The following is a 68960-nucleotide window of genomic DNA, read 5'->3' as shown; positions in this document are numbered from 1 at the left end:
AAGGCAACAGTTGCCACAGGGTTAAAGCAGAGAGGTGTCGACCTCCTGTCCATAATGAGCATCACTGGCCACCGCAATGTGAAATCTCTGGATAGTTACATTGAAGGGCCTACAGATAGTGACCGCCGCAAAATATCTTCAGTATTATAAAATCTTGGACAGGATAAACCAGACTCAAGCTAGCGACCAATTCTAGCGACCAATCAAGCTAGCGACCAATTCTAGCGACCACTAAAGAACACAATGAGAATCAACTTGTCTAAGAATCTTTATGTGGTATATGAGAAAACCACAAAACCACATTATGAAACAACGTTCTGTTAAAAAGAAAATCTATCTACCAGTACGGTATATATATTGTTGTTAACGTTTAAATGATCAGAAATGTCCATCAAATTAAGGGAGAAGGGACACTACAATACGAATGACGTCTGTAGCTGAATGCACTGACTAGTTTGGTTGCTAAATGACTGCATCAATATCAATGAGTAAAATACAACATGCCAGAAAATCGTAAAGTCAAAACAATTTAATACAATAGAAAAACAAAGGATATGGGGTATCCCTCCATGACACAAAATCAGTAAATGCACAGCGAAAAACACACAAAAAGCTAAGGAACATTCTTTGTTAACGAACTATTTTTATTCCCCTACATTCGAACACATACTATATGTTATCATATATGTATTTATACAAATAAAGGTGCGCCCCTCTCCGGAGTTTATTCTATTGGGAGAGGGACTAGTTGGGAAATAAAGTAATCCATATCTTAACGTCTTCTTTACGATTTCTCTGTTTTCCAAACTCTAAACCGAGATCGCAAAGATAAATCAATTATTGTAAACAAAATATTAAAAACGGAGCGTATATCCCCCAAGCACATAATGGCTATACAATAGCACTTTGCGGTTTAGAAATCAGAATAAAAAGCTAAAGAGTTTTTAGAATTTGAATAATAAAAAAAAACAAGAGTGTTTGTTTATGATGATTTGCTCGCACAATCGTGTTCAATATTCAATGAACCGTAAATAATTTAAAAAGTACATATTTTAATGAACATGTGTACCTAGTTTCAAGTTGATCTGACTACAACGTCATCTTAGATAAGATTCAACACTAACGTCATTCTAATGCAGTATGAATGGACGGACAAACGGACAAACGAATTAACGAACGAACGAACAAAAAAAAACCAGATAATATTATGGGCTTTACTGTCGTAGGCGGAGCATAGAATAACTATGTAATGTGAGTTCACTTAAACTTGTTCCTTTGTACAATGTATCAGCTTTCAAATAAACGAAATAAGAAAAATATTATGTGCGAAAGAATAACTATATACTGGCTTTCCATACACTCGGCATCCTCAAATATCCTTTATTTTCAAGAAAAGGAACTTTTAATGTCTATTCCCTATGCTGAAATTGAAAACATACAAAATAACAAACTGTAAGAGTACATTTCATGCCCACAAACAATATTTTGAATTGAAAGTATACGTGCACTATTTTGTACGGCATGCATCCTTACTTAAAAGAAATGTAAAGATTTTTTTGTTTAAAAAAACCCCGTACACTTTGAATGTCAACTTTGAACCCCTTCAATTCCCAGAAGGTCCTAACCCCCAAAAAATCATTTAAGTGGGTCCTGTTCTGATTCATTACCTTTCATTTGAGCTATGTCCGGTGTCGAACTTTGCCGTACGGAGCTGGCGAGACTTGCCGAAAGAATGTACGGTGGACACGTAAAAAAAAAATAATACCAACTTTGAATCCCTTCAATTCCTAGAAGGTCCTAACCCCCAAAAAATCATTTAAGTGGGTCCTGCTCTGATTCATTACCTTTCATTTGAGCTATGTCCAGTGTCGAACTTTGCCGTACAGAGCTGGCGAGACTTGCCGAAAGAATGTACGGTGGACACGTAAAAACAAAAATAATACCAACTTTGAACCCCTTCAATTCCCAGAAGGTCCTAACCCCCAAAAAATCATTTAAGTGGGTCCTGCTCTGATTCATTACCTTTCATTTGAGCTATGTCCGGTGTCGAACTTTGCCGTACGGAGCTGGCGAGACTTGCCGAAAGAATGTACGGTGGACACGTAAAAAAAAAATAATACCAACTTTGAATCCCTTCAATTCCTAGAAGGTCCTAACCCCCAAAAAATCATTTAAGTGGGTCCTGCTCTGATTCATTACCTTTCATTTGAGCTATGTCCAGTGTCGAACTTTGCCGTACAGAGCTGGCGAGACTTGCCGAAAGAATGTACGGTGGACACGTAAAAACAAAAATAATACCAACTTTGAACCCCTTCAATTCCCAGAAGGTCCTAACCCCCAAAAAATCATTTAAGTGGGTCCTGTTCTGATTCATTACCTTTCATTTGAGCTATGTCCGGTGTCGAACTTTGCCGTACGGAGCTGGCGAGACTTGCCGAAAGAATGTACGGTGGACACGTAAAAAAAAAATAATACCAACTTTGAATCCCTTCAATTCCTAGAAGGTCCTAACCCCCAAAAAATCATTTAAGTGGGTCCTGCTCTGATTCATTACCTTTCATTTGAGCTATGTCCAGTGTCGAACTTTGCCGTACAGAGCTGGCGAGACTTGCCGAAAGAATGTACGGTGGACACGTAAAAACAAAAATAATACCAACTTTGAACCCCTTCAATTCCCAGAAGGTCCTAACCCCCAAAAAATCATTTAAGTGGGTCCTGCTCTGATTCATTACCTTTCATTTGAGCTATGTCCAGTGTCGAACTTTGCCGTACAGAGCTGGCGAGACTTGCCGAAAGAATGTACGGTGGACACGTAAAAACAAAAATAATACCAACTTTGAACCCCTTCAATTCCCAGAAGGTCCTAACCCCCAAAAAATCATTTAAGTGGGTCCTGTTCTGATTCATTACCTTTCATTTGAGCTATGTCCGGTGTCGAACTTTGCCGTACGGAGCTGGCGAGACTTGCCGAAAGAATGTACGGTGGACACGTAAAAAAAAAATAATACCAACTTTGAATCCCTTCAATTCCTAGAAGGTCCTAACCCCCAAAAAATCATTTAAGTGGGTCCTGCTCTGATTCATTACCTTTCATTTGAGCTATGTCCAGTGTCGAACTTTGCCGTACAGAGCTGGCGAGACTTGCCGAAAGAATGTACGGTGGACACGTAAAAACAAAAATAATACCAACTTTGAACCCCTTCAATTCCCAGAAGGTCCTAACCCCCAAAAAATCATTTAAGTGGGTCCTGCTCTGATTCATTACCTTTCATTTGAGCTATGTCCGGTGTCGAACTTTGCCGTACGGAGCTGGCGAGACTTGCCGAAAGAATGTACGGTGGACACGTAAAAAAAAAATAATACCAACTTTGAATCCCTTCAATTCCTAGAAGGTCCTAACCCCCAAAAAATCATTTAAGTGGGTCCTGCTCTGATTCATTACCTTTCATTTGAGCTATGTCCAGTGTCGAACTTTGCCGTACAGAGCTGGCGAGACTTGCCGAAAGAATGTACGGTGGACACGTAAAAACAAAAATAATACCAACTTTGAACCCCTTCAATTCCCAGAAGGTCCTAACCCCCAAAAAATCATTTAAGTGGGTCCTGTTCTGATTCATTACCTTTCATTTGAGCTATGTCCGGTGTCGAACTTTGCCGTACGGAGCTGGCGAGACTTGCCGAAAGAATGTACGGTGGACACGTAAAAAAAAAATAATACCAACTTTGAATCCCTTCAATTCCTAGAAGGTCCTAACCCCCAAAAAATCATTTAAGTGGGTCCTGCTCTGATTCATTACCTTTCATTTGAGCTATGTCCAGTGTCGAACTTTGCCGTACAGAGCTGGCGAGACTTGCCGAAAGAATGTACGGTGGACACGTAAAAACAAAAATAATACCAACTTTGAACCCCTTCAATTCCCAGAAGGTCCTAACCCCCAAAAAATCATTTAAGTGGGTCCTGCTCTGATTCATTACCTTTCATTTGAGCTATGTCCGGTGTCGAACTTTGCCGTACGGAGCTGGCGAGACTTGCCGAAAGAATGTACGGTGGACACGTAAAAAAAAAATAATACCAACTTTGAATCCCTTCAATTCCTAGAAGGTCCTAACCCCCAAAAAATCATTTAAGTGGGTCCTGCTCTGATTCATTACCTTTCATTTGAGCTATGTCCAGTGTCGAACTTTGCCGTACAGAGCTGGCGAGACTTGCCGAAAGAATGTACGGTGGACACGTAAAAACAAAAATAATACCAACTTTGAACCCCTTCAATTCCCAGAAGGTCCTAACCCCCAAAAAATCATTTAAGTGGGTCCTGTTCTGATTCATTACCTTTCATTTGAGCTATGTCCGGTGTCGAACTTTGCCGTACGGAGCTGGCGAGACTTGCCGAAAGAATGTACGGTGGACACGTAAAAAAAAAATAATACCAACTTTGAATCCCTTCAATTCCTAGAAGGTCCTAACCCCCAAAAAATCATTTAAGTGGGTCCTGCTCTGATTCATTACCTTTCATTTGAGCTATGTCCAGTGTCGAACTTTGCCGTACAGAGCTGGCGAGACTTGCCGAAAGAATGTACGGTGGACACGTAAAAACAAAAATAATACCAACTTTGAACCCCTTCAATTCCCAGAAGGTCCTAACCCCCAAAAAATCATTTAAGTGGGTCCTGCTCTGATTCATTACCTTTCATTTGAGCTATGTCCGGTGTCGAACTTTGCCGTACGGAGCTGGCGAGACTTGCCGAAAGAATGTACGGTGGACACGTAAAAAAAAAATAATACCAACTTTGAATCCCTTCAATTCCTAGAAGGTCCTAACCCCCAAAAAATCATTTAAGTGGGTCCTGCTCTGATTCATTACCTTTCATTTGAGCTATGTCCAGTGTCGAACTTTGCCGTACAGAGCTGGCGAGACTTGCCGAAAGAATGTACGGTGGACACGTAAAAACAAAAATAATACCAACTTTGAACCCCTTCAATTCCCAGAAGGTCCTAACCCCCAAAAAATCATTTAAGTGGGTCCTGTTCTGATTCATTACCTTTCATTTGAGCTATGTCCGGTGTCGAACTTTGCCGTACGGAGCTGGCGAGACTTGCCGAAAGAATGTACGGTGGACACGTAAAAAAAAAATAATACCAACTTTGAATCCCTTCAATTCCTAGAAGGTCCTAACCCCCAAAAAATCATTTAAGTGGGTCCTGCTCTGATTCATTACCTTTCATTTGAGCTATGTCCAGTGTCGAACTTTGCCGTACAGAGCTGGCGAGACTTGCCGAAAGAATGTACGGTGGACACGTAAAAACAAAAATAATACCAACTTTGAACCCCTTCAATTCCCAGAAGGTCCTAACCTCCAAAAAATCATTTAAGTGGGTCCTGCTCTGATTCATTACCTTTCATTTGAGCTATGTCCGGTGTCGAACTTTGCCGTACGGAGCTGGCGAGACTTGCCGAAAGAATGTACGGTGGACACGTAAAAAAAAAATAATACCAACTTTGAATCCCTTCAATTCCTAGAAGGTCCTAACCCCCAAAAAATCATTTAAGTGGGTCCTGCTCTGATTCATTACCTTTCATTTGAGCTATGTCCAGTGTCGAACTTTGCCGTACAGAGCTGGCGAGACTTGCCGAAAGAATGTACGGTGGACACGTAAAAACAAAAATAATACCAACTTTGAACCCCTTCAATTCCCAGAAGGTCCTAACCCCCAAAAAATCATTTAAGTGGGTCCTGCTCTGATTCATTACCTTTCATTTGAGCTATGTCCGGTGTCGAACTTTGCCGTACGGAGCTGGCGAGACTTGCCGAAAGAATGTATGGTGGACACGTAAAAAAAAAATAATACCAACTTTGAATCCCTTCAATTCCTAGAAGGTCCTAACCCCCAAAAAATCATTTAAGTGGGTCCTGCTCTGATTCATTACCTTTCATTTGAGCTATGTCCAGTGTCGAACTTTGCCGTACAGAGCTGGCGAGACTTGCCGAAAGAATGTACGGTGGACACGTAAAAACAAAAATAATACCAACTTTGAACCCCTTCAATTCCCAGAAGGTCCTAACCCCCAAAAAATCATTTAAGTGGGTCCTGCTCTGATTCATTACCTTTCATTTGAGCTATGTCCGGTGTCGAACTTTGCCGTACGGAGCTGGCGAGACTTGCCGAAAGAATGTACGGTGGACACGTAAAAAAAAAATAATACCAACTTTGAATCCCTTCAATTCCTAGAAGGTCCTAACCCCCAAAAAATCATTTAAGTGGGTCCTGCTCTGATTCATTACCTTTCATTTGAGCTATGTCCAGTGTCGAACTTTGCCGTACAGAGCTGGCGAGACTTGCCGAAAGAATGTACGGTGGACACGTAAAAACAAAAATAATACCAACTTTGAACCCCTTCAATTCCCAGAAGGTCCTAACCCCCAAAAAATCATTTAAGTGGGTCCTGTTCTGATTCATTACCTTTCATTTGAGCTATGTCCGGTGTCGAACTTTGCCGTACGGAGCTGGCGAGACTTGCCGAAAGAATGTACGGTGGACACGTAAAAAAAAAATAATACCAACTTTGAATCCCTTCAATTCCTAGAAGGTCCTAACCCCCAAAAAATCATTTAAGTGGGTCCTGCTCTGATTCATTACCTTTCATTTGAGCTATGTCCAGTGTCGAACTTTGCCGTACAGAGCTGGCGAGACTTGCCGAAAGAATGTACGGTGGACACGTAAAAACAAAAATAATACCAACTTTGAACCCCTTCAATTCCCAGAAGGTCCTAACCCCCAAAAAATCATTTAAGTGGGTCCTGCTCTGATTCATTACCTTTCATTTGAGCTATGTCCGGTGTCGAACTTTGCCGTACGGAGCTGGCGAGACTTGCCGAAAGAATGTACGGTGGACACGTAAAAAAAAAATAATACCAACTTTGAATCCCTTCAATTCCTAGAAGGTCCTAACCCCCAAAAAATCATTTAAGTGGGTCCTGCTCTGATTCATTACCTTTCATTTGAGCTATGTCCAGTGTCGAACTTTGCCGTACAGAGCTGGCGAGACTTGCCGAAAGAATGTACGGTGGACACGTAAAAACAAAAATAATACCAACTTTGAACCCCTTCAATTCCCAGAAGGTCCTAACCCCCAAAAAATCATTTAAGTGGGTCCTGTTCTGATTCATTACCTTTCATTTGAGCTATGTCCGGTGTCGAACTTTGCCGTACGGAGCTGGCGAGACTTGCCGAAAGAATGTACGGTGGACACGTAAAAAAAAAATAATACCAACTTTGAATCCCTTCAATTCCTAGAAGGTCCTAACCCCCAAAAAATCATTTAAGTGGGTCCTGCTCTGATTCATTACCTTTCATTTGAGCTATGTCCAGTGTCGAACTTTGCCGTACAGAGCTGGCGAGACTTGCCGAAAGAATGTACGGTGGACACGTAAAAACAAAAATAATACCAACTTTGAACCCCTTCAATTCCCAGAAGGTCCTAACCCCCAAAAAATCATTTAAGTGGGTCCTGCTCTGATTCATTACCTTTCATTTGAGCTATGTCCGGTGTCGAACTTTGCCGTACGGAGCTGGCGAGACTTGCCGAAAGAATGTACGGTGGACACGTAAAAAAAAAATAATACCAACTTTGAATCCCTTCAATTCCTAGAAGGTCCTAACCCCCAAAAAATCATTTAAGTGGGTCCTGCTCTGATTCATTACCTTTCATTTGAGCTATGTCCAGTGTCGAACTTTGCCGTACAGAGCTGGCGAGACTTGCCGAAAGAATGTACGGTGGACACGTAAAAACAAAAATAATACCAACTTTGAACCCCTTCAATTCCCAGAAAGTCCTAACCCCCAAAAAATCATTTAAGTGGGTCCTGCTCTGATTCATTACCTTTCATTTGAGCTATGTCCGGTGTCGAACTTTGCCGTACGGAGCTGGCGAGACTTGCCGAAAGAATGTACGGTGGACACGTAAAAAAAAAATAATACCAACTTTGAATCCCTTCAATTCCTAGAAGGTCCTAACCCCCAAAAAATCATTTAAGTGGGTCCTGCTCTGATTCATTACCTTTCATTTGAGCTATGTCCAGTGTCGAACTTTGCCGTACAGAGCTGGCGAGACTTGCCGAAAGAATGTACGGTGGACACGTAAAAACAAAAATAATACCAACTTTGAACCCCTTCAATTCCCAGAAGGTCCTAACCCCCAAAAAATCATTTAAGTGGGTCCTGCTCTGATTCATTACCTTTCATTTGAGCTATGTCCGGTGTCGAACTTTGCCGTACGGAGCTGGCGAGACTTGCCGAAAGAATGTACGGTGGACACGTAAAAAAAAAATAATACCAACTTTGAATCCCTTCAATTCCTAGAAGGTCCTAACCCCCAAAAAATCATTTAAGTGGGTCCTGCTCTGATTCATTACCTTTCATTTGAGCTATGTCCAGTGTCGAACTTTGCCGTACAGAGCTGGCGAGACTTGCCGAAAGAATGTACGGTGGACACGTAAAAACAAAAATAATACCAACTTTGAACCCCTTCAATTCCCAGAAGGTCCTAACCCCCAAAAAATCATTTAAGTGGGTCCTGCTCTGATTCATTACCTTTCATTTGAGCTATGTCCGGTGTCGAACTTTGCCGTACGGAGCTGGCGAGACTTGCCGAAAGAATGTACGGTGGACACGTAAAAAAAAATAATACCAACTTTGAATCCCTTCAATTCCTAGAAGGTCCTAACCCCCAAAAAATCATTTAAGTGGGTCCTGCTCTGATTCATTACCTTTCATTTGAGCTATGTCCAGTGTCGAACTTTGCCGTACAGAGCTGGCGAGACTTGCCGAAAGAATGTACGGTGGACACGTAAAAACAAAAATAATACCAACTTTGAACCCCTTCAATTCCCAGAAGGTCCTAACCTCCAAAAAATCATTTAAGTGGGTCCTGCTCTGATTCATTACCTTTCATTTGAGCTATGTCCGGTGTCGAACTTTGCCGTACGGAGCTGGCGAGACTTGCCGAAAGAATGTACGGTGGACACGTAAAAAAAAAATAATACCAACTTTGAATCCCTTCAATTCCTAGAAGGTCCTAACCCCCAAAAAATCATTTAAGTGGGTCCTGCTCTGATTCATTACCTTTCATTTGAGCTATGTCCAGTGTCGAACTTTGCCGTACAGAGCTGGCGAGACTTGCCGAAAGAATGTACGGTGGACACGTAAAAACAAAAATAATACCAACTTTGAACCCCTTCAATTCCCAGAAGGTCCTAACCCCCAAAAAATCATTTAAGTGGGTCCTGCTCTGATTCATTACCTTTCATTTGAGCTATGTCCGGTGTCGAACTTTGCCGTACGGAGCTGGCGAGACTTGCCGAAAGAATGTACGGTGGACACGTAAAAAAAAAATAATACCAACTTTGAATCCCTTCAATTCCTAGAAGGTCCTAACCCCCAAAAAATCATTTAAGTGGGTCCTGCTCTGATTCATTACCTTTCATTTGAGCTATGTCCAGTGTCGAACTTTGCCGTACAGAGCTGGCGAGACTTGCCGAAAGAATGTACGGTGGACACGTAAAAACAAAAATAATACCAACTTTGAACCCCTTCAATTCCCAGAAGGTCCTAACCCCCAAAAAATCATTTAAGTGGGTCCTGCTCTGATTCATTACCTTTCATTTGAGCTATGTCCGGTGTCGAACTTTGCCGTACGGAGCTGGCGAGACTTGCCGAAAGAATGTACGGTGGACACGTAAAAAAAAAATAATACCAACTTTGAATCCCTTCAATTCCTAGAAGGTCCTAACCCCCAAAAAATCATTTAAGTGGGTCCTGCTCTGATTCATTACCTTTCATTTGAGCTATGTCCAGTGTCGAACTTTGCCGTACAGAGCTGGCGAGACTTGCCGAAAGAATGTACGGTGGACACGTAAAAACAAAAATAATACCAACTTTGAACCCCTTCAATTCCCAGAAGGTCCTAACCCCCAAAAAATCATTTAAGTGGGTCCTGCTCTGATTCATTACCTTTCATTTGAGCTATGTCCGGTGTCGAACTTTGCCGTACGGAGCTGGCGAGACTTGCCGAAAGAATGTACGGTGGACACGTAAAAAAAAAATAATACCAACTTTGAATCCCTTCAATTCCTAGAAGGTCCTAACCCCCAAAAAATCATTTAAGTGGGTCCTGTTCTGATTCATTACCTTTCATTTGAGCTATGTCCAGTGTCGAACTTTGCCGTACAGAGCTGGCGAGACTTGCCGAAAGAATGTACGGTGGACACGTAAAAACAAAAATAATACCAACTTTGAACCCCTTCAATTCCCAGAAGGTCCTAACCCCCAAAAAATCATTTAAGTGGGTCCTGCTCTGATTCATTACCTTTCATTTGAGCTATGTCCGGTGTCGAACTTTGCCGTACGGAGCTGGCGAGACTTGCCGAAAGAATGTACGGTGGACACGTAAAAAAAAAATAATACCAACTTTGAATCCCTTCAATTCCTAGAAGGTCCTAACCCCCAAAAAATCATTTAAGTGGGTCCTGCTCTGATTCATTACCTTTCATTTGAGCTATGTCCAGTGTCGAACTTTGCCGTACAGAGCTGGCGAGACTTGCCGAAAGAATGTACGGTGGACACGTAAAAACAAAAATAATACCAACTTTGAACCCCTTCAATTCCCAGAAGGTCCTAACCCCCAAAAAATCATTTAAGTGGGTCCTGCTCTGATTCATTACCTTTCATTTGAGCTATGTCCGGTGTCGAACTTTGCCGTACGGAGCTGGCGAGACTTGCCGAAAGAATGTACGGTGGACACGTAAAAAAAAAATAATACCAACTTTGAATCCCTTCAATTCCTAGAAGGTCCTAACCCCCAAAAAATCATTTAAGTGGGTCCTGCTCTGATTCATTACCTTTCATTTGAGCTATGTCCAGTGTCGAACTTTGCCGTACAGAGCTGGCGAGACTTGCCGAAAGAATGTACGGTGGACACGTAAAAACAAAAATAATACCAACTTTGAACCCCTTCAATTCCCAGAAGGTCCTAACCCCCAAAAAATCATTTAAGTGGGTCCTGCTCTGATTCATTACCTTTCATTTGAGCTATGTCCGGTGTCGAACTTTGCCGTACGGAGCTGGCGAGACTTGCCGAAAGAATGTACGGTGGACACGTAAAAAAAAAATAATACCAACTTTGAATCCCTTCAATTCCTAGAAGGTCCTAACCCCCAAAAAATCATTTAAGTGGGTCCTGCTCTGATTCATTACCTTTCATTTGAGCTATGTCCAGTGTCGAACTTTGCCGTACAGAGCTGGCGAGACTTGCCGAAAGAATGTACGGTGGACACGTAAAAACAAAAATAATACCAACTTTGAACCCCTTCAATTCCCAGAAGGTCCTAACCCCCAAAAAATCATTTAAGTGGGTCCTGCTCTGATTCATTACCTTTCATTTGAGCTATGTCCGGTGTCGAACTTTGCCGTACGGAGCTGGCGAAACTTGCCGAAAGAATGTACGGTGGACACGTAAAAAAAAAATTATACCAACTTTGAATCCCTTCAATTCCTAGAAGGTCCTAACCCCCAAAAAATCATTTAAGTGGGTCCTGCTCTGATTCATTACCTTTCATTTGAGCTATGTCCAGTGTCGAACTTTGCCGTACAGAGCTGGCGAGACTTGCCGAAAGAATGTACGGTGGACACGTAAAAACAAAAATAATACCAACTTTGAACCCCTTCAATTCCCAGAAGGTCCTAACCCCCAAAAAATCATTTAAGTGGGTCCTGCTCTAATTCATTACCTTTCATTTGAGCTATGTCCGGTGTCGAATTTTGCCGTACGGAGCTGGCGAGACTTGCCGAAAGAATGTACGGTGGACACGTAAAAAAAAAATAATACCAACTTTGAATCCCTTCAATTCCTAGAAGGTCCTAACCCCCAAAAAATCATTTAAGTGGGTCCTGCTCTGATTCATTACCTTTCTTTGAGCTATGTCCAGTGTCGAACTTTGCCGTACAGAGCTGGCGAGACTTGCCGAAAGAATGTACGGTGGACACGTAAAAACAAAAATAATACCAACTTTGAACCCCTTCAATTCCCAGAAGGTCCTAACCCCCAAAAAATCATTTAAGTGGGTCCTGCTCTGATTCATTACCTTTCATTTGAGCTATGTCCGGTGTCGAACTTTGCCGTACGGAGCTGGCGAGACTTGCCGAAAGAATGTACGGTGGACACGTAAAAAAAAAATTATACCAACTTTGAATCCCTTCAATTCCCAGAAGGTCCTAACCCCCAAAAAATCATTTAAGTGGGTCCTGCTCTGATTCATTACCTTTCATTTGAGCTATGTCCAGTGTCGAACTTTGCCGTACAGAGCTGGCGAGACTTGCCGAAAGAATGTACGGTGGACACGTAAAAACAAAAATAATACCAACTTTGAACCCCTTCAATTCCCAGAAGGTCCTAACCCCCAAAAAATCATTTAAGTGGGTCCTGCTCTGATTCATTACCTTTCATTTGAGCTATGTCCGGTGTCGAACTTTGCCGTACGGAGCTGGCGAGACTTGCCGAAAGAATGTACGGTGGACACGTAAAAAAAAAATAATACCAACTTTGAATCCCTTCAATTCCTAGAAGGTCCTAACCCCCAAAAAATCATTTAAGTGGGTCCTGCTCTGATTCATTACCTTTCATTTGAGCTATGTCCAGTGTCGAACTTTGCCGTACAGAGCTGGCGAGACTTGCCGAAAGAATGTACGGTGGACACGTAAAAACAAAAATAATACCAACTTTGAACCCCTTCAATTCCCAGAAGGTCCTAACCCCCAAAAAATCATTTAAGTGGGTCCTGCTCTGATTCATTACCTTTCATTTGAGCTATGTCCGGTGTCGAATTTTGCCGTACGGAGCTGGCGAGACTTGCCGAAAGAATGTACGGTGGACACGTAAAAAAAAAATAATACCAACTTTGAATCCCTTCAATTCCTAGAAGGTCCTAACCCCCAAAAAATCATTTAAGTGGGTCCTGCTCTGATTCATTACCTTTCATTTGAGCTATGTCCAGTGTCGAACTTTGCCGTACAGAGCTGGCGAGACTTGCCGAAAGAATGTACGGTGGACACGTAAAAACAAAAATAATACCAACTTTGAACCCCTTCAATTCCCAGAAGGTCCTAACCCCCAAAAAATCATTTAAGTGGGTCCTGCTCTGATTCATTACCTTTCATTTGAGCTATGTCCGGTGTCGAACTTTGCCGTACGGAGCTGGCAAGACTTGCCGAAAGAATGTACCCCTTCAATTCCCAGAAGGTCATAACTTTGCGAAGTGCGACACCGGACATAGCTCAAATAAAAGGTAATGAATCAGAGCAGGACCCACTTAAATGATTTTTTGGGGGTTAGGACCTTCTGGGAATTGAAGGGGTTCAAAGTTGGTATTTTTTTTTTTTACGTGTCCACCGTACATTCTTTCGGCAAGTCTCGCCAGCTCCGTACGGCAAAGTTCGACACCGGACATAGCTCAAATGAAAGGTAATGAATCAGAGCAGGACCCACTTAAATGATTTTTTGGGGGTTAGGACCTTCTGGGAATTGAAGGGGTTCAAAATTGGTTTTTTTTTTTATACGTGTCCACCGTACATTCTTTCGGCAAGTCTCGCCAGCTCCGTACGGCAAAGTTCGACATCGGACATAGCTCAAATGAAAGGTAATGAATCAGAGCAGGACCCACTTAAATGATTTTTTGGGGTTTAGGACCTTCTGGGAATTGAAGGGGTTCAAAGTTGGTATTTTTTTTTTTACGTGTCCACCGTACATTCTTTCGGCAAGTCTCGCCAGCTCCGTTCGGCTAAATTCGACATCGGACATAGCTCAAATGAAAGGTAATGAATCAGAGCAGGACCCACTTAAATGATTTTTTGGGGGTTAGGACCTTCTGGGAATTGAAGGGGTTCAAAGTTGGTATTCTTTTTTTTTTACGTGTCCACCGTACATTCTTTCGGCAAGTCTCGCCAGCTCCGTACGGCAAAGTTCGACACCGGACATAGCTCAAATGAAAGGTAATGAATCAGAGCAGGACCTACTTAAATGATTTTTTGGGGGTTAGGACCTTCTGGGAATTGAAGGGGTTCAAAGTTGGTATTCTTTTTTTTTTTACGTGTCCACCGTACATTCTTTCGGCAAGTCTTGCCAGCTCCGTTCGGCTAAATTCGACATCGGACATAGCTCAAATGAAAGGTAATGAATCAGAGCAGGACCCACTTAAATGATTTTTTGGGGGTTAGGACCTTCTGGGAATAGAAGGGGTTCAAAGTTGGCATTTTTTTTTTTACGTGTCCACCGTACATTCTTTCGGCAAGTCTCGCCAGCTCCGTTCGGCTTAATTCGACATCGGACATAGCTCAAATGAAAGGTAATGAATCAGAGCAGGACCCACTTAAATGATTTTTTGGGGGTTAGGACCTTCTGGGAATTGAAGGGGTTTAAAGTTGGGTTTTTTTTTTACGTGTCCACCGTACATTCTTTCGGCAAGTCTCGCCAGCTCCGTTCGGCTAAATTCGACATCGGACATAGCTCAAATGAAAGGTAATGAATCAGAGCAGGACCCACTTAAATGATTTTTTGGGGGTTAGGACCTTCTGGGAATTGAAGGGGTTCAAAGTTGGTATTCTTTTTTTTTTACGTGTCCACCGTACATTCTTTCGGCAAGTCTCGCCAGCTCCGTACGGCAAAGTTCGACACCGGACATAGCTCAAATGAAAGGTAATGAATCAGAGCAGGACCTACTTAAATGATTTTTTGGGGGTTAGGACCTTCTGGGAATTGAAGGGGTTCAAAATTGGTTTTTTTTTTTTACGTGTCCACCGTACATTCTTTCGGCAAGTCTCGCCAGCTCCGTACGGCAAAGTTCGACATCGGACATAGCTCAAATGAAAGGTAATGAATCAGAGCAGGACCCACTTAAATGATTTTTTGGGGATTAGGACCTTCTGGGAATTGAAGGGGTTCAAAGTTGATATTTTTTTTTTACGTGTCCACCGTACATTCTTTCGGCAAGTCTTGCCAGCTCCATTCGGCTAAATTCGACATCGGACATAGCTCAAATGAAAGGTAATGAATCAGAGCAGGACCCACTTAAATGATTTTTTGGGGGTTAGGACCTTCTGGGAATTGAAGGGGTTCAAAGTTGGTATTCTTTTTTTTTTTACGTGTCCACCGTACATTCTTTCGGCAAGTCTCGCCAGCTCCGTACGGCAAAGTTCGACATCGGACATAGCTCAAATGAAAGGTAATGAATCAGAGCAGGACCCACTTAAATGATTTTTTGGGGGTTAGGACCTTCTGGGAATTGAAGGGGTTCAAAGTTGGTATTTTTTTTTTTACGTGTCCACCGTACATTCTTTCGGCAAGTCTTGCCAGCTCCGTTCGGCTAAATTCGACATCGGACATAGCTCAAATGAAAGGTAATGAATCAGAGCAGGACCCACTTAAATGATTTTTTGGGGGTTAGGACCTTCTGGGAATTGAAGGGGTTCAAAGTTGGTATTCTTTTTTTTTTTACGTGTCCACCGTACATTCTTTCGGCAAGTCTCGCCAGCTCCATACGGCAAAGTTCGACACCGGACATAGCTCAAATGAAAGGTAATGAATCAGAGCAGGACCCACTTAAATGATTTTTTGGGGGTTAGGACCTTCTGGGAATTGAAGGGGTTCAAAGTTGGTATTCTTTTTTTTTTTACGTGTCCACCGTACATTCTTTTGGCAAGTTTCGCCAGCTCCGTACGACAAAGTTCGACACCGGACATAGCTCAAATGAAAGGTAATGAATCAGAGCAGGACCCACTTAAATGATTTTTTGGGGGTTAGGACCTTCTGGGAATTGAAGGGGTTCAAAATTGGTTTTTTTTTTTTTACGTGTCCACCGTACATTCTTTCGGCAAGTCTCGCCAGCTCCGTACGGCAAAGTTCGACATCGGACATAGCTCAAATGAAAGGTAATGAATCAGAGCAGGACCCACTTAAATGATTTTCTGGGGGTTAGGACCTTCTGGGAATTGAAGGGGTTTAAAGTTGGTATTTTTTTTTTTACGTGTCCACCGTACATTCTTTCGGCAAGTCTCGCCAGCTCCGTTCGGCTAAATTCGACATCTGACATAGCTCAAATGAAAGGTAATGAATCAGAGCAGGACCCACTTAAATGATTTTTTGGGGGTTAGGACCTTCTGGGAATTGAAGGGGTTCAAAGTTGGTATTCTTTTTTTTTTTACGTGTCCACCGTACATTCTTTCGGCAAGTCTCGCCAGCTCCGTACGGCAAAGTTCGAAACCGGACATAGCTCAAATGAAAGGTAATGAATCAGAGCAGGACCCACTTAAATGATTTTTTGGGGTTTAGGACCTTCTGGGAATTGAAGGGGTTCAAAGTTGGTATTCTTTTTTTTTTTACGTGTCCACCGTACATTCTTTCGGCAAGTCTCGCCAGCTCCGTACGGCAAAGTTCGACATCGGACATAGCTCAAATGAAAGGTAATGAATCAGAGCAGGACCCACTTAAATGATTTTTTGGGGGTTAGGACCTTCTGGGAATTGAAGGGGTTCAAAGTTGGTATTTTTTTTTTTACGTGTCCACCGTACATTCTTTCGGCAAGTCTCGCCAGCTCCGTTCGGCTAAATTCGACATCGGACATAGCTCAAATGAAAGGTAATGAATCAGAGCAGGACCCACTTAGATGATTTTTTGGGGGTTAGGACCTTCTGGGAATTGAAGGGGTTCAAAGTTGGTATTCTTTTTTTTTTTACGTGTCCACCGTACATTCTTTCGGCAAGTCTCGCCAGCTCCGTACGGCAAAGTTCGACACCGGACATAGCTCAAATGAAAGGTAATGAATCAGAGCAGGACCCACTTAAATGATTTTTTGGGGGTTAGGACCTTCTGGGAATTGAAGGGGTTCAAAGTTGGTATTCTTTTTTTTTTACGTGTCCACCGTACATTCTTTCGGCAAGTCTCGCCAGCTCCGTACGGCAAAGTTCGACACCGGACATAGCTCAAATGAAAGGTAATGAATCAGAGCAGGACCCACTTAAATGATTTTTTGGGGGTTAGGACCTTCTGGGAATTGAAGGGGTTCAAAATTGGTTTTTTTTTTTTTACGTGTCCACCGTACATTCTTTCGGCAAGTCTCGCCAGCTCCGTACGGCAAAGTTCGACATCGGACATAGCTCAAATGAAAGGTAATGAATCAGAGCAGGACCCACTTAAATGATTTTTTGGGGGTTAGGACCTTCTGGGAATTGAAGGGGTTCAAAGTTGGTATTTTTTTTTTACGTGTCCACCGTACATTCTTTCGGCAAGTCTCGCCAGCTCCGTTCGGCTAAATTCGACATCGGACATAGCTCAAATGAAAGGTAATGAATCAGAGCAGGACCCACTTAAATGATTTTTTGGGGGTTAGGACCTTCTGGGAATTGAAGAGGTTCAAAGTTGGTATTCTTTTTTTTTTTACGTGTCCACCGTACATTCTTTCGGCAAGTCTCGCCAGCTCCGTACGGCAAAGTTCGACACCGGACATAGCTCAAATGAAAGGTAATAAATCAGAGTAGGACCCACTTAAATGATTTTTTGGGGGTTAGGACCTTCTGGGAATTGAAGGGGTTCAAAATTGGTTTTTTTTTTTACGTGTCCACCGTACATTCTTTCGGCAAGTCTCGCCAGCTCCGAACGGCAAAGTTCGACATCGGGTATAGCTCAAATGAAAGGTAATGAATCAGAGCAGGACCCACTTAAATGATTTTTTGGGGGTTAGGACCTTCTGGGAATTGAAGGGGTTCAAAGTTGGTATTTTTTTTTTTACGTGTCCACCGTACATTCTTTCGGCAAGTCTCGCCAGCTCCGTTCGGCTAAATTCGACATCGGACTAGCTCAAATGAAAGGTAATGAATCAAAGCAGGACCCACTTAAATGATTTTTTGGGGGTTAGGACCTTCTGGGAATGGAAGGGGTTCAAAGTTGGTATTCTTTTTTTTTTACGTGTCCACCGTACATTCTTTCGGCAAGTCTCGCCAGCTCCGTACGGCAAAGTTCGACACCGGACATAGCTCAAATGAAAGGTAATGAATCAGAGCAGGACCCACTTAAATGATTTTTTGGGGTTTAGGACCTTCTGGGAATTGAAGGGGTTCAAAGTTGGTATTCTTTTTTTTTTACGTGTCCACCGTACATTCTTTCGGCAAGTCTCGCCAGCTCCGTACGGCAAAGTTCGACACCGGACATAGCTCAAATGAAAGGTAATGAATCAGAGCAGGACCCACTTAAATGATTTTTTGGGGGTTAGGACCTTCTGGGAATTGAAGGGGTTCAAAATTGGTTTTTTTTTTTACGTGTCCACCGTACATTCTTTCGGCAAGTCTCGCCAGCTCCGTACGGCAAAGTTCGACATCGGGTATAGCTCAAATGAAAGGTAATGAATCAGAGCAGGACCCACTTAAATGATTTTTTGGGGGTTAGGACCTTCTGGGAATTGAAGGGGTTCAAAGTTGGTATTTTTTTTTTACGTGTCCACCGTACATTCTTTCAGCAAGTCTCGCCAGCTCCGTTCGGCTAAATTCGACATCGGACATAGCTCAAATGAAAGGTAATGAATCAGAGCAGGACCCACTTAAATGATTTTTTGGGGGTTAGGACCTTCTGGGAATTGAAGGGGTTCAAAGTTGGTATTCTTTTTTTTTTTACGTGTCCACCGTACATTCTTTCGGCAAGTCTCGCCAGCTCCGTACGGCAAAGTTCGACACCGGACATAGCTCAAATGAAAGGTAATGAATCAGAGCAGGACCCACTTAAATGATTTTTTGGGGGTTAGGACCTTCTGGGAATTGAAGGGGTTCAAAGTTGGTATTCTTTTTTTTTTACGTGTCCACCGTACATTCTTTCGGCAAGTCTCGCCAGCTCCGTACGGGAAAGTTCGACACTGGACATAGCTCAAATGAAAGGTAATGAATCAGAGCAGGACCCACTTAAATGATTTTTTGGGGGTTAGGACCTTCTGGGAATTGAAGGGGTTCAAAGTTGACATTCGAAGTGTACGGGTTTTTTTTAAACAAAAAAATCTTTACATTTCTTTTAAGTAAGGATGCATGCCATACAAAATAGTACACGTATACTTTCAATTCAAAATATTGTTTGTGGGCATGAAATGTACTCTTACAGTTTGTTATTTTGTATGTTTTCAATTTCAGCATGGGGAATAGACATTAAAAGTTCCTTTTCTAGAAAATAAAGGATATTTGAGGATGCCGAGTGTATGGAAAGCCAGTATATAGTTATTCTTTCGCACATAATATTTTTCTTATTTCGTTTATTTGAAAGCTGATACATTGTACAAAGGAACAAGTTTAAGTGAACTCACATTACATAGTTATTCTATGCTCCGCCTACGACAGTAAAGCCCATAATATTATCTGGTTTTTTTTTGTTCGTTCGTTCGTTAATTCGTTTGTCCGTTTGTCCGTCCATTCATACTGCATTAGAATGACGTTAGTGTTGAATCTAGTCTAAGATGACGTTGTAGTCAGATCAACTTGAAACTAGGTACACATGTTCATTAAAATATGTACTTTTTAAATTATTTACGGTTCATTGAATATTGAACACGATTGTGCGAGCAAATAATCATAAACAAACACTCTTGTTTTTTTTTATTATTCAAATTCTAAAAACTCTTTAGCTTTTTATTCTGATTTCTAAACCGCAAAGTGCTATTGTATAGCCATTATGTGCTTGGGGGATATACGCTCCGTTTTTAATATTTTGTTTACAATAATTGATTTATCTTTGCGATCTCGGTTTAGAGTTTGGAAAACAGAGAAATCGTAAAGAAGACGTTAAGATATGGATTACTTTATTTCCCAACTAGTCCCTCTCCCAATAGAATAAACTCCGGAGAGGGGCGCACCTTTATTTGTATAAATACATATATGATAACATATAGTATGTGTTCGAATGTAGGGGAATAAAAATAGTTCGTTAACAAAGAATATTCCTTAGCTTTTTGTGTGTTTTTCGCTGTGCATTTACTGATTTTGTGTCATGGAGGGATACCCCATATCCTTTGTTTTTCTATTGTATTAAATTGTTTTGACTTTTACGATTTTCTGGCATGTTGTATTTTACTCATTGATATTGATGCAGACATTTAGCAACCAAACTAGTCAGTACATTCAGCTACAGACGTCATTCGTATTGTAGTTTCCCTTCTCCCTTAATTTGATGGACATTTCTGGTCATTTAAACGTTAAAAAACAATATATATACCGTACTGGTAGATAGATTTTCTTTTTAACAGAACGTTGTTTCATAATGTGGTTTTGTGGTTTTCTCATATACCACAAAAAGATTCTTAGACAAGTTGATTCTCATTGTGTTCTTTAGTGGTCGCTAGAATTGGTCGCTAGCTTGATTGGTCGCTAGAATTGGTCGCTAGCTTGAGTCTGGTACAGGATAATACTGATTTTAAGGTTCATCATAACAAATGGACAAATATGGCCGTATTTTCACCTCAAAAACTACTCTGTGTACAGGCTTACCTGTTCAGTTTGGAAAGTTTTAAGGCCTGGCATCCACTAGATGTATAAAAGTTAAATTTATTTTGCATATCAGAAATATAAAATCTTTTTTGGATTATGATGGGCATTTTTTTCCGTTCCTGCTGAAGGTGTAAAAATAAACTAAGTTGGGATATAACTTTGAGATGCTCCATCTCAGGTAACAACTGATTTGTATTGTATTGATTGTCCTTGATTGGCATGGACAATAGATATCTACACATCTATAGGTGAGTTAAAGGTAGTAACTGAGTGGACAGTATCAAATGCAATTCAGGTGTTTGTTTATTTTTGCACCTTCTGCAGGAAGGAAAAAAAATGCCCATCATATTCAAAAAAAGATTTTATCTTTCTGATATGCAAAATAGATTTAACTTTTATATATCTAGTGGATGCCAGGCCTTAAAACTTTCCAAACTGCACAGGTAAGTCTGTACACAGAGTAGTTTTTGAGGTGAAAATACGGCCATATTTGTCCATTTGTTATGATGAACCTAAATGCACTTACCTCTCAGTCTGTATCTGTTCCGACAGTTAATCCAAACAACACTACATGTACGTCGAGAACAATAGTTTCCTCACAGTCACAAACACTGAACATTTCAAGAAATCCGTTGTCTAACATGAACATTGTCCAGACCGCAAACATTTGCTTTCGAGACGTTTAGGCCATGAACCCGTTCGGCCGTATGTCGTTTCGGCCATACACCTGTTCGGCCTTGGTTGTTTCGGCCTTGGTTGTTTCGGTTCATTATACTATTTTCTTTTCATATAAAGAACTAAGTGGGAAGTAGCCATTTCTTTATCCTATTTGATAAGACTTTCGTAATAAAGGTAATTGAAGGAGAACATGCAGTGTAAGGAAAATATAATTTTTTGTTTGTTTGTTTGTTTGTTTTTTTCTTTTTTTTTATGTGTCCTGTAGACGTGTGGTATTGCATTACTAGTAGTTTTTCGACATCTTGATTGCAGTACTGATAAACATGATGAAAAGGATTGATAAAGAAATCAAAATTAATAAATAAAGACTATACAAATATTTCATATCTTTATTGGTCACTCTGATCATCAATTAACAATACATAGCAAGAACAATTTTTAATTGCATTCAAATCAGATAAAGCACTAGATTACATGATTAGCAATATCAAGCACTGAAACATACAGAAAGATATACATAGCACACAATACAGAGTACATATACAAACCAAAAAAATCAGTTGACATAGTATAATGATTGTCAAACACAAAGTACACAAACACAAGTTAAGTTATCATTCACTCGAAGTCGGAGTCGGAGTCAGAATAGTCGGAGTCTGGTATGTCTGCTGGACCAGGAACAGGTGGTGCGTACATATACCCAATCCGTTTGAGGAACTCTGAGGTCTTCAGTGTGTTGGCGTCTAGCCGGTCCCATAAGTCAACCAGTTTACCCTGCATCTGGCGATAGGTCTCTCGTTGGTACCGGGTCACTTGCTGCCTACTAACGAGTCTGTGGGTTAGCTTTACTGTCTTGGCTTCTTTACGGAAGGCAGGAACTATCCTATAGAAGTGAAGGTGGGCCCGTCCAGCTTTGCCGTTGCAGCGTCTATGCCATCCTGCAGGATAAGAAAAGAAATGTTAAAAAGTTGCAGTATATACACATAGCAGAACTTAAATACATATTTAATACGGAATTTTACATCTATATATCATACAGATAAATGACATCTAATAAACCAGCCGTTACACAAATTAAGGATCTTCTTTTGTTTTCTATAATAATATTTTAATTTGTTATACGCTGTTGATTAGTAATGATTTCTTCTGATCAATTATTGTAAATGTAAATCAAATTATAGTATTTTAAATTACTTTCAACATCATTGTTGGTTCTCACGGACTGGCGATAGACTGACCACTGACGTACGCTCCACACAGTACTGGAGAACCACGTCCTACAAAGAAGGTATGTCATCAACTCGTTTAGTTGTTGCGTGGCATTGGTGGTGGATTCTACCAGTTGGAGAAATGCTGGCCTGATGTGGTCTGCAGGCAGGAAGGGTAATGCAAGTAGTTTCCTGATGAAAAGGTGAGTGGCCTGTTTCTGGTTATACTGGCACTTTAAACCAAGTGTTGCTACCTTCCTCATGACGGCCTGGGTCCAGTGGAACGAGCAACCCTTGATTTTTTTGCTGTCGGGAATACCGTCTTTATAGCTGACCATGCTCCTGTTAGAATAAAGTAATATATAATAAAAGTGAATAGATAGATAGATATTTTTATTCACCAAATTACGGCCCCAGGAGGGCATGTAGTATACAAACAATATTATTATAAACAATAAAATATGCAATACATAGACATGTGACGTTTATTATAAAGACTATATATGTACATATATTTGTTTTAATTACATATACCACAACCCGTATGTAGCACGACCAATTCTAGGTGATTAACAGTGAATAGATATATTTTAAGATTTCATAGTTTGAGCTACTCATTGTTTAATTTATTTTAATAATAATAAAAGTATATAATTGCTTCATTTACAAATACGTCAATGTAATAAAAAAAAAAAAGAAAAAAAGTAAAATAATACATTTATAGATTTTTTTTAATTATCATTTTAATAGTAAGATAATACAATAAGTTAATTTCTACTTTATAATAAAAAAAATATATACCTGACTCAAAATCTAAACAGAAAACTTCAACCCTTGAATCTGGTAACAACTGCTTGAGCTTGTTAAAGACTTGAAAAAAGTGAGAACTGGTTTAAACTTATTTCACATAATAGACAATTCAATAAATAGACATTCAATATATGTAATTTCTGTGTTATTTGTCTCATTGGCAATCTGGCAATCGGTGTAAGTTGTTTTATCCTCGTGTTTATTTTTAACAAAATTTGCCGAATTGTATCCTATTTTGAGAGGTATCGTACCTTCTGTATGGAGAAAAGTATCGTGGATTATTTCTTTTAAACGGATTTTAAAATTTTCATGTGGTATAGTTGTGTAAAGGGTGGAATAATCAAACGTTTTGATAAACATTATTTCAGAGAAGTACCGAGATTTAAAATTATCAAGAAGTTCTTTAGAGCTCTTAAGATTTCACATATGGTTAATGCCACCACGCGTGTGAACAGAATCCCAGTATTTTTGCAATCCCTCTTTCACTGCGGATTACATTTTTAGTCAATCTATCGAACAATCCCTTGGTCAATTTCCCGTTGTTTGTATGGAGTTTTATGAAGATAAGGTATCCAATACAAACTAGATTAGTTCTCAGATTTTTTGCTCAATCGAATATTCAATGAAGAACTTCTGATTTCCCGAGAACTCATAAAACATTCTGAAACGTAGCTAAATGCGAGTCTGCAATAAATATTTCGACTTTTTCTGAAAAATACTGTTTGAAAATACCTAGTACCTTACAGTTTATTATAATCTGTATCTGATCAAGGTCGGGTAAAAATAGTATAGTAGCTATCATAATCATCCTATGCCATTATCATCTTATTTATTTATGTTTGTTTATTTTCTATTATCAAATGGCATAAATTAAAAGCTCAAACACATCAAACGAATGGAAAACAACTGTCATATTCCTGACTTGGTACAGGCATTTCCTTATGTAGAAAATTATGGATTAACCCCGGTCTAATAGCTAGCTGAACCTCTCACTTGTATGACAGTCGCATAGAATTCCGAACATACGAACATAGAAAGGAATTTGAAATATATAATGTAAATCTGGTGTAAACAAACAATGTCTCCATTTGGATAAATTGCAATTAATAAGAGACGATTTTTTATCTGATATTGTGCAATTAGACTTTAACAACAACGTTTTGATGAAATATTTTGCTTTGTTGGAAAAAAACATGCCATGATTAAGAGAGTACCAGAAACATGACTGCTGAAATTGCTTATTAACATTGAATCAATGACGGTTAGAATAACATATAATAAGCAACACTAATAAATTTAGCATATTATAAAAAGGGCATTAGATATTTGAGGAAACATTTGATTCTAATTTATTTTTAAGTTTTTTTTGCAAAAAAAAAATTAATGACATCAATGAATAGTTGAGGGTAGCCACGTGTACGCCATAGTGTTTTGTGCTATATTGAGCTTTTGCAGTCATGTGTGTGATTTCTCCTTGTCCGTTGGAGCTTAAAATCGGTGGAAAATACCAAAGGGACATTAAAATTGCAAAGAGAAACTTACAACTCTTTTACAAATAACTAAAAACGACGAAAAGACAAACAACTGTCAACAAAGCACTTCAAAGATAGAACAATAAAGACTGACCAATACGAACCCAACAAAAAACTCTCAGCAGATTCTGCTCCCAAATGTGGTATCCGTTGTGTTGCTCGCGTCAAAACGAATCAGGTAATAAGTATCATTCAGTGAAGTCTTATACAAGGAAAAGAACAATTGGGATAGTATTACGACAATTGAAACATATCGGTTGTTATATGTGTAAAAGAGAGGCTACAGATATCAAAAAGGTACTCAAACTCATAAGTCGAAAACAAACTTACAATGCCTTAGCAAAAAAACAAAAAACAACAAAAAAACGAACAACAGTTTACAAAACACAGCAAAGTAAGCTAAAGACTGAGCACCACGATCCCCACCAAAAACCGTGAATGATCTCGATGATTCGGAACATATATTCTACAACGGTCAACCAACTCTTGATAACATATTTAAAACTTTCGAAGTTATCTTGTTGGTAGCTACGCCGAAGTGAGATGAATGTCGATGTAGAAGTCAACTTGTTTGTTAGAATAAGCTGTTAATTTTTTAAATAAATCATCGAGAGTATAACACGTTTTTTTGAAATCCATCATGATAAATAGCCATTGCATTCGTAACTGTAACGTTGTCGTGTACTTTTTAAATAGCTTACACAAAAATAAACAGTTGTTCATATGATATGAAATTGACCACTATAAACGCTACACACAAGGGTTATTTTCAGTTAAAACCAGCATTTATTGCAATGACTAAAACAACGTGGGATTTGTTTTAAATGTAAAATGAAATTTATTAGTTATAACGAAGAAAAAAAGTAATATAGACCATCGCACACCAGCAAAAGAACCTTCGCACTTCGGCGCAGATCATCGCACCTTAGAAAGACCATTGCACTTCAGCGTACCAATCGCATCCCCGAGTCCTACATATATACTCCACATGCAGTAACTGTAGAAATGCTGCTTCATAGAAATTGAAAGTTCACAATTAGGCAGCTACCATTTAAGTTGACAATGATAAGTGAGTCCTGAAGAATCATTATTTTGAAGAATTTATCAAATAAAGATGCTTTAATTACTTTTTGAAGGTTGAACAATAGAACAAAACTATTTAGACATAGACAAAATATAAATATATTTAGCACCAAAGATAGAAGAACGTATACTTTGAAAACACAATGACAATTGTTTATTTTTGTTATTAGTACATAAATATTTCCGTAATATGGGGATGGCGCAACAACAGTAAATCACATATTCCGTAACAACAGATAATGTCGAAAATTCTCAACAACACAGGAAAATGACGCCACATTCATTAATGCAGGCATGTCTACCCAGCGATGGCTTCCACTGTCTGGGCATTGGAATCAATCATACCACATCTCCTTATTTTTATATATAGGGAAATCAGGAAAAACCATGAAAAACATATTAAAAAACTAAAATCTCCAAATAACTGTTACACGCTTACTTGCTTATATAACGAAAAAAGCAAAAAAAACCTTAAGAAATGATGGCAGAATTTCAATCCTAACAAAAGTAGGTAAAACAAACAGTTATCAAAGCTTATTGCTAGAATTGATATCGTAGAATGTGATACCTGTCAAACGTTGCAGATCTAGGTCAATTCCAGCAAAATGCCTTTGTATGGAATCAACATTTGCACTAGCGTCATATATGTGGAATATTGTTTTGACAGACACAAGAACTTAAACTTAGTTCTTAATTTAAAAATTATTTTGGCTATTATTTTTAGGTCATTCTTGGTCATATAGCTCCTCGATGTTTCGATTCTTATACATATTTGACTTTCAAGTCTTCGGCTTTGAGCGTTACTGATGAAGGAAAATCCTGAAAAGCGCTTTGGGCGCATTAAATTTATAAAGTATTGTTTTAATTTTCTAACTCTGATAGGCTCTGATAAATGATAAATTGTAAGTCATGGTAAGATACAGTTTTCCTTGGGGATCAGAAAACGACCCTTAGTTCCATCAGCTTGCATTTTTTGTCTTTTCCAATAATCACTACCTAATAAAAAGTTAAAAAAGGATATCTGACGAATAAATTATTATCACAATAACACCAAGATCATTGGTTATCAGTTAAGTGCTTAAATTATTACTATAAGCAGTATAAATTGGTTTTTGTTCTCGTTTTCGTTCGTTTTTTGTCTTGTATTGTTTTTGTTTCTGTTTTTTGTTATATATTTATATTTTTTTTGAGAGGGAGGAGGGGCGGTGGGGTTCGCGATGCTCATTTTTTTGTTTGTCTGCTTAGTTTTCTGTGGACTTGTGCTTCACTTTTATACGATTTCTTGTGCTTCACTTTTATACGATTTATTTGTCCTGTATTGTTAGTTTTAATCGATTAACAATTTTTTTATGCCACCTTGATATCTTCTTTTTGGTGTTTTTTTTATAAGAAAAGATAAGTCTTCTTTTACAATTTTATTGTACCAATCATCAACAATATTCTACGATGGCAGCAAGCATACTCTCTATGGACATCTCTGAAAAACACAACACGATAAAGTAAAAGAAACACGAAAATAAATATAGAGTTTGAATGCCTATTATGTGTCTTCAGCTTTTCATTTTCCGCAGATTTCGAAGCTTTTCTTCATTCAATAATTCTAACCATATCATGAAAGTTTGTGACGTGAAATCAGCAATTTACAAAATATTGAAAAGGAGCAGAGAGTATCATTCCAAATTAAAACACTCTTTGTTATTATTATTTTGAAAGAAATAGGTATCCTAAAGCAAAATAGGACTTCGTTCATTCCAGAAAATAGTAAGTTATCAAATATAAGTGACGTCATTTGGCAATGACGACATGTTCGCATGAAGCTGTTGATATACCACAAAATTTGACATTGAACGTATTACATGCAATCAGATTACTTGAAACGAAGTTATTACAATTGCACTTAAAAGATTTGTTTAAATATAACAGTTTCTTATATTTACGAAATACGTTTTTTAAAGAAATAGACTATTCCTAAGTATTAGCTAAATGAAGTATTAGACTTACTGGTGGAACTTCGCAAACGTATGTGTAAACGTTTTCACATGGAAAGGCAGTCCATTGATAATCTGCTGCGGTTGGTTTATTTATTGCCACACAGTCATCAGTAGCTGCAGTTCCTATCGTTCCGGCTAAATAATTAACCGACGATTTATTTCACATTTCATCTTATATAACACAAAGGGTACAAAACAATATAGTACACATTCTGGCAGTATAGTTTTCCCCTTCTTATGGACGATCGTTTTGCTGCTAATTATATATTCTAATTAATAACTTATTCCTTAGCGTTATATCAGATGCACTGTGTATTCAATTGTTTTTTTTTCCGCAATGAATGGAAGTATTTGTCTTTAGTGAATCAATTCAACTCTAACAGGTCGCATTGAGGCCTTTAAGTTTCGACCCTGATTATGACATCATTCCAGTAGTCCTGTGCACTGCTGTCTTGAGGTGTAATATCTTTGATACGGCAGAATTCTCTAAATTTACTGTTTATCAGATGCTCAGTTTTTTTTTCAAAATTGTGTTGAAGGCAGATCCTTGTTAGTCTCTTTTAATCTAAACCTTTTGTAGACACCTATCTATTGTAGGAGACCACAAATTGACTTATAGATTCCTTTATTGTTTTTGTGTTGTTTGTTTGCTGTCTCATTGACGTATATCCCACATTTATTTTTTTTATTTCCCCTACTCTCGATTTTCGTCGTTTCTAAATTGTAGGGTATCATAATAACAGCAAAAGTCAACTACATCAAAAAATTGAAAAAAAATACCACATTAATTATCTGTGTTGTTTATGTATTTTTGCTAAATATCTAAAATAGTTAAATTTACCCATGCCAAATGGGGGAGCGGTGAGTACAAATCCGCTATTTTCTACAATAAATGAAAACACGCCTTCGTTTACCAGATCATTTGCACCGGTCCACACATTTATGCCTTCGCCTACAAGAAAAATCAAATGTAAAATGGTTTGATAGAAAATCAGTTATTTAAAAAAAAATTATGCACAAAAATACCGAACTCCAAAGTAAATGAAAAAAAAGAAAAGTCCATAAAACCTTACAAGATCATATGCTCGACTGTACCAACCAACGAAACGAATGAAAACAACTGCCGTATTCCTGACTTAGTACTGGCACCCCCCCCTCCCCCCCCCCAAAAAAAAAGAAAAATGTATCTTGAATCTCCTACTTTTCAGAATCGTAACTCGAAAATGTTAACAAAATAGGACACGCGATTGAAAGAAAAAATATAATATGCGCTGTATGTTCGGTGTAAAATACAATGTAGCGAATTTGACACGTTTGATTCAGATTTCTAGTTTCTAGGACTACTTCTATCGTCTTGGAGCTAGATTTGGTGGATCGAACTGGTAAGCGTCTCCTGCTGTGCAGGCATCACCAACCATGCGAATCCAAACATTCAGTAAAAATGTCGAAATCGGAAGTAGGACACAATAGATAACATTACAGATTAGAGGACGTTTCTGGTATCTATAGATCTCAGACTACGAAAACATGTCGCCAGTGATATGAGACACAGACATATCGTATCAGCCAACCAACTCGTGATGGTGTTCTTCCTCATAACATAATTCATAAAGGTAAATGTAGAAGGCGCTTCGGATGCACCAAACTCATCAGCTGTTTTTGTTATACCTAACACTGGGTTGACAACTAGTGATGTCATCAGCTCGAGAGTTCAGCACAGACAAGATTAATAACATACCTATCTTATTTTTGCTCCATTGATATTTTGAAATTATTATAAGACTAATCCAATTAGTACAAACTCAATCAGGCGAAGTTGATCTTAGGTAAAATTGGCTTTTCAGTATAGGTTTCTTTTTTATTCTAATGCTTCTACTGTAATCAAGTATAAACACATCCTTGACCTTTCATCATTCTAGGTGAAGATAATTCAGAAAAGCACTTTGCAAGCACCGAATACCCTTATAAAATGACTGCATAAGAGTTGAGACATGGAACAGATTAATGAGACTGATTCCATGCGAGGTCTACCAAAATATGGTCTATGGTAAGACCTTAGGTCACATAGTTACCCTCTGCATAGTAAACTATTTTCTCATTCATTTCATGTAAGAAACGACAGATATGTGGTTTTGGACGAAGTAATCATTTCTAAAATCTCAACTCGTGTATTTAGTCTAAAAACATTGTTTAAACCATAAACTTGTTTAACTTTGTTAACTTATAAATGGAGTATAAAGCCTGCATGATGCTATTGTAACAAAGCAAATGCAGGCCCAAACTGGCAGGAATTTTTCAAACTTACAGCTCAATACAAGAATCGGTTTTATCTTTTCATGTATTTCCGGCTTATATTTTTTTATGGAGTTCCAATGCGTAAATTCAACAATTGAGTTTAAAAATCATTTCAATATTATTTTATAAATATCTTACACACTTGCATTTTGGAAGTGTAAACAATTGTCATACAAGTGGGAGGTTTAACTAGCTATAATACCAGGATTAACCCACCAATTTCTTCGGAAAATGCTTGTACCAATTCAGGAATATGAAAGTTGCTTTCCATTCGTTAAGTTGGTTGATAAACTCTAACGTTTGATTTGTCAATTTTTATGAACTTCCACCTTTTTTTTAATTTATCTTGCAGCTCGGTATTGTTTGTTAATACTTTCTTATGATGATATATTAAGGAAAAAGATGACATAACTTCCTCCAGCTGCTGCAGTATCTTTGAAGCTTGTGTAGTTTTCGAATTTCGAATTTTTTTGGTAAGATATTGCTGCTAATGAAAAATTAGAAAAGAAAAAAAAAACATAAAAAAACAAGAGGGCCTATTGGAAATTTTTTCTGAATTGTTGAATATCCATTTAAAAAATAAATAAAACAACAGGGTAACTGGTCTTGCCATAAAGCAAAGAAGATAAATTTACAGTAAGGTATATTATGGAATCAAATTACCGCAATAACATCTCTTTACTATCATATCACAATTTTGTTTACAAATATGCATAAGATATGCTCACAATAAATATCTATAGTTATTTTATTTAAATTTTATACATAAATGTTAAGCAAATGATTGCAATGATTCATTATAGGACATGTGATCTTATATAAATGTAAAGTGTACGGTTTTTACAAGTTCCATTTATCTTTCGAATGTTAAAACAATGAATGAACATATACCTCAAATAAAATAGAAGCTATTCTGTATCATGACGTACTAATGGCTGTTTGGCGCTCTTACACATCAATTATTTCACAATTACTTAATACAAGTAAATAGGGTGCATAGATAAAAATAATCGATCTTTATTTCCGTTTGAATAACTTCAATAAAAAAAGAATTAATAATACACTCTCAACTTACCTATACCTAATTTAGTTCTAACTGCTTCGGCTTCTTGTCTAGTGTTTGGTCTCCACAGGTAGGCACCTGGTGTCTCTAGACAATTCGCCTGAAATTTTGTAGGGTGACATAAATACCATTTCGACTAAGTACGTACTTGTCATTGTCAGCGTGTATGCCTAGCCAGTATTGTTTTCAGCTCAAGCACATAATAGAAATTTTTGTTTTATTTATTTTGCATATGTTCCTGTTTAAACGACATATATTCCCATTTTTTTTTATTTGGACTACAATCCGGTGCAAATATAATGTCAAAGACCATTCAGTTATTTTGTACTATTTTTGGCAGAAAAGATATTCTATAAATTATGAATGTTATTGATGAATCAGATCAAATCATGTCTAATTGTTTTGGTTAAGCTTAACATCCTTAAAGGCGTCAAGGGTTTTTCAAATATACAAATTAAAAACCTTTATATTTCCTAAAGTTGACAGCCCTTGAAACAAAAGTACTACATAATCTAATATAGAAAAAAACTCAAGCGACATTATCATGAACACAGCACATACAATGTGAATTAAGATACAACTTATACGATAGGGATTGAAATTTGTCATTCTTCGAATTCAAAATCGGATAACTAAACTCATCATAGATACCGGGATTACAATGTTGTTCGCGCATTACGTCTACAAAAGACTCATACGTGACGCTCAGATAAAAAAAAACAATAAAGTAAAATAAAGTAAGAAGTTGCAGAGGATTGAGGACCACAAATTCCAAAGGGTTTTGTCAAATACATATAAGGTAATATATTCCTGGAGTAGAATTTTCTTAGCATTTCGTAAAATGCAAAGTTTTGTAATACAGTCTTCAATCAAAATTCTAAATTACTGGTAACGTATAACATTACTTTAGTCAGACTTTAAGAATTCTGTAATTTAAGGTGACAAATACATAAAAAATGTTTTTATTATTATATTATATTCTTCTCACATATCAATTCAATGTATAGCACGGTTTTTGATTCCTGTTTGTTTTCGAGGTTACCTGCTCGTCCTTGCAAATAGTGATTAATTAGCATACTCACCAAAGCTTCTTGCCAAGGTACCGTTCTAGTTCCACTACCAAGGTAACAATTAGGACTAATCGTTGTGTCGGCTAACATCATGTACGTTGCAGGGCATTGCAGAACACATGTTGCTATTTGTATAAAAAAAACACATTTGTTTAAAACTTTTAAAAAATTGCAATTAAAATGATGTCGAAAAACACTATTACGGAATGAATGAATGAGCATCGTCAAAGGTTGCATAACGTTATTAAGGCAAAAAGCGTAGCCAAAGTGAATGCAAATTTTATATAAAAATATAGAAGATACATTCATTGCTTCTCGAGCAGCAAAATATGGGGTAGAATTGATGTACGTTATACGCATGAATATGTTCAGTTTACAAATCAGCTGATATTTAAACATAGAAAAGGAACACAAAGGAAGAAAAAGAAAGATAATAAGAAAAAGAAAAAGAAAACGAAGAAAAGATGAAAAGAAAAAGAAAAACGGAGAGAAGAAAAAAAGAGAAAACAGAAAGGCAAGAAAAAAGGAGAAAGGAATATACTCACATTGCAAGAAAATATAAAATTTATTTGTAAAAGAATTGTAAGTACAATGTACGATTATAACAAAAGTTTACTCTTGTTTCGTAACAATTAGCTGTAAAGACCTTAATTTTGATGTTCTGATTAAAGTTTTCATTTGAAAGTTTGCGTTGAAATAATCGTTTTGCAATTAGTTAGTTATTATGCAGAACATTTTTGAGAGTACATTATATCCAGACATTTGTGTTTCTTTATTGTGAGTTACAGTTGGTAGTCACGTGTGTATCACCAAAACCAGTAGCCAGTAAACTTCGGTATTAGCTTGAAAATATGGATATTATTTGTTAGCAGCGCAAATGCTCATGAACAGTACTTCGATACCTACACGAAAATAAGGATGATGTTTTATGAAACTATCGGTTATAAAACTTGTCCAAGGGATTTATCTACCTCATTCAGAAATCTCCTTGTCCTGTTGTGACTTTTTTCTTCCTTCGATTTTTGTGGAACAAAACAAAATGAATGTTTATCAAAATCCACATTTGTGCAGTAAAATTAAAACTTCTTAATGTCAAAGGCGTCATGGCATCGTATGAAGCTGGGCTCAACAACACGTTTTCTTTCGATAACAACCATTGGTAGGTCATGATTAAATTCAATGAAAATAATAAATAATATTTCTGAAATGCTTCTAAAGTTTGTGTTCCTGGATCAACATAAAATCTCTTATTATTGCATTGGATGACCAGAAAAATGTTCTTCAGATTATAATTAACCCTATATGGTGTCTAAAGAACTTTAATAAAAAAAAAACTGAAAAAAAGAAGAAAATAATGTTGATAATAAAATAACCAATCATCATTTGAAAAATAGGCTCCAAACGATTCAGTAAACACTGTATATTAGACAACCCTTTACACCACAATATTAACAATTTCATTCAATCGTGCGTCGTCCATTGATCTTTTTTCAGTGGTTCATTGAATGGGTGGGATTTTAAAAATAAATGAAGCCATTAGCTTTTAAAAAATGTTATAAAAACTATATTTTAAACAGCCACAAAAATACTGAAACTTCATTTCATGGCTTCTGTTCGAAAGTATCGACAGGAAAACAGAAAGTTCTTAACTAAAACATTCAATACTATTTTTTGATACACATATTTGTTATCAATTATTCTATTTTAATTATCATCTTTTCTTCTTAAACTCCTCGCTGTCACGTGCAAGCTCGTAAGATTGTAGGACGTCGCAATTTTATCCCCACTTTTAGACTAGCTTTTTTAGAGGGAACCATTAGAAAAAATCAAAATAAAAAAAAAGGTAGACGCTTTTATGACATTCACTATCTCCGTAAAGGAAGTTAATATTACAGTTTAAATAACAATTTTGTATTTTATGCACATAGTTATTTTTTAAACCAATTTTGCTAATGTTTTTTTTTTCTTTGGAAAATTAATCTTGGCCTTCTGTGTGTATCAAAAGTGGACAGTGTACTTAAATTTTTTATATATGTAAAAGTCAAATCTATTTCCGGTCTCAATTCCTTATCCTTTATAATTTATCCTTGTCATACCCCTGTATGTACATAGTTCAACACATATAAACTTTTAAGTTGCCTTAACTCATGTCGATTTATTTCGAATATTTAAATTGTATTAACGGTCTTTGACAACAAAAATATTTCCTTGAAGACGTTTTGAGAATTATTACGTCAACAAACAGTTCAATGCATACCTTTTTGAAAAGTCACATATTTGAGGAAACAAAGGACAAAGATTTGTGACGTCCTTGACGCAATATAGAATAGGACACAGGTCTGAGAAAGGACACAGATTTGTGACGTCTATGACACAATATAGAATAGGACACAGGTCTGAGAAAAGGACACAGATTTGAGGTTGGACATACATTTGAGGCTTACATATATAATATATTTATATAAAATAAGCAGATGTGGTACGATTGCCAAAGAAACAACTATTCACAATAAACAGCGATGTAAGCTTATTTATGAGGTTATCTACTCATTTTATTTTGCTCAAGGAGGTTTCCTGGCTAAACAACAATGAACAGGTAAAATTAAGTGTGGTAAACTATACTTACTAGTGGGTAGGACTGGCGTTGTTACTGATGGACTCGGTGCAGCAGGTGCTGGTGCTGGTGCTGGTGCTGGTGCTGGTGCTGCCGCAGCCGGTGCTGGCGCTGCTGGTGCAGCCGGTGCCGTTGCCGCAAGTAATAAGGGTGCAAGTAGTAAAAGAGGGAAAAAAGCTGATAAATCAGGCCCTGTATTACCTACTATACCAGTCTCTGCACCAGCTCCTAGAGAACCTTAGGAAAAAATATTAATCATGATTTTATGTTATGAAATGTGTGCTGAGGATATTTAGATGGTATTGAACATAAACAAACTCAAGTCATGATCAGTTGATTCAGATAGATGCGGTCCTGTTTAGTTAACTCATTTTTTTAATAAAAAGTTTTGTGTTAGATATCCTGATATCACAAGTCTATGTGAGTCGGTTGCAACACTTCCAACTTGACATGTCTCACTTTTATCCTTTCGAAAATTTTACGCACGCCATCACGAGTTGATTAACCGTTATGAAATATCTGTTTTACAAATGGCGATGGATATCTTCCGAATGCGTAACTACAATCCTGTCCCCTTTTATCTCTATCTTCCCTTGTGAATCCCAATTAGTTGATTTACTAAAGATACTGAACATACAAAAAATGGTAAGAGCTTATCAATTTTATTCGATACAAATGATATAACAAGCCGCCAACCACCCCCGAAAGAAATAATAAAACTTACTTATATCGATATGCATAGCTCAGTGTAGATTTCATTGAAAAAGCAACAATAATATATAGTTATAATCATATCATTTATCATTAAATCATGTCAGCAAAAAAGGAAAGCGTAAAAGGATATTTCCTATTCTTATAACCTTTATAAGTATTAACTTAACCAGTTTAAACCATGGATGTTTATATTGTAATGGAAGTTACACACACAAGTAAATATCAAAGAAGTATTAAGAAAAATACCGAACTTCAAGTTATATTCAAAAAGTGGGAAGTCCAGAAAACGTGTCAGAATCAAACGCTAGACTAAATCAACCAACGGAACGAAAGGAAAACAACTGTCATATTCCTAACTTGGTACAAGCTTTTTCTAAAGAAACAATGGAGGGTTTCACCTGGTTTGATAGCTAGCTAAACCTCTCACTTACAGTACAGTTGTTTATAGTTCCGTCACATTGTTAAAATTGGATAAACAACCTAAACAGACATAATTGGTAAACTTGACAATAATTGGGATGTAGCAGCTAAAACTGTGTAAACAAACATTGATTTACAACTCCATGCATTAATTACTCCACGATGTCAAAAAAGTAACCGTATAACTTCCGACATAAACATATCGATGTGATCACTGCACACTATTCGTGTTTATTTATCACTATGTATTTCAAACAAAGACTTTTAAATGAGATATATTTAAACATAAAACTTATCGTTCGTCAGCACGTGACAAAATTGGTACATGTATAACAAAAAGGTTTTAATACAAGCAACATCTGGCAAATAGTGGAATATATCTTATGGTAAATAGTTTTTGTTTAGAATCCTATAAAGGGTAAATTTCGAAACAACAGCTAAAGTACGATTGTTCAATTTGGTACTAACTTCTGGTGCAAACTGGGAAAATGAAGGAAACGGAAAAGCTGTATAATACGATTAATCGCTGTTGTTTAGAACTGTATTTGCCTTAAAAAGGATATTAGGTTAGATTCTTATCATTATGTAGATAGTAATACGATTAATGCGTATACAAAAAAAAAAAAACGGAAACAACTGATATAATAAAAACATTATATTCTTCTAGTCATGAAGAATGTATTATCATATATATATATTTAATTATTTCAATTTTTTATTACAGTGAGAAAGGAAACGTTTAGAAAAATAAAAACAAAATATTGTAATTTCAAAATATTTTAAAATATCAAAACATAAAATAGCATCCATTTGTATTTATCATGCGTCCCTAAGCTGCTTACAATTTTTTTAAATCAAGTATTATATAATAAAATGTGTTAACGTTTAAAAACAATCATATTTTATGCGTGAAAGGCATGAAAGTTGCCTTATTTCTCACAGCAAATTGTGTTAAGCAGTCTTTGAACGGACTCATATAATCTTCATAAAAGACGAGGATAAAACATCATACTATTGATAATCATATTTATCATATTTCACATGAATGTGTAATATTCAATGTTCACAATCATGTATCAAATCAACATTCATTTACCTCCATCTCCAAGGCCTTCAATTACAAAAAATTGTTCTGATGTGTCTGGTCCTGGTACGAACTGTGCAAAGCAAGCACTTTGAGATAGGAATACCACAATCAAAACTATCAAACATAGCTGTAAATAATAAATTTACGTAAAATATATATGTGAATACTATTATTTGAAGTCATATGCATAGTTGAGTCAGACATATTTTGTTCTTATTTATTTCAATGATTAGCAAGACTCGATCGTGTCAATATACACTTTATTACCACATCATTTGACTGTCAAACTTAGATTGTCGTCCAATTAAAATTATGATCTCATTCTTTTAAAATGCATTAATTTATACTTTTCATAAAACTATTTCATTTCTCAACCAACCGCATTCATTATATTTTATTTCCGATCACTGCTTTCTAGCATTATTTATCAGTTTGTATTTATTGTTAAGCCCTAATATTGAAATTATTATATAAACATACAATAGAAATATATATATTTCTGTTTTTAAGTATAACTTCAAAACCATTTTAGTTAGCTTTGGATCAATTGTCATTCTAACTGATTCAGGCCTATTTTTGTTCTTGAACAATGGTATATCCATATAAACACGCGTTACAGGCAACAGGAAAAGTCAAAGAATATTACAACAAATTCAAAGTAAATTTAAACAACACTTTGACCGATTGTTAATTAGAGGCCACAAAAACAGTTTTGTTAACAAAAATTAAATCATATGTTTAAATCCCTTTATGTTTTGAATTTATTTGGTTGTTAATTTTGAAAATATCCGAACAAATATGTAAAATGATTTACTGAACAACCATAATCGTAAACATGATAAATATGCACAATAATTAAAGAAAAGGCTAATAACTGTATGCATAAAAGTGCATTGAAATCTTACCTGGTAATTATGAGCCATCCTGCTTTCTCTGATGCGCTCGTTGAAATAAGATATGAACAACTTTGATGTGCACATGTAGTATTTATAAGATTGAACGAATTTTCAACCAAGCGGCATATGTCTGTATTAACCAATCGTTTGCTGTTAAAAAAAATACATCCTGTTATTGATTGACGAATTTCAATTTGTTTGTGGAAATGCATAAATTTCAAGGCCAACATGGTCAGGCATAATGCGTGTATTAGTTGTTCCGGTTAAAGGCGATACTTGTATATGAAATAATTATAAAAGTCGGAAGTAAATGACTGGAATATTTAATGCATTTAATTTACCTTCCCTTGATAAAAATAACTTTAATATTAAACATGTTATATAAATTGTATGTGTACCGTGAAAAATTGGATGTGATATGATTGCCTATAGGACAACTGTCTACCACAGACGAAATGGCGTTGATGTTAACAAGTTATGATAACCATCAATGCTGGGCAAAATTAAACCCATTTAAAACCATATAAAGCTATATAAAGTTCCAACATGACGAAATATAAAACAATTCAAACGATAAAACCAACGGCATTATGTATGCACAAACAATAAACCAAAAACCAAATATGTCAGACAGCGACAAACGTCATTTACATTATTACAAGTTCATGAATTATTTCGATTATCTGGACCAAATGTTACTTATTATTTTGTGTGTTTGTTTGCAAGTCGGTTTCTGAGGAGTCATTTGGTGGTGAGGAAGTGGTCTATAAATTTGAAATAAAAAACCATAAAAAAAATTAAAAAAGTTGAGTCAATCAATTTGTTGTTGAAGTAAAAAGCAAGACGTTTAAAAGTGTATAAAAAAACCTTTTCTGATGTTTACACGAAATGTGTTTGTCGAATAGTTTAGTCGGTATTAATCGTGCTTTTGACTTGCTAAATCAGAGAATCAGGTAATTGTACTTGAAACTTAAAAAAATTGGCTTTGCGTAGGCTCCTGTTCTTAACCTATTTTTTCCTATGCCTTTAAATGATTTATGAATAAACTTATCAAAGGTACTAGGCTTAACATTAGTTAACGCCAGACTCCCGTTTCGTCCACAAAAAACTAATCAGTAACGATCGAATTAAAAAAGTTAAAAGGGCCAAATAAAGTACGAAGTTTAAGAGCAATGGTGATTCAAAATTTATAATTATGACCATATCAATGATAATTCATGTCAAAACAGACGTACTGACTACTGGGCTAGTGCGTATGGCTTCTATTACTTTCATCGCAAACATACAATGGTTATTTTTGAAAGTAACAAGTACATTCAAATTAGAAGCTTTAATTATAAAGCTTTCAATTTCTACTGGTAAAATTTGTGTTACCGAGTATAATCTCATGGCGGTTCGTAGTAATTACGAAATCAACGACAATAGTTATGTAACTAATTAAACAAAAGTACAGATTCTCTCAGTGAAAACTGTGTTTATATAGTTGTTTTTTGTAATGTTTGTAAACTTATTTGGTTTTTATGCTCACAAATGAATTATGCAATGGTGTACTGTGTATCTGATGTCTAGCTTGTCTTATACATGTTACTCGGGGATCATGGTCTGATAAATATGTTTTTAAATAAAGGAATATATCTTGGATTATCATGACATACCTCGTGTTATTCTCGTTTTTAATACACACAAAAAAAAATATATATCAATGATTAAGCATCATAAATTTATCAATAATAACGAAACGTTAAAAAGAGAACGTACTACTTCAATATATTTCGTTCATGTTCATTTGAAGATTGCAGCAAGACCTTATTCACACAGTCTGTAGTAAAAAAATATAATTGTCAGATGATTAAAAATAAAATTATCAGATGAAGGACCCAATACATATCAATCAACAATCAACTAAAGTGTTCACCATTGAAATTCGTCCACGTTCGTAAATTATTTCAGTATAGATAAAAGAGATCAGAAATCTCTAACTAGTAACAAAGAAGGTAAAGCATCCGGCTGGGATCATGTTTTTCGAGTGATATGATCGAGTAGTTTCGAGTGTGACCACGTTTTTTCAGAGTGAATATGATAAAAAATGTAAACAAACAGACGTCCTTTCTGGTAATATATGAAATGCATGCTTGAACTTAATATACGATATCATACAAGGTAAGTTATTATGTGTGATAAAAACATATTATCAACCCTACATTATTTTGTACTAAAAAATTTAATGCAGCCTCACAATGCTTTTATTCCAAAACATAGAATAAAATTATGTTTGAACACACCAATGCAAATGTGAAAGGAAATGAATACATGGAATTTATTTATCCTTAATGTATAGACATTTTACACATTTTTTTGGTATTACATTGAGAAGGACATCTTGAAAATAAATTAATTTTTATATGACCGGGTTTTTTCGAGAGCAGTGATGGTTTTTTCGAGTGCGGTACAGGTTCTACCGAGTGCATTAACCAATTCCAATGGCTTGAAATGATATTTATCAGTGCATTTACGTTTAAAAACAACATGAAGGTTCAAATAAAGTACTTTTCAAAGCACGAAACGAAAGCATTAAACCAATTTGATAATGCTTTATTAACACGTACATTTAATGCATCGTTTATTTGTATATATTGCTGTTTGCCACATCAAACAAATTTACATAGACACCGGTATACGTACATGATGAGCCTAAGTGAAGACTGTTGACATTATGCAAATCCACTGTGTTCAATCGAAACAGGTTTACGTATGTTTATATCGATCCAACATATCTACCCACACCAATGCAAATATGTTGGAACGATCTAGAAAGTCAAACTGTTTGGATTACCAAATTTGGTAATGCATGCATATCAGGAGATGTTATTCCGCTTCGTTACGATTCTTTTGGGTATTCTCTTCAAGTTTGTTTATTCGTATATGTTAACGAGATTTGAACGTCTGTTCCTACTGATGACTCTTTTATTGGTTTCAAGCAGACGTATAGCTGCAACTGGGTATATATGTAGATTTTAGTAAATATACTTATTTCAATATGGTTGACTTTTTATTTCATTAGGTAGGAGGAAATATTAGGTACGGTCTATGCATGCCCAGTATTTTAAGAAAACGTGTTTAATGCTCTTGTTAATGTATTTGACATGTTTAGGAGATTTTATCATGCACACATGTGGTGACATTAACAAACATACCTGATAACAAACTAAAGCTTATTAATTCTCAACATTTTCAAAAGTTTAAAACAAAAAGCCTTTTAATGTATGGATGCAAATTATTGGCTGCTGAATATAATTATTGTCACATTAACCCATTGTCGGTTTGGGTTTCTCGCCCGATTTTTTCAATGTAACAGAACTATTAACAACTGTCAAACAAGTGGGAAGTTTTGCTAGCTTTAAAACCATGTTTAAATCACCATTACTGCACCTAGTCAGGAATATGACAGTTGTTTTCTATTCGTTCCGTTCATTGATGAAGTCTAACGTTTGATGTTGTCAATTTTTTGGGGCTTCCCCTTTTTGTTTTAACTTGGAGTTCCGTATTTTTGTAAATAGTTTTTTTATTATGCAATCATTGTATGGGTTTTTCAAACATCGTGTGTATAATTGAAAACTTATCTTTCTATTTTTGAACCTTTTTGAAAACACTATTCTTAAAACATAGCATATACAATAAAGAATAAAAAGGGGCTCGATTTACAAATGTATTCATTTAGCAAGTATGAAACTAATTAGTACGTTCATCTAAAGATAATTTGGAAATTTCATGAAATAATAAACCAATGCTCAAACTATGTTTTATGGCAGTTAAAACGGCAGTTATTTTGGGCAGGGGGTATTCAGTTGGACGAGACCTGTCCTAGGCTTTTTAAGAGACTTAAACGTGTTTGAAAGGACTTATCAACTGCTCAACCACAATGCAATTTGGAAAGTAAGGGGATGTTATTACTCGTCAATATCAATCATAAATACCATTTGATATATTATACTGTTGTCTTTATGTGATAATTAGAAATAAAAACTTGTTAATTATAGTTTATCAAAAGTATTAGTCAAATTACATCTGTAAGCTTAACAAAATTATAAAAAGTATGTTTATTAACAACAGAAATATGATTCAAAATGAAAATAGGATTAAATTAGAATTTCCAAAAATATGAATATAGATATAAAATCAAAACAACAATTTATATATAACCCCAACAAAATAGATTATTGAAAAATAACAAAATAATATTATAATATATATTTTCAGACATTCTGTTTTAGAGTACATTGTAATTTGCCAGAAGTAAATGTTCGCTATCACAATTGCGTCATATTTGTTTACTTCATCGTAGAAGACTGAACTGTTCAAACTTCCCTGAGTTCAAGGTCTTTACAAATCGTGTTCTGATGAAGGCTGTCGACATCTCGTGGTTAAACATAGGAAGAGAACAGATCAGAGGCCACTTTGATAACAAGTGTTTACCAGACAGACTGTCCTAAATGCAGTCAAGGTTATTACGTAAACAAGAAAAATCAATATACCGCTATATGATTAATTCAGGACTTTTATAATACCTATCATGGGAATATATATCCACCAGACTCTTGTTAGTGAGCTGGGGTTATAGACTTTCTCATATTCCCATAACTAGATTGTTTTAGAAATATGGCTGTTCAGTTTTTAAAACAAGAAATATAGGCAAAAGACAGGTAGACAAAACTACAGACTAAAGAACAGAGAAACAAGTCAACAAAACATTTGAACGCTGAATATTGTTTAACATGATCCAACAACTACCTTTGTCGATCTCATATGGTCATGGAGGATAGGAAATTTCCGCTCAACTTGTGGCACCTGTCATGACACTCATTAGAAGTAAAATTATGATACAAGTCGCATTCGATGATGTTACAATCGAGGAAAATAGTGTTACTCATCAGTGGCCATGTGTTACACATATATTCCATAACGGTAATTCAAATCAATGGCGTAAATAAAACTATCGAAGGAATGACTTCACTTTTCAGACAAGGAGGCCTTGATTCTACACCTTCTTTATACGAACAAAACAAAACTATATCAAATAATGTGGAATAAGAGTGTTTTTGGTTGACGTTTTTTTTTCAAATAGATTGTATACTTTATCTAGATTATTATTCAGGTAGGTCAGTTATAATTTGAAAGATTTATAGCCATACTGTAACCGTAAAGATATGTGGTGTGTCCTAGTACAGTTAATACATCATGCCAGATAATATAAATGTTGCAATGTGTATGTACATGTAAGTTAAATAAATAAACAAAATTGAATAATAAATTAATTAATACATTATAAGTATGCAGTACTGACAAATCAAATAAGTGATTTACACCTTTATATCTTTTCTAATATTTATTTTCTTTTAGTGTTGAAAGATTTGTTTTGTAGAATTAACACATTTCTAAACTTTTAAATACGACAAAAAAATAATATTCTTTGTCCTAAATTCAGTCAAATCAAGAACGGATCCAGGATTTTTGAAAGGGAGCATAATTCCCAAAAATGTGATAGATACTGCCGAGCAGAGGGAGACGAATCTTTTGGGAACGATTTTATGATAAAAAAATATACAAATACTGAGAAACCTTAAATTTTTAATTTCATTTTTGGTCAGGGGATACGCCCTGTACGCCATATCCTGGATCCGCCACGGCAAATGATGTATTGAAAAGATAATCACTGTGAATAAATAATTAATATCAAAGTATTGTTGATAATTTATTTTGAAACCATAAATCAAATTTTTCAAACTTAAAATGGGTTTGCCAAGTTTAATCTCTTCTAACAGATGAGATGTGTCTTTCCTGAACTTATTTAGAAAGTGGCATGTTCAGTAATGTTATAGGGGTTACAGTATGAGTCAGGACGCATTTTCCATTTCTTAATTAATGGTGTCTAGAAGAAACTAATGTACGATTTCCATCTGAACATTTTTAATATATTTTCTTTCAAATAAAAATGAACAAATTTTAGCATATCTTGAACTTCTCCATGTTTTCAAAATTCAGTAGTCTCTTCCACTAGTAAAAGCCAATTGGTATTTCTTTATCTTGTTTCATTAATATTTTAATAAATTTTACTTGTTTCTAATATATGTAGATTGAGTTTGCAATTACATTTTTCATATATGTACAGTTCATTATTTGTTAGTACTTTATCTATTATTGAACTGTTTTCTGGTAATATATTAACCCATTCTTTCGTATAGATTTTTTTATTTAAGAATTCGGCAATCCAATCTTTTTTTTTTCTTTAGCTTTTGTCTGATAAAACTATCTGAAATATCTCCATTATCATCAATAATATGTGATATATGCATATGTTAATTATACAGCTATCTATACAGCTATGGAATAATATTGTTTTTCCCTGTAATTTAATCAACTGATTTCCCAAAGAATTTGTTGGCGGCTTAGTTTGTAGTTATTTTGGGTATTTCTTTTTATTTATTATTATTCTTAATCCGAACTTTGATGATATCAAGATAAAAACTATGGTAGTTCATTTGGAAAATACGTGGATTGTTTTCAAATTTGTTTTAATAAAATTTTGGTATAACTTGCATTTTAAGAAAAAAGATATACAGTTAATCTTTTAATCTAACATAATTTTAAAGATCCTAACGTATTTTTCTAAGTTAACCATTTTCAATCCTCAATTTAATTTATTACAGTTTTAAACAGATCGGTTGACCTACTGTGTTTTGTTGTTTCAAAAAAAATGTATATCCTTTATTAACCTGGTTTTAATACTCTTTATCTTTGGTTAAGACAGACACTAAACATGTGATATTGGGAATAATTAAGGATTTAGTATATGTGATCCTGACTGATTAAGTTTCTTTTTTTCCCAATTAAAAATAATTTGTGCTGATTGATTTTTTTTCTTATTATGACCAAAATATATGTAGGCTTTTGACAGGTTTCTTTATCCAGTTAACATTTTCTTATTTTTCTTTGCAGTGTTTTTGTATTCCATGCCAAACAACCGCTGCTTTAGAACTCTTTCGATTTTAACCCTGACAGTTTTCCGAATGTTTTAATCATATTCAAAGCTTTCGAAATATCTCGCTTTGATGTACGGAAAAGAGTGGTATAATCTGCTAGTTGAAAAATGTTTAATGTGTGAATTTTGCCATCAAGTTTAATTTAAAAGCATTTGAGGTCATGGTCTTGTCCGATCCTACACGGTAAAATTTCAAAGGCAATTACGAAAATTATTGCACTGTATGGACACCCTTGCCTAATCCAACGAAAAAATGTTTTGATATTTTGCAATTCACTGATTTTAATTACTGAGCTTTTAATATCAGTATATAGAACTTTCATCCATTTCAACAATGATTTTTTTAACCCAAAGGAGTAGGCCCGGTAAGACCCCTTTTTGGCCCCAAAGTATAGCATTTTTACAAATTTGTTAACAATGTAATTTCGAAGCTATTTATTGAAAGTAGAATACTTTAGTTACATAAATATGGGCTGTTTTTGACAATACAATACACATGCATCAGGTACTAGCATCATTAATTCATGCAAAATTATTGAAATTTTCACAATTTTAGCATTTGTGCTAATTTTAAGACGGTTTTTGTCTAAAATGGAAGTGGCCGCACTTGTATTCAGTCTTTATATTTCAATATATGTTGTATTTGGTGATAATATATAACATATACAAATGTTGAGACTGCACACGAATGCGGCCACTTTCATTTTAGACAAAAACCATCTGAAAAGTGACGTTTTATGACCTATTTGATATTTTTTTTATATTTAAGCTTGCATTTGAGCGTTTTTAATGACCAAATCAGTTCAATTCTTTTAAATTAAACTGATTGAATCGACTGAAGTGGACACTTAAGTGTTTAAAAAATGTCAAAACTCTTTTTTCAGATGTACTTCAAATTTTAGGCAAAATTATCCGTTAACGGACCTCCTCCTTTCTGTAAAGCTAAACACATAAAGTCACACTCCAAAGAATTAAAGCTTTCGAAAAATATCAGAATAGTAAAGCTTCCTCTATATAAAAAAAAAAATTTCTGCAAAATCAATGATATGAATGTTTCAAATGTTAGATCCTATATGCCTATTTATAACATACCCGTTTTGATCCCCATGAATAATGTGTGGTAGTATTTAACTAGTTCTTCGTGCTAGTGAATGAGCTTTGTATCTATATTTAATAATGAAATTGACCTATATTATCTATAGAGAGAAGGTTTTTGATGTAAATAACCGCTATTTTTGTTAATTAGTTAGTTACCGCTTTTCAAATGAGAAATTTGAACTTTTGTTTATATCTTGTCGCCCCTTTTTTGCCTTTAAGCGCTGTTTTTGTTTATCTTGTTTGTCTAGTATTTTTAATCCTGAAAAGAGATTTTTATTATTCCCCTTCGTCAACCCATTTAATTCTTGATTAGTTTGTACCCATTTAGTTTTTATATGAATCACTAAGTATATTTTCTAATCTTATTCTTATTTTAAAAAGTTATAAATATTCATTTTGTTATTATTGTTTTACACATACGCACTTTCACGTCTATTTACTACAATCTGTCGATACCTATATTTTGGCATTGTACAAGGCATGTTTTTATCTGACTGTTTATCGTGTCTTTACGATTAATCCATTGGATGGTGGATGTGTATTGATTGATATTTTAGTCTTAAATACATGATTTTTCTTCGTACTTGTTATTGTGTTTGAACTAGTTGTCAGTAACTGCGAGTACTCTCAGGACTGTACTATGTGTCGTTTTTGTTGTTAGGGATGTTTAAATACCCTGCCACGTCCGGTCTGTGTTTGTTAGAATTTTTTTTCTGCTTTGTATCGATCTGATGAGTTAAGCCCTTATCAACTAATTTTTATAGTTTGTTCTTATGTTGTGCTGTAACACCATAGTCCTAGGTTAGGGGAGAGTTGAACGCTAACAAACATGTTTAACATCGCCACATTCTTTATGTTCCTGTCCCAAGTCAGGAGCCTGTAGTTCAGTGGTTGTCGTTGGTTTCCAGTCTGTCATATATATTTTTCGTAAATTATTTTGTTATAAATTAGGCCGTTAGTTCAATTGATTTTTTAATTTTTTTCATATAGGGGCCTTTTATAGCCGACTATATGGTATTGGTTTTTCTCACTGTTGAAGGCCGTACGGTTTGCCTTTAATTGCTTTCATCCACTTTATTTGAACTTTGATGGATAGTTTTCTCATTTGCAATCATACCACATCTCCTTATTTTTACATTTAGAGTTAAAGGTCAATCTGATTTGATTCAATAAAAACAGATAATGAAGATGTTGAGAACAGATTATCATAATTGAAACCTAAATGAAAGAGACCTGAGATATTTCGTTTTGAGGTCCTTTGTTCACAAAAATGAATATGAGGTCAAGGTCAAGTGTTAAGGTCATGTTCTAAATTATGTTTTTTGATTGTTTTTGCTTTTCCTAAGAAACCGTGATTAATAATTACTAAAAACTTATACAAAATTTTTAGTTACGACAGGTCTTAAATAAGAAATTTTGGTCGAAAGTGTCTTTGAATAGGAGTTTTCTCCTCTAGAAAGTTAAAAAAATGTTTTATGGTAATATAACTGACAAATCAAACAAAGTAAATACCTAGGGTATTTTGTTTTGAGATCATTCCTTAATGACCTTGAAAATTATGCCAAAGTCAATAGTAAATTTGACGTTCTAGATTTCGACCTTTGTGATAACTTCATACTGTTACATGATAAAGCCATATGTTCTCTTGACCGAGGTTGAGAAACGTATGACCTTAAAAAGTGTCAACCAGGATTGGCTTTGAGTAAACCGGAAGTAACATTTTTTACATTTCCTTCATGGAAAAGTACATAGAAATCATATATTTTTAATAAGCACCAATGAACCGATCATTTGAGATCGGAAACGGCCTTCTGTAAACCAGAAGTAGCAAATTATCTTTCTTATTTTAGACAAAACTATATAGCAACGATATATTTTTTAGAATTATTGAGGTTAGCAATCATATTAAAACGGGAGTGACATTTTCTTAACCGGAAGTAGTAAATTATTAATAAAATTGAGAATGGAAATGGGAAATAACCTTTATTTAATGAAATAGTACATAGAAACCAACTTGAATTTGGAGACATTACTATGTTATTTGAAAAAAAATATCAGGACAAATTGTTGTAACTGGTGATTTTGATTATGATATTTTGAAAGGGAGTTGTACAGCGATGAATTGTGTGTTATCAAAACGCCAAAGACAGTTTTTCAGTCGTCCAGCAATAGAGGGTGGTACTATTATTGATCATTTGTTTGTCAAAGATGTCCTCAAACACAGGTTACTATCATTCCCACATATCACAGCTATGACGTGGCCCTTAAAATAGTCATTTACTGTGACAAATACAAGTAATGAGAAAATATGTAGAATCAACAAAGATATCAATATGAAGGTATTAAATGAATATCAGTTTCTAATCTTAATTTCAAACATATAACAAAAATGAAAAACAATATGCCTCCTAAAGTCCAACCCTTCGTCCCCGTCGTAGGAGGCGGATATCAGCACTTAAACGTGATTGATTGCTGATAACAAACAGGGCACTGGCAACAAACACCAAAAATGATCACAGTAGTGGTCAAGTTGTTTGATCGTTCTGAAAATGCATGAAATATATGCCACAGGATGTTCAGCAAACAACAATCAATCATGTGATATATCTTAGAAAGCTGTTGTTGGTTTTGAGCAAAACGATCTGGTGACATTCACACGGGTTTTCTGTTCATCATAATTTAATTCATCAGTATGTCAATGTAACTCGTGAACCCTAAGCCGTAAAGGCATAGATTCTATTGATTTAAGATTTATTGATTTACCTGTTCTCCTCTGCCCATAGCGATATGGAGACTTCATATGGGAGTTATTTCCTCTTTTGTATTTAAAATAAGTGATGTATTAATGTAACGCATAAACTGTACGTTATAGATACCCCGGGAATTTTCAAGGTCCTTAGTTCACATAAAAAATGAGGTCAAGATCTAAGGTAAAGTTAAGGTTCTATTTTTTTTTAATTTTGCTTAATATCACTCCTGACCAGAAACCATACAAGATATTGACGAAATATTTTTTCTTAATTGTAAGTTGCGACATGAATTTCAAGAGTACGTTGACATTAAATGGGTGTTTTCTACTCTCTGATATTTGAAATTAGCTGTATGGTGATATAACTCATTAACCATATATATAAGTACCAAAAGTCTTTTGATTTGAGGTCTTTATGAATTTGAAATTGAGGTCAAAGTCACAGGTAAATAAACTCTTCGTAGATACCAGGATTAAAATTTCGTACGCCAGACGCGCGTTCCCTCTACAAAACACTCATCAGTGACTCTCGAATTGAAAAGTTTGAAAAGGTTAATTTAAGTACGAAGTTGAAAAAACATTGAGGACCAAACTTTACGAAAGGTTTTGCCAAATACAGCTGAGGTTATATACATCTGTGGTAGAAAATCCATAGTTTTCCAAAAATTCAAAGTTTTGTAAACATTAATTATAACCATATTATTTGACACGGTCAATTTGACATACTAGAATTTGACCTTTGTTTTGACTTCATTTGCATTTGGTACAAATACATATGACTTTGGACATGTCAAACTGAAGCGACCTTAGTTAAACCGGAAGTATCCTTTTTGAACTCATTTAATGTAAACGTGTCAAAAACCATGTATTTTTGGAATTACTGTCAAGTCACCTATCATATACAAGCAGACTTTAAAAACGCAAAACTAGATTATTTTTTCTCATTTTCAAATATGCATTTTTTTTATAAATAAATGTATACACATAAATTTCTTTAATTACTTCATTGTCTAAAAAAGTTTGTAGTTCGAAAGATTAATTGCTTACGTCATAGTTAATGTTCAAATCATGTAGTATGCACTAAATCCCTGGTTTTCCCCTTATCAATGGATGTGTGATCGTCGAAGGCAATGACTGCCTGTAACCAACGCCAAAATGATTGATAGGTGTCAACAAGGTCTGTTGGGCAGGTTTTGAGTTCTGTTTTGAACCTTCTGAATTGGCCTCGTTCCCATCCATTACAGTGTGTTTTTGCAAGTATGTGGTTTAAACTATAGGGCTTAAATGTTAATGTTTAATGTTTTTCTGCTTTCGATTCTTTGTCATTTCAGTATATGGGAAACATTTATGGCATGAAAGTGCCTTCCATGGCATTTGACGACTTGATTAGCAGTTCACGTTGAGATGGTAAACATGTCTCGCAAATGACGTTGCGTAATCAAATTTTATTGATCTGGTCATAGGTGGTAATCATTAAATCCCGTCTGCCTGTACCGTTGTAGTAAGATCAGTAAGAGGAGTTTCTGACGTGAAATTGTCTAACAACAGCACGTTCACCTATTTATGTCTGCAATATTCTTTTGGCCTGATTCAGATTTTTATTGCTCATTCTCGGCAATACTGAAATGCAACATATTTTTACTGATTCAATGTGGGTACGGATTGAAAGAATTGTTTCACGAAGAAAAAACCTTAAAAATTCATTTGTGGGTTTCAAATTTAAATTTCGTTTTAAGAAATTCGTGCGACTTCAATAATCAGGTTTGTTCTCCAGGTAAGTCCGGTATTGATTGTTTCTAAACAGAAAGAAGCATGGTAAGCATGAACAGTAGTGATATGAGGATCAAAAATGATTTGGTAAAAAAAATCACCAAAATGTGTGTTGCATTTTTTAAGTCCGTCAGTATATAATACTGAGAGTGACATTTTTCAAATCAGAAGTAGCTACCTATCTCCCTTATTTCAAGTAAAAGTGTTTTATTGAATTTCTAGATTTTGACCTTTGCTGTTATTTCTTATTGGTACATGAAGTCATAGTGTCTTTACGAAAAAGTTGCAGACATAAGACCTTGAAAAAGGTCAACTGAAAGAGACATTTTGTAAATTGAGCGAAGCTATTTTTTACGATTTTCATGTTAAAGTTACTAGAACTATATATTGTTTTGAATCAGTGTGAAGTAACGTTCATATGAAACCGGAAAATTTATAAGTCGGAAGAACCTACTTATCTCCCTCGTTTCAAGCAAAAACAGAAACCATATCAATGACAATTCATATCAAAATATATATGTATGCTGACTACATGGCTGATGATACCCTCAGGGAGGAAACTTCCATCTGCAGTGCTTCGACCTAGAGGTTGTAAAAAAAGATATCAAGATACCAGGCTTATAATTGTTTACGCCAGACGCGCGTTTTGTCTATAAAATACTTATCAGTTACGTTCGGTTTCCCCTACGTTGGGAAAGACATTATTGTTTTCTAATGGGTTTTTTTTCGTTTTATTTCTTCCAACATTTTTTGACATGGCCTCCCCCCATTTCATTGAAGTCATCATGACCAAATTTTGATCATCGATAGACCTCATCATGAAGTATTCTAGATGCCCTGTGTAGGATTTCATCATTCTATCCCCTTTAGAAGTTATCTCTCTTTTATTGTTTTTTTTCCGACATGCCCATCACCCCCCCCCCCCCCCTTTTCCCCCATTGTTGTTTTGAAGATATCATGACCTTATTTGGACAATAGGTAGATCTCATCAGGAAGTATTATGAGATGAGGCTGCGTAGGATTTCATCATTTCTATTTAGAGTTATATCCCCTTGAAACAATTTCTTTTATGTGCATATATCTTAAAAATTGTAACAGATAGAATCGATGTGAAAATGAAAACATGTACAGGAACAGATGGCAATGTTAATAAACATAAACAATTATTTTGTTATCAACCCTTATAAGAGTTGTTTCCCTTGAAATATTATACAGAATTGTTGAAAAATTATATTTCGAGAACCGGAAGTCGTAGACACATTGGACCTTTACCAATAATCTTCAGTTCGTGTGACCTTTCATTTGCAACCAAGGTCAAAGGTCATAGAGTGCAAAAAAGTTTTTACGCTTAAATTCAAGCTTGAATATTTAGAAACTGATAAGAGATATCTGCATTTACACAGAGTATTAAATGTTCCTCTCGAAAAGTTCTACATTTTAGACATTAGACCCAAAACTGTCCGGCCATCTGTTCAAACGTAACGACGAGTTCATTCTTTAAAGTATAGTTTTTTGTGTCTATCTTTGAAACGGTAACAGATATCAACCTTCTATATACTGCAAAAATGATAAGTATTTTAAGGCCTTCAATATGAAGTCAATGTCAAGGTCATGAGGAAATGTCACCTTGACCTTCAAAGGGTACTATAACCTTGGGACCTTTTGAAAAGAGAAGGGGTCCTGAATTGAATGGTGGTAGTCTCATTTCTCTAAGACTTCCGGTTCTCAAGTTCGGTATGCATTATATATTTAATTATTCATTGAACCCTAATAAGCTAAGGAATTGCCCAAATTGTTTTGGGCAGTGTTGTACTTCATCTGCAGATCATCTTACACTAAGTAGATATGAGATATCTGTTTTCGTTTTAGAGATATTGCAGTTTAAAATATTTTGCGGGGGAGGGGCAAACGTTTCTGAATCAACAACAGCGCTAGCTAACACCTTCAAATTTTCAGAAATTGAAAAGTTTAACATGGTTATATGTTTTACTAAATACCAAAAAACATTTGATGGAAAACAAAGAAAAAAAGCAGTTTGAAATTTTCATGTTTTACATTGACTTTGTAAGTTTCATAAGTTCTTTTTCTTGGACTTTGCAAAATGGAGTCATGTGACATTTAAAATTGAACATCAAAACGAACTCTATTCAAAAATGAAAATTTTAAACCCCTTTTTCATCCGAAATAAAAAGAGTGGGGTCATCAAGTGCAAAAATTAAAACTTCTAATATGGTAAGGTTGTCGCATATTAAATGAAATCGTATTTTTCAAATATTAAATTTCTGTCCCCCAAGAATGGGTTGGATGGGGTCATTGAGTGCAAAAAATAAATTGTCCTAGGAGGTAAGGTTGTCGCATATCAAATAAAAGGTCGTTGTATGTATATTTCAAATATCAAATTCCTGTCCTTTAAAAATGAGTTTATTGGGGTTAATAAGTCGAAAATTCAAACTTACAAGATGGTGGTGTTGTCGCATATCAAATGAAAGGTCAACAAGTCTACATTACAAATATCATACTTCCGATTTAAAAAAATTGAGACAGATAAGGTCATTAAGTGCGAAAACTGAAACTTTAAGAAGGTTTGCTTGTCGCATTTCCAATGACAGGTCTTAAAGAGTATATTAAGAATATCATACCTTTATGGGAAAGACCTTTCAATTGATTTTCATAAAATTGAGATACTAGTTTATAATTTTCTTTTTCTTGAATTCCCTGTTGATTTATATAAGAATTAAAAAGAAACTAAGCTTCCAAATCTTTCATGTACAGTTAACCTCAGACGGATTTAATTCTTCTCTGTAGGCCGTTTTTGGATTAATTTTGATTCGCAATTCTAGTAATTATACATATTTGGCATAAACATTTTTGGCTTGAGCGTTTCCGATGAAGGTAAATCCAGAAAAAAACAGCCTCTGACGCATCAAACTTATATCGGGATATTTTCAAAATTCAGTCATTTGATTCATGCTCAAAAGCAGTAGGACATTAAGATATACTAATCGCTTTATCGGTAAAAGGTTAACATAAGCTGAGGGACTGCCTGTAAGATTCCACTGATGTGTATCGACGCTTTTGGTAACGACAATATAATTGTATAGCTTAGTTGAGTATTCCGACACATGCTTCGCTTATCAAATTGTCTGGATTGAAAGGTTTGTTTTCATTCATGTTCTTTTCTGATTCTCAACTGAGTTGTTTTTGTACATTACTAGTATTAAATTTATTCTAAAATAAATATTTTTGTTGATTTGTTTAGCTGTTCCTCCTCTGAAAAATAAGGACTTTAGAAATAGAATCTAATAACGCCAATTTCTGTTATGAGAATAACGAGATATGTACTGACACAAAACTATTAGTTAGCAAATTTCCTAGGGTTAGTGTGATACTTCTTTTATTTGAGCATATTGAAATCTTTTTTCCTCTTACTTTTACTAAATCACTTGTATACATTATCGAACTAAGGACGTGTATAACTAATACTCATTCTTGGGGAAAGATTGGTCTTCCTTTTTCCATATTAAATGTTTTTAAACAGAGTAGTAAAATTGTAAAGATATTTGAAATAGGTTATGATATATAGCTGATTTTTTTTCATTTGGAAGAGTCTTTAATCTATAATACAACTCTGATCAAAGGAGTAAGTTGTGGAAAATCTTATGATACTATATATCCTCAATAGAAGAACGCCTTTAGATATACTAGTAATACTTATTCACAAATCTAAAAACAATACTGCCATTTGACAATGAAATATATTCAAGACTTACACATTACAAGCTGTTGGTCTTTGAGTCAGAGAAAATAATTATGGGTCAAATGGAAATTTGCTTAGTCCAAACATATCTTAGTAATAAGTAAGTCGAAGAGAAACTGACAAAAACATGGCAAAACAAATATACAACGAAAGACCAACAGCAGTTTACAAAACATTGTATAGAGCTGAGCAACACCAACCCCACCAAACAAGATATGATAAGGTGCTGCTGACGGGTAAGCAGATTTTCTCGTCATGTTGATCATGGTCAGTATGTTCTGCGTGATTCAGATGAAATTTTGATAAATCTGTCTCATATCTTGACTTTTAACCCCGCCGCATTTTTGCGCCTGTCCCAAGTCAGGAGCCTGTGGCCTTTGTTAGTTTTGTATCATTTTTAATTTTAGTTTCTTATGTATAATATGGAGTTCAGTATGACGTCCATTATCACTTTACTAGTATACATATTTGTTTAGGGGCCAGCTGAAGGACGCCTCCGGGTGCGGGAGTTTCTCGCTGCATTTAAGACCCATTGGTAGCCTTCGGCTGTTGTCTGCTCTATGGTCGGGTTGTTGTCTCTTTGACACATTCCCCATTTCCATTCTCAATTTTATTACATCTAGACATTCACAAGGAGTGTCGGTTGAGAACAAACCTTTACAACGAAATGTGATTTCAGCTTCCCAATTGTGAACTTTCCATTTCTATATAGCAACATTCCAGCATATAGAGTATATATCTCCCAGTTGATACGATATTCCAGAGCTTGCATTTCCTATCACGGTTTCCTTGATAGAAGGTTGCTGCTTTAAAGGAAGCTATTGAACTATTTTGAATGTATGCGTTTTGCGTGCGGTTTGTCAAAACTATCCAAAATGAAAATAAAAAGACAAGTAAGTTCTGCAATTTCTAGATCATTATTATTTCTTTAGACTTTCATAAAAATATAGAATACTACAATCAATCTCAATTTAGCATATAACAACAATTAAATACTCAAATAATCTGCGTCAAATTTAAGATAATCGCTGAAATAGTTATAAGTATCAATAGAATATCAATAGGTTGCCAAATATAAATGTGGAAACCCCCTAGTTTTAAATAATACTGACCCAGACTCCAGAAAATATCAGTCACGGATTTCACCGTTTTATGACAAAATATTTACTGGAACTCTGTAAATAAAATACACATACGTCTCAAACAAGCTTTCGCTAAACGAATATTTAATCTAAATGGATCTCCAATTTAGGAAATTGCTTTGCGATCAGAAAAAACATCCGATCAGCTGGGAAGTCTAATTTTGCTTACCGAGTTTGTTTTCCAAAGTCACGGATTACGTCAAACCACGCCCTTTTCCCGTTGAAACCAATAAAATCGCGGAATTTATATCAATAGGAAACTGAAAGTAACTAAAATAATACACAGACTATTGTAAGTCAATTCTACGAGGCAACAGAATACGTTGGAAAAACAGCTGTGATACTGTTTTTTAACATTCTTAAAATTATTCCCATGTGCTTGCTTAATTTTTCAGCACTTTATTTCCAGCTAAACCATTAACCAGCACTAAAGTAATACTTAAAGTTTGAATATGAAATTCAGGATATGTGTTCAATTCTGACAGAAAATAAGCCCCATACTAAAGACAGAGATTTAAATGTTAAAAAAGAATAAAGTTAAAAGCAAATAGGATTGCGATTACTTATTTTTTCAAGACTAATTTTGATACAAGTTGAAAAACGAATACTTACTGACTTAGATTCGAGTCTTTCTGATTTATTTCCTCTATCAATTTTTCCAATTCTTTGTTCAACATGTTCAATGTATCAATTTCGCAGTTTGGCATTTTTTCTCGTTTTACTTTTTCTTGTTCATTTGTTTGTAGTAAATCGTAAAGTTTTCTTATCTCTTTTGTTCTTTCATTAAGTTTTCTTAAATAAATGCACATCATTATTGAGTTAATTTCTACCTTCTCACACCAATTCAATTATTTATGAATAAACATGTTTTGTGAAAAAAAAGAAATAAGTAATTATGACGGGAATGAACATGTCATTTTTTTCAGTTTTAGTGTTGGGCTGTTGCTAGCTCTTTGTTCCTGTTTATATCAGTAATCTACCAAAAATATTTAAATTGTAATGTTGTAAATTTGAAATATTTCTATGGTTAACGTCAAATAATAATGTTACTAAATGTTCTGGACGAAAACAAGATAAAGCTTAGCATATGATGGAATAATATGACATTACACAACCTTTTGTAAAAACATATACTACCATGTGTTTTCGTATCATTTAGTTAAATTAACAACTTTTCTGAATTTGTCTTCAGCAGAAAAGCTCAAACTTAAAGAAAAAAACAAAAGCCAAATTGAATGTATGTCTCCATCAAAAACATACCTTACTTGTTACTAATTATTGGCGATTTGCATATTCTGACTCGTCGATATGGATGTATGACTTAATTTTCTAAGACTGGTGTTCTGGTTCGAAGTTATAAAAAACTGAACCCATATTATCTGAATCTGTCCATGGAAGTTACTATTCGTTAAATCATTTGAAATATTTTTGATACATTTAATTATGAATAAAGCCGATATAGAAGAAGTGGCATCACAAGTTTGAGAACCTTTAAAGTAACATTTGCTGCAGAAAATTTAAAAGATTTTTTTATTTCATTCTTTTAATGCGAACAAAAAAATGTTTTTATTATTTGCAATTGAGAAAAAGGTATAATATAACAACTATTATTTGGTTTCTATCTTCTTAAATACTTTAGATACATAAATGTTTGTGTAGAAATGTGGAAATTAAAAACAAATTGGAAAGGTCAATATGTAATTTGCATTTAACGATAAAGGTATATTTTGGCCAAACAAATTGATCACATTAACTGATTTTAATTACAGTACTGTAACTTTGATTTTCTTCTTAAAAGAGTTCAGCAGTGTTTTGTGTGCAAAGGCAATCAAATATATGCTAGATTTGGGTTATAACCCAGATCGTGAAGTTTACTGAACACGAACATGTGATAATTTATGTTCGAGTTAGTTTACCGTAAAGATATTTTCACATCAACTTGGAAAATAGTACACCTGTACATTCTAATGTAAGCGTACAAATATTTCGCTGAACTCATACACATTATCGTTGAGGGGCCAGCTGAAGCCATTCCCTGGCTGCGTTGAAGGCCCATAGTGGTCTTAGGCTGTTTTCTGCTCTTTGGTCGGGTTGATGTCTCTTTGACACATTCACCGTTTCAATTCTCTATTTTATAATAATGGTAAAGTTTGTAAACAATATTCTAATATTGAAAATTACTCTGAAAATGTGAAGAAAGGCTTGTTGGAAAAAAAATGTGGTAAACAGGTAGATTTGCAGACATTGTATAAAGTTAAAGCCCTGGTGAAATACTTTTGTTTGAAAAAAAACCAACACTTTATGAATTTTATGCGTCCGAAGCGCTTTTTTATAATTAGCATTATCAGGTACGCTCAAAGCCGATTATTTGAAAACCAAGGATACATAATAACCGAAACAGTTGAAGAGCTATATGACCAAAAGAACAAATCAAACAATAGCCAATTCAAACTAAGGTTGACTTTGCAAGAGGGAGTTAAAATATTTGAATACCATTATTAGAAGCTTTTACGTTTCTCGATTGGTACTGAAATAAGACATGGTGCATTTGGAATTTATATTTGAAATTCTATATTTACATGATTATTTCATGAAACAGATCACTGATGTTTTTTTGAATAAGATAAATATACAACAAAACATGCTGGGTTTTTCAAAAATCGTGAAAGTTTAATATAAAAATGAAATATTTCCAAAGAATTGTTGCACACATTTAGAGCATATATATGTGGCAAAGATATTCCAAATGCTTTCACAAAAATCCGCTTGTGTTTATCTTTTGAAACGAAAAAAAGGCAACAAAAAATAGGTATGTCTATCCAAAGGATAGATATGTCAAAGAAACCGAAATTTTCAGAAAATGTGTAAAATTTGGACACTATTTATCACATGTAGCACACACTACAAACCAGTAAAAGTCTGAAATGGCCTATATCTGTACTCGACCAGTCTGAATTGGTCTGAACTTTACTTGATATTACTAGACTGTAGTCTGAAGCATACTGAAGTTGTACTCGACGTTTACTCGAGCAGTACTAAACCATTTTATATTAGTCTGAACCATACTCGACATAGTCTTAACCATTCTCGACCAAGTCTGAACCATGCTCGACCAAGTCTGAACCATACTTGACCAAGTCTGAACCATACTCGACCAAGTCTTAACTAACCTAGCCCTGTTTTTTGTATCTATCTATTGTATTTCACCAATTTAGGAACTGTTATATATATATACAATGTATATCACATTTAAAAAAAAAACAAGATGATCAAGGGAAGTAGTTTCTGGTTGGATTAAAAAAATATCATGTAATAAATTAAGTTTTCATCAAATGAATTTTTATATACATGATATCATGTTCACATTGCTTTATGTACATCAAAAATACAAGAACTTTCAACCATTATTCAAATATCTTAAATGTTATTCAATTTTTTTTTTTCAAAATATATATAAAACAAATGTAGGACAGAAAGTCACAGGACAAAAAGTCACAGGACAAAAAGTCACAGGACAAAAAGTCACATTCTTAGGACAAAAAGTCACAGGACAAATAGTCACAGACAAAAAGTCACAGGACAAAAAGTCACAGGACAAAAAGTCACATTCTTAGGACAAAAAGTCACAGGACAAAAAGACACAGTTTACATTATTTTAATAAAATATTATTCTTTGCAATATAAAAAGTCAGTTAACAATGATTTTAACATTCTTTGCAATATTAAAAATATGACAAATAAATGTATTTTTCATTATAGTATTTATTTATATTTACATGTATTAGTTTTACATGAAAAAGATGAATTTCAAACATTATATATTTAATATATATATAATTTATTAAATGATTTGAGAATGTAGCCTATTTTATATTGAAATAAAATAGGGAAATTAATAAGTAAATATATAATTATATTCTTCTTCATAATTTTACTTAAATTGTTAATAGCTATTGTCTTATAACAAGATATGGCTTCACAGGAAGACATGTTGTCATTGGTTATTAAGTAACAATAGGACATTAATAAGGAAAGGAAAAGCTTAATTAATGAATAAACAATGCCATATCACCTGTCCCTTAAATTGCAATGAAAATATTGTGGCTTCCAATTGGAAGGAAAATAAGGTCTCAACTTGATAGCAATAAAAACAATCAACTTCAAATTAAAACCCTGACTTTCCCTTTTTATTCATAAATCTATTTTAGTGTCTGCGATTTCATCATTTAACCTATGAAATTTTCATTTGTGACGTTTTGTCCTGTGACTTTTTGTCCTATTTAACTCAAATTGTCAATTGTGACTTTTTGTCCTGTGACTTTTTGTCCTACCATTTTTGTGACTTTTTGTCCTGTGACTTTCTGTCCGTTTACCGTATATAAAGCAACTAATACATGTTCACATTGACACCTTTGTTTTGTAAAACCAAGAGTTTAATATAATAATAATAATAATAATAATAATAAGACTTTCATAGCAATCCTTGATAACCTTTTAAAAAAGGAAATGTATTCCAAAGTTGCAGTAGAAATTTATTTTAATTAAATTTAAACATGATTTGTCAAAATTAAAGACTTGGCATACAAGAAGCACGTTAACTATCTTAGTACAATTGTGTTTTACAGGTAAAAAGAAAACCCTATATTTCTTAAACTCGTGTATTACTTATCTAGTTAATTCAAAAGGCCTTGTGATTTACGTTTTACAGGATGTTGTAATTTTCAATGGATGTAATTTATTACTCTCTGACCAGGTGTGATCTTTTTAATCAGTGTGCCCAAAGCAGGATGTATTACTTTATAGTTTACACCTAATCAGAAGAAAAATGTTATTAATTTATTTAATGTTTTATCCCTTTTTAATATATATATAAATCCCAAATTATATTAAGAATAGATATATTTCTGATATATTAAGGTTGAATAATGTCAGTGATCTTGTTGGCTGTTTATACCTCATTAAAAAGATAGTTAGATAACTGTTGTATGTAAACATGAAATCTATGTAGTTTTTATTTAGAAATTAAGGAAAATCAAGTTTTGTTTAAAAAAAAAACATATGCCAAACAAAAAGCACATTAATAAGGTTTTATTACCCTCAGTAAAGGTGCGGTTTTCAAGTAAACAAAGTTTTTCTATTTAACAAGACTCAGACTTTAAAATTAGATAATTTAACTATTCGATTTGATAAATCTGAGAATCATGTAAGGATGTAAAAATCTGTTTATATATACATATTTTTATTTTATAGTGGCTTGTCAGTTAAAAGGAAACTTAGTTTACCAATTAAAATTATAAAAAAGTAGAGGTTATTTAATAGAGTATGGTTCAGATTGGTCGAGTATTGTTCAGACCTTCGGTCGAGTATGGTTCAGACTGAAAAAATAGGTCGAGTACTGGTCGAGAATGGGTTAAGACTGTTTCAGACTGGTCGAGTAATAGTTCAGACTAATTTCAAAAGCAAAGATAAGGGTTAATTACAAATCAGTACAGTCGAGTATGATTAAGACTGGGTCGAGTAATATTAAGTAAAATTCAGACAAATTTAGACTGGTCGAGTGAAAATCAGTACAGTCGAGTACAGATATAGGCCATTTCAGACTTTTACTGGTTTGTAGTGACATGAAGGTATATTTGTTATTACATACCTAAATTGATAAGGTGAAAAATAGTTTGGGTATCGCAAATTTCATCAAAAATTCACCCTGGGATTAAAACTGTATCGTATGCCATTAATAGCTTGAATTTTTACTTTTCTTTTGTTCAGGTGATAGCCGTTCTCCTTACTTTTGTGAAAACCGTGTAAATGACCGTTTTTAAACAATGAAGTCACTAATATCCGTTCATTTTCTATCCTTGCCAAAATATATACATATATATGAAAGTTATAATCTATTTTGCAATCAGTGAGTAAGATCATTTGCGAGTACAATATAAGTACAATATAATTGAGAAAGGGATTGCCATTGACGTATATACAAAGTAAAACTAAGATTATTGTAACGTGCTCAAGATTTAATTAACTTTTTCTTTGGTCTTAATCCGGAATTGATTTAATGGTCAATGCGATATTTATAATTAATGCATGATGTTCTGTTCAGGATGTTCAGTTATGAAGTGGCCTTAGTGATGTTACCAGGAATAATTACCATTTCTGGAAATTGTGTTATAAAAATTGAAATACACATCAATACAATAATACGTAACAATCCTATGAGTCCAGCCATTCCAGCTGATATTTATAGATTTTCAAATTGTGCTGTTAAGCCACTGTCCAAGGTTACAAACATGTTTAACACTGCCATAATCTTTATATGGCTGACAACAGATTGTAATTCAGTATATGTCGTCATGTTGTTCTCTGTAATATTTGTCGTTTTGTTTTTTTTTTGTAATCAATCCGGCCTTTTTTTCTTTTGAATTTATTCAAATTTTGTCATTTTTGAGCATTTTATAGCTGACTATCGATAACAACTACGTCCTTTGGACTCTGATGGATAGTTGTATCATTGGCTATTATGCCAGATTTCATGTTGTAGGAATTGCATAAGTTTCCCGATTGTGAGTATACAGTAAATCACATATTATTTTTAGCGAGGAATTGTTTTTCTGTTTATTTACATTTATTAAATTTCAAAATTTAGTTAAAAACTGTATTTAATTTTATAGTCATCGCCCTCTTTGTGTCAAATGCTACTATGAAAGTATAAAATAAAAACAAATGAAAAAAAGTAAAAATCAGACTTTCATGAATTTCAGAAGTAAATTTTAGTAATAGCTTTCAGATTAATTATTACCATCAACGGATCCATCAACCAATACTAGTTTGGGATATCCTACACGTATAAGCTCTATGTTTAGCTTACTTATGAGATTTGTTTTCTTTTTATACGTTGTTTTTGTTTAGTCATTTTGCTGTCAGAGGAGTTATTAATATCCACTGTAATTATAATCTAAAATATATCAAGTTGTAGAACAAATGTAATTTGTAAAGTACATGCACATTCAATTAAGATTAAAAATTAATATCCTTAGCTGTACTTGGCAAAATCTTTCGGAATATTGAGTCCTCAATGCTCTTCAACTTCGTACGTTATTTGGCTATTTTAACTTTTCCTATTCGAGCGTCACTGATGTGTCTTTTGTAGACGAGATGTGCGTCAGTAGTACAAAATAAAACAGACAACGCAATCTAACTTGTAAATCAGTACTAAACATTTTGATTTCAATTCCATTTAATGCATGCTTAACGCAAAAGCGTACCATATAAGTATAATCATGTCAATATAATACCACCATGGTTTAATACATGTGATGACCATTCAAGCGCCGATTCATACATTCATTTTGTAAAGAGAAGGTGAAAGAGTTTGTGTTTTTCATTATGACATATATATATAATAGATTGTAAGTGAGTTTGAAGTGAAAGTAATTCCCGTTATCGTCTTACAAATTAAATCAAAATTACAACTGACTTGAACAGTTATATGTTGGTCCACCAGAATTTATGGTTAAGAATCGATGAAATGTTATATTCCAAAACAAACAAACAAATAAACAAACAAACAATAATACTTATGATAGGTTAAATTACAGTGAATAAAGATTTTTCCAAATACAGCTAAGGATATTATTTTCATCATAATAATAAGGATTTCATAAATCAGATAAATGTATATGTTATGCTTCTGCATTAATATAAAAATAAGAAGATGTGGCATGATTGCCAATGAGACAACTCTCCAAATGACATAGCAGTTAACAACATTTGATATAGGTTATCTCACGGCCTTCCACAATGAGCAAAACCCATACCGCATAGTCAGGTATAAAAGGCCCCGAAATGACAAATGTTAAGCAAAACAAACAAGAAAACTAACGGCCTGATTTATGTACAAAATAACGATTAAGCTTGCATTACTTGGAATTAAAATCAAAATGTTTAGTTCTGACTTACTAGTTAGGTTGCGATGACTGTTATACTTTTAGTTGAATGTGCGAGAGAGAGAGAGAGAGAGAGAGAGAGAGAGAGAGAGAGAGAGAGAGAGAGAGAGAGAGAGAGAGAGAGAGAGAGAGAGAGAGAGAGAGAGAGAGACCCGTATTGCTATCACTTTTTTTTTTAAGTACTGATAAATATCTTCTACTTGCTCTTCTTTGTCTTGTAATTCATTTTTCAGTTTACAAATGTGTTCCTGCAATATTTTATCGTTCTTTTCTTTCTCTTTTAACTTTTCGGATATCTGCAGTGCTATTGAAGAATAAAAATACATATTACAAACACTACATATGGTGTAGAACTCTTCTGTTTTCCTTGGATATTATGATCACGTGTTTTAAAGGTTATTTTATGTATCCGAAGCCTTGTTTCTATTTTTAAGTATATTGACGCTAAGTTTTTATTTATATGTTTATTGACGGTCAATATAAAAAATCTTGCTAAATTTAGTTTTTTGACGTCATGACGTCACACATGACAACCATTGAGGAATCGCCGCAGCAGACGAAAAGAAAATTTGCAAGTTTATCAGAAGGAGATATCAAGAATTTTATGTTAAATGCAGTCGCTAAGAATACGAGAAAGCTATCGCAACAAGCTATGAAGTTGTTCAAAGAATATTGATATTTTCAATAACATGTTTAAATTCTTGCAAAATACAATTTAAAAATACACAGAAAGAACATTGAACGCCATTTTCCTAATACATTATTTACATATGTAATATATAGATTAAGTCTTTCACTCATTCAATACGTTATATATGGACCTGTTAGATTATATTGACACTCGGACTTCGTCCTCGGTCAATATAATCTGGACAGGTTCATATATAACGTATTGACCTCGTCAAAAGTCCATAATTGATAACTATAGACACATACAACAAGCATTACATATTTATTAAAAAGACAAGTCATCAATAGACATGATAGAGAACGACAAATGATTTAAAACTGTATGGTTAATAAAAGTATAATATTTGTTCACAAAATATATACAAATGGTGTCTGATTTCTGTGCTTGCCAATGGATTGTATTTTGAGATAGAAGCAAGTCGTCCTAAGTGTGTGTTAGCAGTTTTCATATTTTCTGTTTGACTGTCTGACATATTCCATGGCTCCAACAAGTCTACAAAATGCCGTTCAACGTCAATGCAATATAGGACCATGCAACTATCTACGCTAGGGCGAAAGGAAAACTAATTAATTCGTATTATCTAAAGTCCTCTCCATGTATGCAATAGTGTACAACCATTTGACTTTTCTGTAGATATATAGATGATGAACATATAGATAATATTTGCACAAATAATGCGTAATTACAGATTGACAGACTCAGTCTTACAATTTATAGTCTTAGACGCATAATGCATGAGCTTTTTCATTTGTTGTTATTGGCTTTGAACTAGCTACCCGTAACTGCGAGTACTCTCAGATCTGTACTTGGTGTCTTTCTTTTGTGTGGATGTATAAGTACCCGTCTACGTCCACTCTGTGTTTTTGTTAGATGTATTTCTAGTTGTATCCATCTGATGAGTTCAGAATTTTTCAACTGAATATATAGTTTGTTCTTGTGTTGTACTGTTACACCACTGTCCCGGGTTAAGGGAGGGTTGGCGCCTTCAAACAAGTTTAGCCCCGCCACATTCGGTATGTGCCTGTCCCAAGTCAGGAGCCTGTAATTCAGTTGTTGTCGTTTGTTGCTTTGTAACATATTTGTTTTTTGTTAATTATTTTGTACATCAAGTAGGCCGTTAGTTTTCTCGTTTGAATTGTCTATATTTGTCATTTCGGGTCCTTTTATAGATGACTGTGCAGTTGGGCTTTGCTCATTGTTGAAGGCCGTACGGTGACCTATAGTTGTTAATTTCTGTGTCATTTTGTCTCTTGATTAGAGTTGTCTCATTGGCAATCATACCACATCCTCTTTTTTATATTTACTGTGTTTTATAAAAAAAAGAATGGCTAACGCAGATTCGATTATCTTGATTCAGGAATTGACAAATAATTTTCTCTCAAAGTACTTTAATTCAATTAAAAATATATGATTTGTTTTATGTAATTTACACCATATTTATAATGTTCGGAGGACTTCTTTTTCAACAGACAATCTGAATTCCAAGAAAAACCAACTACATGCATATTCCTCTTATTGTAGACTGGTTCCTTTACCTTGATACAGAAGCTTAAAATATAACTTCACGTCCCGTTAAAAAGATGACGTCATTCCACTTAGATAGCCATACCATTAGCTATGTGTCGTTAAAGTAATTCCTGTCAAATGAAAATCACCAACATACTTGCAGGGTGATTGAATGTTGTCTTACCTCTTTTTCTCTTCCAACAAATGACTTATTTCTTCCTTCTTTTCCTGAAATTCACTTGATAATCTATCAAATGCATTTACTTTATTCTCAAAGTCCCTTTGTTTTTGTTGTATGGATTTTTGTAGCTTACTAGATGAAATGAAATAAATTATTTTTTATGTATCGCTAATAAAATTTTGATTATCTAAAGAATATTGAAAACCTCCGTCTCGTGAAAATTCTCTTTTTCATATTGTTTATGCCAAAAGCGTGCATTTAATGTCTTTGATCCTTCCACAGGGAATATGGAACAACGGTGAAAAACTGAACTTACTAGATCCTCTAACAGCATTTCGATCAAGTATGGCATGCAAACATAACATTTAAGGCAATCATCACAGATGGTGAAAATAAATTACAGAATTGTAAACAATAACATACATTTTAAAAGAGAGGCGAAAGATACGAGAAGGACATTCAAACTCTTAAGTCGAAAATAAACTGACAACACCTTGGCTAAAAAAGAAAAGACCAACAGACAAACAATAGTACACAAAACACAACATAGAAAACTAATGACTCAGCAACATGAACCCCGCCAAAAAACTGAGGATCTCAGGTGCTCCTGAAGGGTAAGCAGATTCTGGTCCACAAGTGGCATATTGATAAATAATAATTCATACGACATAAGAAGACACCATGTGACATTTTTATTTATACAATTGTGTAAGTAAATTATCATGTAAAATACGTAATAGCAATAAAGAGCTAACAAAACTATCCAACACTGATTTATCTTCAGTAACTTTTTGGGTCATGGTGTTGTATGTGTTTATGGAATTCCGTATTTCTTGTTTGAAAATTATTCTCTACATTACTATCCGTCATAAGCATGTAAGAAGTATTTGCCACTGGACGGTCAGAAAACAACATTTTATAAAATAATCATATCGCCTCTTAAATTACAGTTCTATAATGACTTTAAACATAATTAGATTAATAAAAGATTTGTTTAATTCTTTTGATCAGATATTTATACGTCAAAGAAAGACAAAAAATAACCCGAATATATAGAATATCAAAGGGAAAAAAAAAAACTCATCACAGTCATAGATGTCATGCTTGAAATTTTGTAATTTAATTTACTCTTATCAGTAACTTGCATGTTCAAATGTAATTGTTAATTTTGAACTAAATATAAAAAAAAAAAAAAAAAAAAAGAAAAAAAACGAAAGAATACAAAATGCAAAATAAACACATACTATGAATTTTACATGATAATTTACGTATCATTCTACCACGGCAGAAATAGAAAAGAATTTTCGTCATCGCCTGTATTATGAATGAAACTGCAGTTTATTCAGTACTCAATTCTCTCTTTTCTTTATAATGATTCCCTCGCTTCCAAGAAGAAATGAATGGAGGCATTATGTAATTAAGTCCTCCTTCTTCTTTTGCTTATCATATCAGTCTAATATCATTATGACCTTTACCTTTGATTTTTAGGTCAAAATAATTGATGTTTTGCTTTTGACCTTTGACTTTCGCGGTAAAAGAATGGAGTTTTATATGTCCAACTTAACCAAAAACCATATATATGTTTACATGCTATGTCAATTCCTTTTTACTGCACCGAAGGATTTATCCCTTGAGGTCATATACCCCTTATATAATGAATCATTGATTGTTTCCAAAATGATTTATATCCCCACCCATTGCCTTGATAAGCCATTTCTAATTCACCATATGTTTTGTACCCAGGGGACACATTCATATTCCCATCCTTACATCATATTAATTCTTAATTGCCTGGATTAGACAATTTATTCCAGACGAGTTCTGTTTCTGGTGCAAACCACGTTTCTTTCATTTAATTAACTGCCAAATATCTTTAAAACTGTTCAGACCCACCCCTAAGTAGTAAATCCTTTATATTCTTGTTTTGATTAAAAGACCTTCTATGTCGATATAGAATTCGTCAAAAAAGATTAATGATAATCTAAATGTTTATATTATATAATATAATATATATATAATAGTGTAACACCATATGAGAAAGTATATTCTTCCAAAATTATTAAATTCAAATGGTTGCACTTGTTATGAAGCTAAATTGTAGATAAGCATTAAGTAAACTACAATTGAGCTGGCTGTTCATTTCTAACTGAAAGTTGTTCATAAACAGACAATCTACATCGGATTTGATTTAATTTGTACTATAAAATTGATTTGTAGTTGTCTTTAAATCAAACATTTGTAACATTTGTGTTGCTACGCTCAATACGGAATTTGTTAAATAGAATAATGATGACTAAGATAGTATATTTGAATGAAACACCATATGTAGAAGAAAAAATTCAAACAACTTCTAAATTGATACTTCAGAGGGAGAAAACACCCATTTTGGAACCGTTTCTTGGCAACATTTCTGATGCTATGTTTTTTAAGCATATATGCTGACGGACTTAAAAAACGCAACACACATTTTGGTGATTTTTTTTACCAAATCATGATTGATCCTCATAGAACTACTATTCATGCTTACCATACTTCTGTCTGTTTAGACAAATTCAATACCTGACATACCTGAGGTTATTGAACATACCGGATTATTGAAGTCGCATGAATTTCTTAAAGCGAAAATTTGACACCCATAAATGTTTTATTAAAGGATTTTTTTTTTGTGAAACAATTCTTTGAATCCATACCCACACTTGAATCATTAAAAAAAATGTTGCACCTGCATATTGCCGAGACTAAGCAATGAAAATCTGAATCATACCATAAGAATATTGCAGGCAGAAATACGTGAACGTGCTGTTTTCAGACAATTTCACGTCAGAAACTCGTTTTACTGTCCTTACAATAACAGTACCATACAGGCAAACGGGATTTGTTGATGACCATCCATGACCAGATCAATATGTAGTGACAACGCAACGTCAAGAAAATTTGATTATCCTGCATATGGATTTTCTTTCAATTATCAATAACTTGAATATGTTCTATGAAGTTGTTATGCCAAATAATTACTTTTGAGGTGCCATTTTTATTTTTGCTCAAATTTTGAAAAAAGAAATACTT

The 68960-nt window shown here is 34.6% G+C and overlaps 1 protein-coding gene and 2 long non-coding RNA genes across 12 annotated transcripts; 1 reads left to right on the top strand and 2 right to left on the bottom strand.

The window, feature by feature from the left end:
- Window positions 1-13344: 13344 nt before the first annotated feature.
- LOC127715686 (uncharacterized) lies at window positions 13345-17724 on the bottom strand. 7 transcript variants are annotated; one of them, XR_007988538.1, is made up of 6 exons: window positions 17615-17724; window positions 16733-17087; window positions 16380-16557; window positions 15466-15851; window positions 14588-14764; window positions 13586-14061 (listed from the first exon to the last, which is right to left on the bottom strand). It is a non-coding gene; the product is annotated as an uncharacterized LOC127715686 (long non-coding RNA). The 7 variants fall into 7 exon arrangements; XR_007988535.1 differs by lacking the exons at window positions 16733-17087; window positions 17615-17724 and adding an exon at window positions 13345-13564 and having other exon boundaries at window positions 13740-14061; window positions 16380-16718; XR_007988532.1 differs by lacking the exons at window positions 16733-17087; window positions 17615-17724 and having other exon boundaries at window positions 16380-16718.
- Window positions 14758-19198, top strand: LOC127715690 (uncharacterized). 4 transcript variants are annotated; one of them, XR_007988542.1, is made up of 4 exons: window positions 14758-14918; window positions 17038-17105; window positions 17455-17564; window positions 18439-19198. It is a non-coding gene; the product is annotated as an uncharacterized LOC127715690 (long non-coding RNA). The 4 variants fall into 4 exon arrangements; XR_007988544.1 differs by lacking the exons at window positions 17038-17105; window positions 17455-17564 and adding an exon at window positions 15624-15976; XR_007988543.1 differs by lacking the exons at window positions 17038-17105; window positions 17455-17564 and adding an exon at window positions 15446-15976 and having other exon boundaries at window positions 18613-19198.
- Window positions 19199-21613: 2415 nt separating this feature from the next.
- On the bottom strand, window positions 21614-39896 carry LOC127715667 (uncharacterized). Its single transcript, XM_052221830.1, has 11 exons — window positions 39780-39896; window positions 38031-38171; window positions 37135-37252; window positions 34917-35141; window positions 32303-32415; window positions 31233-31320; window positions 28704-28814; window positions 27873-27997; window positions 23248-27348; window positions 22433-22788; window positions 21614-22176 (listed from the first exon to the last, which is right to left on the bottom strand). Exons 2-9 carry the CDS (start codon window positions 38103-38105, stop codon window positions 27337-27339), a joined length of 867 nt encoding a protein of 288 aa, XP_052077790.1. The 5' UTR covers window positions 38106-38171; window positions 39780-39896; the 3' UTR covers window positions 21614-22176; window positions 22433-22788; window positions 23248-27336.
- Window positions 39897-68960: the final 29064 nt, after the last annotated feature.

This window comes from Mytilus californianus, unplaced genomic scaffold (genome assembly GCF_021869535.1).
Source record: "Mytilus californianus isolate M0D057914Y unplaced genomic scaffold, xbMytCali1.0.p SCAF_9, whole genome shotgun sequence".
Classification (NCBI taxonomy): domain Eukaryota; kingdom Metazoa; phylum Mollusca; class Bivalvia; order Mytilida; family Mytilidae; genus Mytilus; species Mytilus californianus.
The sequence above is the reverse complement of the archived record's forward strand: the minus strand, read 5'-3'. Positions and strand labels throughout refer to the sequence as shown.

Excerpts from the sequence above, each read along its gene's own strand:
- LOC127715667 (XM_052221830.1), bottom strand. The coding sequence starts at position 38,105 with ATGTGCACATCAAAGTTGTTCATATCTTATTTCAACGAGCGCATCAGA. Across the intron at positions 37,253-38,030 it reads GGATGGCTCATAATTACCAG|CTATGTTTGATAGTTTTGAT; the intron begins GTAAGATTTCAA and ends TATTATTTACAG. Across the intron at positions 27,998-28,703 it reads CGCTCCCCCATTTGGCATGG|CCGGAACGATAGGAACTGCA; the intron begins GTAAATTTAACT and ends TTAATTATTTAG.